At 42.7% G+C, this 72,089-nt stretch overlaps 1 protein-coding gene across 4 annotated transcripts; it reads right to left on the bottom strand.

Annotated features, from left to right (window-relative positions):
- Positions 1 to 11,571: 11,571 nt before the first annotated feature.
- LOC120831919 (uncharacterized) lies at positions 11,572 to 58,423 on the bottom strand. Of its 4 annotated transcripts, none has more exons than XM_040197826.2 (21): positions 58,230 to 58,367; positions 48,311 to 48,400; positions 36,972 to 37,149; positions 36,814 to 36,877; positions 29,882 to 30,409; positions 28,683 to 28,973; positions 26,278 to 26,358; positions 26,019 to 26,177; positions 25,811 to 25,915; positions 25,650 to 25,708; positions 24,916 to 25,063; positions 24,733 to 24,837; positions 23,964 to 24,116; positions 23,215 to 23,382; positions 22,956 to 23,129; positions 20,890 to 20,979; positions 20,281 to 20,364; positions 19,588 to 19,706; positions 18,815 to 18,923; positions 17,929 to 18,092; positions 11,572 to 13,528 (listed from the first exon to the last, which is right to left on the bottom strand). In XM_040197826.2, the coding sequence occupies exons 4-21, from the start codon at positions 36,838 to 36,840 to the stop codon at positions 13,405 to 13,407; spliced, it is 2,688 nt and encodes an 895-aa protein (XP_040053760.1). In that variant the 5' UTR covers positions 36,841 to 36,877; positions 36,972 to 37,149; positions 48,311 to 48,400; positions 58,230 to 58,367; the 3' UTR covers positions 11,572 to 13,404. The 4 variants fall into 4 exon arrangements, with proteins under 4 accessions (XP_040053760.1, XP_040053763.1, XP_040053766.1 ...); XM_040197829.2 differs by having other exon boundaries at positions 26,031 to 26,177; XM_040197832.2 differs by lacking the exon at positions 29,882 to 30,409 and having other exon boundaries at positions 26,031 to 26,177; positions 58,230 to 58,423.
- Positions 58,424 to 72,089: the final 13,666 nt, after the last annotated feature.

Genomic DNA, 72,089 nt, shown 5'->3' with positions numbered 1-72,089 from the left:
GTCCTTCGTCGTCGGATATCTGTCGGGAAATACCGCTCCATGGAACTGTTTATTTCATCCATCCAGTGCACCTGCCGTTCTGCCATCAGTGTCCGAGAACAGTGCTTCTTCATCGGATATCAGCCGGGATCTCACGCTCTCTGGAACTGTTTAATTCATCCATCCACTGCACCTGCTGTTCTGCCATCAGTGTCCGACAATAGCGCTTCATCATCGGATATCTGCCGTGAGATACCGCTCTCTGGAACTGTTTATTTCATCCATCCACTGCACCTGCTGTTCTGACATCAGCATCCGAGAATAGTGTCCCGTACTGGGACATGGTCTGGGTTCTGCCGCTCTCTGGAACTCTGTATTCATCCATGCGTTACACCTGCTGTTCTGACATCAGCATCCGAGAATAGTGTGCCGTTCTGGGACATGGTCTGGGATCTCCCGCTCTATGGAACTGTTTACTTCATCCATCCACTGCACCTGCTGTTCTGCCATCAGTGTCCGACAATAGCGCTTCATCATCGGATATCTGCCGTGAAATACCCCTCTCTGGAACTGTCACTTTCATCCATCCACCGCACCTGCTGTTCTGCCATCAGTGTCCGACAATAAAGCTTCGTCATCGGATATCTGCCGTGAGATACGGCTCTCTGGAACTGTTTATTTCATCCATCCACTGCACCTGCTGTTCTGCCATCAGTGTCCGAGAACAGTGCTTCTTCATCGGATATCAGCCGGGATCTCACGCTCTCTGGAACTGTTTAATTCATCCATCCACTGCACCTGCTGTTCTGCCATCAGTGTCCGACAATAGCGCTTCATCATCGGATATCTGCCGTGAGATACCGCTCTCTGGAACTGTTTATTTCATCCATCCACTGCACCTGCTGTTCTGACATCAGCATCCGAGAATAGTGTCCCGTACTGGGACATGGTCTGGGTTCTGCCGCTCTCTGGAACTCTGTATTCATCCATGCGTTACACCTGCTGTTCTGACATCAGCATCCGAGAATAGTGTGCCGTTCTGGGACATGGTCTGGGATCTCCCGCTCTATGGAACTGTTTACTTCATCCATCCACTGCACCTGCTGTTCTGCCATCAGTGTCCGACAATAGCGCTTCATCATCGGATATCTGCCGTGAAATACCGCTCTCTGGAACTGTCACTTTCATCCATCCACCGCACCTGCTGTTCTGCCATCAGTGTCCGACAATAAAGCTTCGTCATCGGATATCTGCCGTGAGATACGGCTCTCTGGAACTGTTTATTTCATCCATCCACTGCACCTGCTGTTCTGCCATCAGTGTCCGAGAACAGTGCTTCTTCATCGGATATCAGCCGGGATCTCACGCTCTCTGGAACTGTTTAATTCATCCATCCACCGCACCTGCTGTTCTGCCATCAGTGTCCGACAACAGCGCTTCATCATCGGATAACTGCCGTGAAATACCGCTCTCTGGATCTGCTCTGTTCTGGCAGGTAATCAGGGAGATTTTAAGTAGATAAGTGTCCGGGAATAGTGCACTGCACTCGGGCAGGTCACGCCGCGTAACCCGCCCCGTATCCCGGTTCCCGAACCCGCTTTTGCCGCCCAAAGTTGTCCGAAGATGCTTAGTCCCAGCTGGGGAACGCTCCCCACGAAGCCCGGGTCTCAGCCCTGGAGCCCTCTGTTTCCGAAAACCAGGTTTCTGAAATCTGCGACCTGGTGGCCCAGTGATGTCAGCTGGAACTTTTTTTTTCGGGGCCGTCCAAATTTCTCCAGGGGATTTTAGGGCTTTGCGCCACATATTCCGACTTTTACTTAGTTTCTGACGGAGCCAAAAAAGTCCGGGTTTTTTTGCCCTCCTTATCGTCCCGACTGGAAACTTTAACTCCGTATTTTAAGTCAGAAAATTAAAGTCCTTTTCATCCAGGAGACCGACCCTTCCTGCAAAGCGTCCCAAATGGTCCTTCGTCGTCGGATATCTGTCGGGAAATACCGCTCCATGGAACTGTTTATTTCATCCATCCAGTGCACCTGCCGTTCTGCCATCAGTGTCCGAGAACAGTGCTTCTTCATCGGATATCAGCCGGGATCTCACGCTCTCTGGAACTGTTTAATTCATCCATCCACTGCACCTGCTGTTCTGCCATCAGTGTCCGACAATAGCGCTTCATCATCGGATATCTGCCGTGAGATACCGCTCTCTGGAACTGTTTATTTCATCCATCCACTGCACCTGCTGTTCTGACATCAGCATCCGAGAATAGTGTCCCGTACTGGGACATGGTCTGGGTTCTGCCGCTCTCTGGAACTCTGTATTCATCCATGCGTTACACCTGCTGTTCTGACATCAGCATCCGAGAATAGTGTGCCGTTCTGGGACATGGTCTGGGATCTCCCGCTCTATGGAACTGTTTACTTCATCCATCCACTGCACCTGCTGTTCTGCCATCAGTGTCCGACAATAGCGCTTCATCATCGGATATCTGCCGTGAAATACCCCTCTCTGGAACTGTCACTTTCATCCATCCACCGCACCTGCTGTTCTGCCATCAGTGTCCGACAATAAAGCTTCGTCATCGGATATCTGCCGTGAGATACGGCTCTCTGGAACTGTTTATTTCATCCATCCACTGCACCTGCTGTTCTGCCATCAGTGTCCGAGAACAGTGCTTCTTCATCGGATATCAGCCGGGATCTCACGCTCTCTGGAACTGTTTAATTCATCCATCCACCGCACCTGCTGTTCTGCCATCAGTGTCCGACAACAGCGCTTCATCATCGGATAACTGCCGTGAAATACCGCTCTCTGGAACTGTTTATTTCATCCACCGCACCTGCTGTTCTGCCATCAGTGTCCGACAACAGCGCTTCATCATCGGATAACTGCCGTGAAATACCGCTCTCTGGAACTGTTTATTTCATCCACCGCACCTGCTGTTCTGCCATCAGTGTCCGACAACAGCGCTTCATCATCGGATAACTGCCGTGAAATACCGCTCTCTGGATCTGCTCTGTTCTGGCAGGTAATCAGGGAGATTTTAAGTAGATAAGTGTCCGGGAATAGTGCACTGCACTCGGGCAGGTCACGCCGCGTAACCCGCCCCGTATCCCGGTTCCCGAACCCGCTTTTGCCGCCCAAAGTTGTCCGAAGATGCTTAGTCCCAGCTGGGGAACGCTCCCCACGAAGCCCGGGTCTCAGCCCTGGAGCCCTCTGTTTCCGAAAACCAGGTTTCTGAAATCTGCGACCTGGTGGCCCAGTGATGTCAGCTGGAACTTTTTTTTTCGGGGCCGTCCAAATTTCTCCAGGGGATTTTAGGGCTTTGCGCCACATATTCCGACTTTTACTTAGTTTCTGACGGAGCCAAAAAAGTCCGGGTTTTTTTGCCCTCCTTATCGTCCCGACTGGAAACTTTAACTCCGTATTTTAAGTCAGAAAATTAAAGTCCTTTTCATCCAGGAGACCGACCCTTCCTGCAAAGCGTCCCAAATGGTCCTTCGTCGTCGGATATCTGTCGGGAAATACCGCTCCATGGAACTGTTTATTTCATCCATCCAGTGCACCTGCCGTTCTGCCATCAGTGTCCGAGAACAGTGCTTCTTCATCGGATATCAGCCGGGATCTCACGCTCTCTGGAACTGTTTAATTCATCCATCCACTGCACCTGCTGTTCTGCCATCAGTGTCCGACAATAGCGCTTCATCATCGGATATCTGCCGTGAGATACCGCTCTCTGGAACTGTTTATTTCATCCATCCACTGCACCTGCTGTTCTGACATCAGCATCCGAGAATAGTGTCCCGTACTGGGACATGGTCTGGGTTCTGCCGCTCTCTGGAACTCTGTATTCATCCATGCGTTACACCTGCTGTTCTGACATCAGCATCCGAGAATAGTGTGCCGTTCTGGGACATGGTCTGGGATCTCCCGCTCTATGGAACTGTTTACTTCATCCATCCACTGCACCTGCTGTTCTGCCATCAGTGTCCGACAATAGCGCTTCATCATCGGATATCTGCCGTGAAATACCCCTCTCTGGAACTGTCACTTTCATCCATCCACCGCACCTGCTGTTCTGCCATCAGTGTCCGACAATAAAGCTTCGTCATCGGATATCTGCCGTGAGATACGGCTCTCTGGAACTGTTTATTTCATCCATCCACTGCACCTGCTGTTCTGCCATCAGTGTCCGAGAACAGTGCTTCTTCATCGGATATCAGCCGGGATCTCACGCTCTCTGGAACTGTTTAATTCATCCATCCACCGCACCTGCTGTTCTGCCATCAGTGTCCGACAACAGCGCTTCATCATCGGATAACTGCCGTGAAATACCGCTCTCTGGAACTGTTTATTTCATCCACCGCACCTGCTGTTCTGCCATCAGTGTCCGACAACAGCGCTTCATCATCGGATAACTGCCGTGAAATACCGCTCTCTGGAACTGTTTATTTCATCCACCGCACCTGCTGTTCTGCCATCAGTGTCCGACAACAGCGCTTCATCATCGGATAACTGCCGTGAAATACCGCTCTCTGGATCTGCTCTGTTCTGGCAGGTAATCAGGGAGATTTTAAGTAGATAAGTGTCCGGGAATAGTGCACTGCACTCGGGCAGGTCACGCCGCGTAACACCCGCACCTGCAATACCGACCTCTCCCACCGGAGGGAGACAGAGGGAACCTTCCCCCCCACGACTGCTCCCCGGGAAACAGACACTATTCCTGGGGGGACTCTTTATCAGACTCCCCTGAACTAAGCCCGACTCCTGCCCGGGAAAGAGACACTATTCCTGGGGGGGCCTTCTACCAGACCCCCCCTGCCCCAACACACCATCCCCAATTTCACATAGCATATTCAGTCACAACTTGTCCGTTTCAAACACCCGCACCTGCAATACCCACCTCTCCCACCGGAGGGAGACAGAGGGAACCTTCCCCCCCCACGACTCCTGCCCGGGAAAGAGACACTATTCCTGGGGGGGCCTTCTACCAGACCCCCCTGAACTAAGCCCGACTCCTGCCCGGGAAAGAGCTGCCTTCCCTGGGCAACATACAATCAACTCCCCTTCCTCCATCACCAGGCGCTCCACCGGGCCCCGGGCCCCCACACTTAAGCACCCCCCCTCGGACTAAACCCTTTAGCCCGCCCGGCAGAACCTCCGTGCATCAGGTAATATTAAAGAACTTGTTTTATTTCCGGGAAGCCAGGCCCACCGTCCGGGCCTGCTCCCCCACACTTAAGCACCCTTCCTCGGACTAAACCCTTCAGTCCGCCCGCCAAAACCTCCGTGCATCAGGTAATATTAAAGAACTTGTATTATTTCCGGGAAGCCAGGCCCACCGTCCGGGCCTGCTCCCCCACACTTAAGCACCCTTCCTCGGACTAAACCCTTCAGTCCGCCCGCCAAAACCTCCGTGCATCAGGTAATATTAAAGAACTTGTATTATTTCCGGGAAGCCAGGCCCACCGTCCGGGCCTGCTCCCCCACACTTAAGCACCCTTCCTCGGACTAAACCCTTCAGTCCGCCCGCCAAAACCTCCGTGCATCAGGTAATATTAAAGAACTTGTATTATTTCCGGGAAGCCAGGCCCACCGTCCGGGCCTGCTCCCCCACACTTGAGCACTCCTCCTCGGACTAAACCCTTCAGTCCGCCCGGCAGAACCTCCGCGCATCAGGTAGTATAAAATAACTTGTGTAAATTTTCAAAGTGAAACTCCACGCACCAGAGGGGGGCCGGCCTCTGCCCCGGCCCGCGCCGGGTGCTCGTAGGCGGTCTGACTCCGCCGGGCCGAGCCCCCCCCTCCATCCAACACTCTGCCGTTTTTTTTGCTGCTGCTGATTTTGGGGCACCAGGTAATGGGGCCGCAGGGGAGACAAAGGGGGTCGGTGGGGCCCGCGCCCGGCTCCGACAAAAGCTTGGATCGAGGGCTGACTTTCAGTAGATCGCAGCGAGGGAGCTGCTCTGCTACTCACGACACCCTGACCCAGAATCAGGTCGTCTGCAAGTGATTTAGCACCGGATTCTCCACAAACATGCGGTGCGAGGTGGGAGAGGGGCGGCCATCGTCCGGCCGCGCCCCGGCCCCGTCTCGAGCGGCCCTGCCCACCGGCCGAAGCCGGCTACCCGTGGCCAACCGGAGGTCCGCGGCGCTATGGTATCGTCACGTCTAGGGGGGATTCTGACTTAGAGGCGTTCAGTCATAATCCCACAGATGGTAGCTTCGCACCATTGGCTCCTCAGCCAAGCACACACACCAAATGTCTGAACCTGCGGTTCCTCTCGTACTGAGCAGGATTACTATTGCAACAACACATCATCAGTAGGGTAAAACTCACCTGTCTCACATGACTAAAGGGTCCCCCCTGCGCGGGGGGAAGACTATTCGAGGAAATTACTGGGCCACTTAGCCATCCTATTGGTTTTACCGCGGACCACCGACTCCGAGAAGACCGGACCCCAGCAGACCGAGGGGCAGTTTGGTCTGCTGAATTGGTTGAATTTTTTGAGCTTGAATTATTTGCAGTTGAATATTTTAACGTTGAAAAAGATTAAGATACATAATTTCAATGCATGAATATTCAGTGCTAGAAATTCAATCACCTTTTTATTTATCATTCTGCCTTTCCCACGTTAAACTTCAATACAGACAATTATGACTCTTTTAGCATAAGACTATGTTATAAAATATTTTACCATTACAGTATGTTTTGGAAGGTGGTGTCATCCTCAATTATGCGCTGCTGTATTTCTCGTAGCCTAACGGAATTATTTGCTATCACCATGTTGACTATGTGTCTCTTGTTCTGCAGTGAACATTCTTCCTCTGCCCCCAGCATCTGTTCATCTAGCAATTCTGTAATGTAACATATAAACTATACTTGTAAACAACTTCTACAATTGCAACTTCCCCTTTTTCTTCTTAAGTAAACTTACTCGAACAAGACAAACTTAAAAGGTACACATTGCCTTTTCCTTCCTTGCAAACAAAACAAACTAAAGATAGTCTAGCAACTCTCAATCAACCTCATAGGTGGCTGAACATATCTCCTAGGTCTAGCCTGTCTTTCAGCAGCCGGCGATTTCAGCAATCTGAAAGGTGTCGCCTCAGCCGTTGACGCAGACGTCGCTGTCAGACCACTGTCCGATAGCTCAGTTTGCGTTTGAGTTCTGTCATCGTTTCATCTGCATTTGTCTCTCTGCGTATTTGTTCTGTTCTGTCAGCTGTTACCGGCAGATTCAAGACAATCATATCCACATACGCCTGGATTCCTGCAGTGTCTTCGCTGTCCGCACGCTCCCCCTTATCCACTGCTCTAGACAAGGTGTCGGCAGTGTACATGTATTTCCCTTGTGTGTATATCATGTGTATGTCATATTTTTGCAGCCTGATTAGCATGCGCTGTATCCGTACAGGACAGTCATTCAGAGGTTTGGACATGATGGACACCAGAGGTTTATGGTCCGTTTCCACTTCAAAAGCTTGACCATAGACATATTGGTGAAAACGTTCACATGCGTACATGCTCGCTAACAGCTCCTTCTTGATTTGAGCATACCTGGACTCAGCGCTTGTCAAGGCTCTGGATGCATAAGCAACGGGTAGCCACTGCTCATCGTATTCCTGCAGCAGCACCGCTCCCAAGCCGTACTGTGACGCATCTGCTGAAATCCTTGTTTTCTTCTCTGGGTCATAAAACTTTAACACGGGCTCTTGTGTCAGAGTCTCTTTCAGTTTCACAAAACATTGTTCCTGCTCATGGGACCAGATCCACTCATTCTTCTGTTCAAGAAGACTCCTGAGAGGTGCTGACTGCGCTGACAGCTGAGGGACAAATTTGGCCAGATAGGTGACCATTCCCAGAAAACGTCTGACCTCGTCTTTGTTGTTTGGTCTTTCCATGTTGTTGATTGCTGACGTTTTTCGCGGGTCGGGCTTCACCCCCTCTTCACTGACAACATCTCCCACAAAGGTAAGTGTTTTCACTCCAAACTCACATTTGTCTTTGTTAAGCTTCAGATTCACTTCCCTTGTCTTGTCTAGCACTTGTCTCAGTCTTTCGTCGTGTTCTTCTCGAGTCGACCCCCAGACTATGACGTCATCCATCATTGTCTCCACTCCTGGTATGTGCTCAAAGATCTTATGAATAGTCTTATGGTAGACTTCAGGCGCTGACAGGATACCATACGGCAGACGAAGAAACCTGTACCTGCCCTCAGGTGTGTTGAATGTGCACAGCTTCGAACTCTCCTGGTCCAGCCTCAGCTGCCAGAAACCTGATGAAGCGTCTAGTTTGCTGAACCATTTAGCTCCAGCAAACTGTGCCATGATTTCTTCTCTGGTTGGTAACTTAAAGTGCTCTCTTTTGATCGCTTTGTTTAAGTCCAAGCATGGGTCCAAGCATGGGTCCAAGCATGTTCTCAGAGCACCGGTTTTCTTTTGTACTACAACCAGCGAGCTGACCCATTCAGTTGGCTCATCTATTTTCTTGATGACCTTTAGTTTTTCCATGCGCGTTAGTTCCTCTTTCAGTTTTCCACGCAATGCAAAAGGAACTTTCCTACAAGGATGCACAACAGGAGACACACTTTTGTCTATGCATATTTTGCGTTCTCCGGGTAGACATCCAAGTCCTTCGAAGCAGTCTTTATACTCCTCCATCAGTGAGTCATGATCATTGGCAGTTTCTGATGATGTGACTACAAACACTCTTTTGACCAGGTTGAGCTTTGTACATGCCTTGAGTCCCAGGATTGGTTGTGCACTCGTATCCACAATCAGTAGCAATGTTCTTATCTGCTGGTCTCTGTATTTGAAAGTTGCGATGCATCCGCCTTTAACAGGAACCCTTTCACCAGTGTATCCTGTCACCTTTGTTTTTATTGGATGAATTTTGCTTTTCACTGCCAATGTCTTGTAATCCTCATAAGATAACAGGTTTACCTGGGCACCTGTATCTAGCTTGAATGGTATTACCGTCTTGTTCACTTCGATTGGCACAATCCATTCCTCTTTTTCATCAGTCCGAGCCTGCACCACATCCACAAGGAACTCCCCATCATCCTCTTCTTCCTCACCAACTGTGTGAACCTTCTGTTTAAAAGCGGACTTGCAACATTTTGCATAGTGATTGTTCCTTCCACAGATTTTCCATACGCAGGACATGATTTTGGCTCGTGGCTGCCTCCACATTTACCACATTTGAATTCTGCAGATTTCTCTTTCTGGTCTTTTTGTTTAGTAAATGTTTTCTTATTTCTCTGTTCTTTATGTACTGCATGCACTGTAGTTTCACCTCTCCGAAGCTCTTTTGCTTGTGCTCGAGTTGTTTCTGCTGCTCTGCACATTGCCGGTTGCCGGTTGTCCTCTGCTTCAGGCACAAGATCCTCTTCTACATGTTCATCATCTCCCGCTTCACTTCCACTGCCACTTGTAGCCATCACACGACGTAGCAAACTCTTTTAGCATGTTGACTTGTTAGCACGTTACCTCACGCGACCGGAGATTTCTTTTTTCTCTCTTTTTCCCGTCGTTCTCCCGTGGCAAATCTATCTTCATTAGCTGCTCACGGCCACTTCTGACACCATGTTGTACCTTGCTTAATCTTATAAGAAGCAGGCGAGGCGTGATATACGTTTCATGAACTTTTAATGTCAACTAGCACAGTCCGCTGTAATGCTACCCGGGGTCTGCCGCGCTCCGCACTGCGCATGTCCCTCACCACTGACTAGGGAATGCTGGGTGATGGAGTTCTTTACCTTAACAGTAACCACTAACATCTAGTAACATCACACTAACCAATTCCCATTTCGAAATGTCCTTATGATGTTTTCTACAGTGTAGTGGCTCAAGTTAGGCTGAACCCTTTGGCCAGCTTCCCTCAGGGTCATTGCATGGTTGATTACATCCACTCCCCACTATAGTAGCTCTGATGTTATCAGTACTTCCATTTCTTACTCTCTTGAGGCTGGCGCATGCTTCTGCGTCTGTGTCTGCGTCTTTACGTGCAGTTGTGTCGACGCACTCCTTTCAATTCATGGTTCAAAAAGGCTTGCACGTGTTGCAAAGCAATTCACCTCCAGAACAACAGGTGGAGTAAAGTTTTTTTGTTGAAGACGACCTAGAGAGTCACGTCTTTGTGTGTGGAAGTCGTTGGTTGCTTTATTTATTTATCAGAGACTTTATTGCCCCGTGCATCGACACTGCTGCTTTTCAGTGCGGACACATTTGTCCCGTATTTTCCTCCACAACTTTGTTCCCCTCGACCGGCAAACTGACGTTTGTGGAGATCTCCCTCCATGAATCAGAGGCCATCCACGCGTCCTTATAGTCCGCCAATGACGGGTTGTAGAAGTGGTCATATTCACGCATTTCTTCCCACAAAAGCTCTTCAATCTGATTCATTCTCTCGTAAAAAATCTTTGTTTTAATAACGGCCGTATTGTGCTATGAAATGGAAATGTGAGACTCCGTAAAGGATGTAGTTAGTCTGTGTGATTAGTCTGTGTAGCAGACTAATCACAGCCTTGCGGTCTGCAGGAGGCTTGCGTAGCTTTTGACGCTAGTCTAGAAAAATGGGTCGACGCACGCAAGGAGGTGTGAAAAGGCACGCAAGGGACACGCAAGGGGCTCTTGCGTCTGCGTGTCCTTGCGTCTCTTGGAAAATGCAGAATGCTAGTCTTTACCCTTCCTCTTCCCCCTCCTCCTACAAATATTACAAATACTACTATGACTAATGGTATTAGTACTACAGCTGGTAAAACTAATACCACTACTAACACTACTACTTCTACTTTTTCTCCTGCTATTTATACTAGTTTCAGCTTTTTTTATATCTGTTTTTGAGCAATGTTTTAAAATTCATTTCAGCTTTCCTTATTTCTGTATTTTTAACCATTTAAAAAAAATGTATTATAGATTTTTTTAAATTTTTTTAAAGCAATTTAGTGTGGAATAGTGCTTTAACTATTGATATATTAAGTGAATTATTCTATTATATATTTTATTTCTATATTTTTTTATTCTATATTATATTCTATATATTTTTTTTAAACTAGAAAAGGTTATGGAATAGCATGAAAAAGGTAAGAAAATAAAGAATCTCTCAAAAATATTAATAGTAGTTGATACTGTCAATCAGTCAATAATACTGATAGAATAGAATGTCATTTACATAGACTAGTGAGCATTGTGGTTTCAATAGAGAACTGTGGATTGTTAGAGAAGAGGTGTGTAAAACTCAGAGCTTGTTTATTCTGACATAGTTGTATTTAAAATGTTTCATAATGTATATGGTGTGACCTTATCAAAATGATTTCACACATATTTCCCATCAAAACATAATAACTTTACAAACTTTACTCTTTCATCATTCAGTTTAGTCATATGATTACGGACAACACTAAGAAATGATCCTTACTTACTCTTTACTCATGATACCAGACAATGCCCTTTACAGCAAACTAGTTCTTTCATGTGAAGCTTTTGCATCAACATTTGTAAAAAATAGTAAAAATAATGGCAAATAGTAGATCACTAGTGTTAAATGTTGATGTTTGTAAAAAACAAAACTCAAATCTTAATAATCCAGAATTCACAGTGGATAACAATTTATTTTCATCTTGTACAAAGAAACCCACCAAAACAGAGAATGTGAAAATAAATACCCCAGAATAGTTGAACAAGTAGAATATGGAGTGAACTTACAAAAATAAGTCATTATTTTAGGTAGACACCATTATTCGCTTTTTGTTACGAAAATAATAAACCCCAAAAACTGACACTGTAGCACAGATTCCAAATAGTGGAAATATGAATCTCCTGTAAGCAATTTATGTTTGAATTTCCAATAAAGCGAAGAATGCTAATAAATGTAAACATAACAGAAAATCCAGGAACACAGCTGGGTTTAATTTCCTCACAACTTAAGCAGGAAAAATGAGTTTCTTCTTTTTCAATGAACCTTTGGATCAATATTTCAGAATGAAACAAGGGAATGGTGTGGATAAAACAACCAAGCATTTACTGTTTTAACACTATTTTTATAATTGTTATTGCCACTTTGTATTAACACAAAGCTTTGATGAACTGTAATGACACATCAATCTGTCTTGAGACCTTAAACACCTTAAATGAACAGTATTTTACCATTTAATATTTTCTTGTTTGAGTTAATTTTGATTAACACCAACTGTGAAGTTAGATTATCTTCTTTGCTGAGAATTCTATTTCTTAAATATTATACCTTGGCCATGTACTGTACGTGGGTCAATACAGCAGCAAACCCCCTAAAACCAAAAATACCAAAAAAACTAAAATCTTTTATTTCATTCTTTGAAATTACTTAATTTGCCCCATAAGCAATTGCAATTGAAGAAAATCCCCAAAACACAGTTCAACATGAATAATCTCGTAATTGTTTGTGTGTGTGAATTAATACAAAAAGCAATCGCATGAAAAGATCCCTCTACATTTACAGCATGTTATCATAACAGAGTAACAAGCCAGGGTGAATGATGTTCAAATACTACATGGAAAACCCTCCTTATGAAAGAACTGTCAGCAAAGCAGTCTTTGAGTGTGCACCTTCTTAAATTTTTTTTTTAAAACTGTTGAAAATGGGCCCCATGCCGAAAACTGAATCAAACATAACCATGCCGGAGTTAAACGTCAGGACACCTTTTTATAACTGGATGATGTAGAAAGGAAACACCCAAAAAATCTACATCGGGCTATTTAAATCTCATTTTAACAGCAACTACAAGAAGATGAAGAAAATGCCAAGCTTAAAAAATAGGCATATTTTAACACATCTTTGATATTGACTATTTTAACTCATTAATTATCCTTTTAAGTTAATCTTCCATCACTAAGCTCCTGTCCATTCATTGCCTTTGGCACAAAACCAGGAAACAATTCTCTTTAATATTTTGTGTAATAAAAAAAGAAAGGGGAATGCCTCTGGCTTTGTCGGCTAGCGTAATTGCTGTACCTGTCAGTACACTTGCAAAAAATTGGCAATAACATCTTAGCTTCTTAGTGTATATAAGAAGTCAGCAAAACATGCATGCAACTACTTTTACAAGCATCTTTCAACGCAAATTAGTAACTTTTTCTTTATTTTGAAACAAGATTCCAAAGTCCTTTCCAGAACATGTTCTGGGTGATTATTGGGAAATTACAAGATCAGTACAAAAAAAATAATTAATTAACCTTTGACAATATAGTAGTGGGAAAAGGAAAATATCCTGGTAGACTTTTTAGAGGTTTTAACCTGTTTTCATATTTTTGGAAGACTGGACAACCTGCTTACCTGCTTACCTCTCCCATCTATTAACATAGCAACATGGCAGGGGCAGGTTTAGAAAAAGGTCACACCTCACTTAGCTTGTTATGTCATGATTTGTTTTGAGGGAGTGTGACAGTTTAGACTTCGGTGACACTGGCCGTCAGCGGCTGCTGCGGCAGCTGGTCGGCGTCTTCGTCGTCGACACTCAAGTCCAACCTCAGGTTATCCAGGGTCTGACGGATGTTCAGGGTCTCTTTACGCCTGATGGAGGGACGGCAACAGACAGACATGGTGATTTGTTTCGTCCCAAACTGATCAGTTTTCTTTATACCATGGCTGTAAAACGCCTTGGCTGTAATATGCTTTATAGTGAGTGATTTTAATATTCATTCGGAAAATCTTTGTACTTAATTTCTTTCATTGTTAGATTCAATTGGTTTCTGTCAGAGTGTAAATAAACAAACTCATTGTTTTAACCACACTCTCGACTTGGCTCTTGTATATGGTATTGGGATAGAACATTTAACAATCCTTCCGCAGAACCCTGTCTTGTCGGACCATTGTCTGATAACCTTTGAATTTCTACTACCAGAATCTTCTCCTCCTGCCAAGGGTTTCTACAGTCGATGCTTGTCGGATACCGCTGTAGCCTCATTTAAAGAAGCCATTCCTTCTGCTCTAAGTTCAGTGTCCTGCCTCAAGATATCACAAGACTCCTGTGAGAACCTCAGTCCGTCCCAGCCCTATCGTCTTGTCGATAGGGCTAGGCTCTTTGAGAGTAGGGCTGGACGCTATTGCTCCTCTGGAAAGAAGAATGGCAACAAGAAGGACGTTTGCTCCTTGGTATAACATGACATGACATCCATTGTAGTCTGTCCACCAGGAGAGGGATCACTAAGGTTTCTTCTCTTTTTTTCCCATGAAAGGGTTTTTCCTGGTCTGAGGAGGAAGCATGGCGCCAGTGTTTGGCTTTGCCGTTGCCCTCCTGGCACTTTCTGTTTCCCGGTATCGGATATTTATTGTAATATGCCTTTTAATGCCACTATTCTTGTCCACAAATGTATCAGCAGCGCTGGTTTACGATTGACAAATGCTGTTGCTTATTAGAGCTGAAATGACCAGTTGTATGGGAATCGGTGATCCACCTCCGCTACCACCATGTGTCCACCTGTGTTTACCGGACCACTGCCTCTCACTGCACCGTGACTGGAGAAGGGATTTTGCGCACCCGCCCAGGAAGCGTGGTAAACGGAGGAGGCGAGGGACTAGAGCGGGCCTCCAGGTTAAACATTGCCGCCTACGGAATTATTCCCATGCTGCCAACTGGACGGACTGCCTGCTCTTGGATTGTAACTTCACATCTCTCCACCAACCAGGCGTTGCCTGGTCACGGAGCCCTGCCAGATCATCCTATCTACGGACAGTGTTTCCGGATGTGCCCGGTGGATTGCTGAACAGGGATCCACCCTACACCATAGCCGGGATCGTCGTGGCCTGCCTACGCTCAGAATTATCGAGTGCTCATCCCCTTTTATCTACGAAGATTCAGTTATCGGCTCTGTGAATATGTGCTTGTAAATGCCCGCTCTGTGGCGAACAAGGCGCATGTTCTGAATGATCTGTTTGTAAGGCAAAACTTGGACTTTTTATTTCTGACAGAAACCTGGCAACATAATTCGGAGTTTATTCATTTAAATGAGCTGTGTCCTGTTGCCTGCTCGTTTATTGGATCCCCGCATTTGTCCGGGCGCGGTGGAGGACTCGCCATGGTATGGAGAAATATATACCCCTGTCAGCTGGTGAGCGTGGAAACTTTCTCCTCTTTTGAACTGCAAATCACTAGAGTTGGTCAGATAAAGCCATTCTATTGTATTCTTATTTACCGCCCCCCTGGTCCTGCTGGGCAGTTTTTATCTGAGTTCACAGACTTTATGTCATCGATTATTACATTTGAAAAGCTATCAATGATTGGGGATTTTAACCTGCACACTGACGTGACTGATAACCATGCTGCAAAAAATGGTAATACATGCTGCCAATAGTATTACTGGCTCACACAATCTAAAGCAGCATGTTCATGGGCCCACATATGCTGGTGGTCATACATTAGACCTTGTTTTTACACTAGGCCTGGAGGTTAATTCAATATGCTGTGAGGATATGTTGATCAGTGACCACAAGTGTATCTTTTTTAATCTCTCTACCACCGCTTATCCCCCCTGTCGGAAACGATTGACATGTCAGCGTATTATTACTCAAACAACTGTTGAGCAATTCATCTCCCAGTTTAGCTGTGACTTTAATACTATGGGTGATAATGATTTTGAGCTCTTAATGCAATCTTTTAAAAACCTTTGTTCCTCTGTGTTGGACAAAGTGGCTCCTTTAAAATTAAGATCTAAGCCTATCTGTAACGCCTCGCCTTGGATGACGGACGATGTGCGTTGTCTACGGAGGAGGTGCCGTAGGACTGAACGCCTGTGGAAATCCACTGGGCTTGAAGTACACCGTCTGTATCTTAAGGAGCATATGCAGGATTTTAACAATTTAGTCAGGAAATCCAGGTTAGCCTATTTTTCTAATTTAATTTCTTCTTCTAAGAGAAACCCTAAGGTTTTAATTGATACTATAAATAATATTGTTTCCCCTCCTGCCACTGTACCAATAACGTGCTCAAGATGACTGTAATAGGCTGTTGTCATTTTTTTATTGATAAGGTAGAGTATATTAGAGCAAATATTCAGCCTGGGACACACCTTCATGTGGACTGCCTTTCCTTACTTAGGCCATTGAAGTTTTCCAACCAATCAGCCTTCAGGAGTTGCTAAATATGGCTAAGAAAATAAAAATGTCCTTTTGTCCACAGGATATAATACCACCCTCATTATTTTCAAATAACTTCCTACCATTGGCCCTAGTATAGTGGCTATTGTCAACTCGTCATTGGCCACAGGCTGTGTCCCATCCTACTTTAAATATGCCACAATCCAATAATAAAGAAGCCTAATTTGGACCCAACAGTGTTAAAAAACTAAAAATCGCCCCATTTCAAAGCTGCCATTAATGTCCAAAATTCTGGAAAAAGCTGTGGCTAATCAACTGACAGCGGTTTGAGAGAATTTGGAGATATATGACAAATTTCAGTCAGGCTATAGGAAGAGAAATTCTACTGAGACCCTGGTGAGAGTCCATAATGACATTCAGATGGCCTCAGACGTAGGTCTATGCTCATTGTTAGTCATTTTAGACCTCAGTTCTGCCTTCGATACAGTCGACTACCATATCATGATTAAGCGATTACATGAATGGGTGGGTATATCAGGTGTGGCCTTGGACTGGTTTGCGTCCTATCTTTCAGATAGAACTTTTGATGTCTTTATTGGGGAATGTCATTCTGCATCATCGCCCCTGTTTTGTGGAGTTCCGCAGGGTTCAGTGTTGGGCCCAATATTATTCATATATATGTTGCCTCTAGGTGAGGTTATTTGCAATTTTAACATTTCTTACCATTTTTATGCAGATGACATACAGCTCCATTTCACTTTTAGGCAAAATAAAAACACACAAACTTACTAGGCTCCAAGATTGCATAGTTGCCATAAACAACTGGATGGCTGAAAGCTTTTTGCAGTTGAACCCAGAAGAGAGGCTTTAATCATAGCGCCAGACAGTGCTATTCCTCTGATCAAGCAGAACATTGGGCCTTTGTCATCTGCAGTCCGGCCCAGTCTAAGGAACCTTGGGGTGACATTTGCCAAATCCCTATCTTTTGAAACCCACATCAAATCAGTGACCAAATCCTGTTTTTTTCACTTACGCAATATAAGCAAATTAAGGGCTGTGGTCTCTCAGCCAGAGCTAGAGATGCTCATTCATGCCTTCATTTCCTCCCGTATTGATTATTGTAATTCACTTTTCTCCTCACTCAATAAATCTGTCCTTCACCGCCTCCAATCCATTCAAAACGTGGCTGCTAGGCTTCTTACTAGATCAAACCATATCCCTCTCCTTAGCTCTGTTCAATGGCTTCTTGTAACCTACAGGATCCAATTCAAAATTCTCACCATGACCTATAGGGCTCTACATGGTCAGGCCCCTGACTATCTTGCCAACATAATTCACTTACATACACCATCCCGGTCTCTCAGGTCTGTCAATCAAAATCTGCTATCCATGCCACGCACGCATCTGAAGACATGTGGGGATAGAGCCTTTGAAGCTATGGCACCCAGACTCTGCAATGCTCTACCAATCAGCATTAGGTTTGCGGAGAATGTGGACTGTTTTAAGGGACAAGTGAAGACTAATTTGTTCAGGCTAGCTTTTGGGTAGCCTACGTCTTTTTCTCTTTTGATAATTTGTATTTTATATTGACTGTTTCATGCACATTGTAAAGCACTTTGTGACCTTGTCTGTGAAAAGCGCTGTACAAATACATTTTACTTACTTACTTCCTTTTTCATTTTTCGTTTAATTTTCCTGTGCTGAAGTGAGGGCTTCAGGACAGAGGATGTTGCATGTGTACAGACTGTAAAGCCCTCTGCAATTTGTGATTTTGGGCTATACAAAATGAATTGAAATATACAAAAATGTACGAGGATGCACAACATGAACTGCTGACATATCTAATTGTATGAATGAGTGTGTGTTGGAGAACATACTTTGTCTGCACGTGTTGGTCGAGCAGCTGCCTCTGCAGCCGGCCGCTCGTCTCCCTCTCCTCGGCTAGCTCCCTCTGGGTGTGCCGGTACTGCACCTCCTTCCGGCTCGCCTCCTCCTCCGCCTCATTCACCTGACGCTTCAATGAGCGCATCCTCTGGGTCATCTGGGAGAAACCGATAACCGAGCCACACTTAAGGTTGGACAGACGGACAGAACTAGACAAACAGGTTCTCAGTGACGACTTAGACATGAAAACACCTCAACATTGTTAATGTGTACAATGTAGTGTAAAGACATTATGGAATAACAAAAAAATATTGTCGGCATAGTTAAGCACACCTCTATATATATATGTGTATAAACAGTGTATGAACAGTGAATACTATTTGACGCTATTTAGATTGGTGATTGAGTAGCTACAAAAGCCTAGCCAATAGATCCGACAAATTGTTATGGTTAGTCTACCATCATTTTTATCCTTTCGTTGCAATTAAATCACAAATTTATTTAGCATGTTGTGTACATACAACTGTTGCTTGCTAGATGTATTCAGTACAGCTCTGTGAAAATCCCCGAGACATGAGTCAGGCATACAGCTTTAGTTTGCCGACGTCTCTGGGACTTGCACATGCACATCTTGATAACGGCCTTGTGTCTGCCATAACTCCCTTAATCCCTCCCCCATTCTTCCACTGTCACTATCAGAAGGGTCCGTCCTCTGCTATAAGGCCCTACCCTTTCCGTAAGAACTTAATGTCGTTGTGTTTTCCTATTTGCCGTTGTGTTTTGCACTTCAGGGCCACCGTACAAACATGTTGGTACAGGAACTGACCAGACTGTTCTGCAAGACTGCATTGATGTAGGCAGAGTGCATGTGTGCATTACCAGGTCTTTCTGCTCAGTTGCTATCCTGTGTTCTTCTTCCATCTGATCGCTCAGCTCGTTTATCCTCCTCTCCAGTTTACCGATTGTGTTGGTCAGAACCGACTTGTTCCTGCACAAAACACAAACACATTTGCGCATCAGCCAGTCAGCTGCTGTGGCTACATCCTGTTTGTGTCTCAGCTGACCGCTTTGCAGTTAGCACCTCATTTGAGCAACTTTGGAAACTCGCTTGAGGAGGCAAATCCGTCACATAAATTTATAAACCCGGACCTGAATGTTGTTTGCAGCCCCCTTCTTCAGGATCAAATCAACTGAGCTGCAGGTAAAGAAGGAACCTTAAATATAGACATAAGCCAGAGGAACAGGTTTTTCAGAAAGATTATTGAGCCTAGACGTTTTATGCCTCCGTGAAGTAATGAATGTCCGTCCACAATGTCATCACGTATGATCCTATTAGACATTTGTGTGGAATTGTAATATTTGGCATATCAGTTCTTGAGTTTTCTTCAGGTCATCCAAAATTTGAGCAAACTCTCTTAAAGCAATCCTGAGATATCTCAAGAACTGACCGGACGGATGGAAGGTCACGGTGACCTTGACTTTAGATGCTCCAATGTTTGATCAGTTAATCCATTGGCCAAGAGGTTGATTGTGACGCAAAGCAATTTCCTTGAAGTCTTCCTGAGATGTCACGCTTGAAGGAATGGTATGAACACACAGACAAAAGGCCATCTGATACGCTCAATGGTCAGAAAGCAGGTCATGTGACTTACCTCTCCTCAGTCCTCAGAGTGTTCTCCAGCTCTTTAACCCTGCTCTCCGCCCTGGAAACGACATCCTCCTGAACTCTGGAGCTTTGTAGCTCCTCCACCTCCATACGTAGCTCACGCAGCTGCAGACAGAAAAATAAAGAGAGAGTAAATTATAAGTTATATGGAATTAGCTATTGGACACAGTGTTTTTTTAAATGCAAAGGCTGGCCTTTTCATTTCCTGAATAAACACAATATTTGTACAGTATGCTTGTTCGTTTTTATGTAAACCACTGTAGAACTGCTTTTGTATAGAATGGTGGTGGTGGTGGTATACTGTATATACATATACTGTATATATTTGAAACATCTAAACACCGATTTACTTTTGTTCCTGTTTTGCTTGGTTGCTTGATTATTTGCATACTTATAATTCTTAAAACCCTTTTCTTGAATCAAAGTTAATTTGCACATTAGCTTGTATATCTGGATAGATGTCGGCCAAGAAATCACCAAAGACTAAAGACATTTTTACAATAATAAGAAGGATTTCTGTATTTGAAGGAATACATTGTGCTAAAAAGAGGAAATAATGTCAGTCAATACAGTTTTTGTTTTCATTTTCTAAAAGCTCTATCAGTACCTCAGTCTATTATATCAGAGAGATGGAAAGGCGATAAAGGGTCTAACTGTGTTAAAAACACACACACTGTACCTGTCTCTCCATGGCAACTTTGTCAGCCTCCAGCTGGTCATTCAGATCCTTTTCCTGGATCACCTTCAACTGGAGTTGCTCAATCTGACAGCAGAACACACAGGTATATGTCTTAGTAACCAGCCCAACAAAGTCAGCCAGTTACGGGTGTGTACTGTTTTCTCTCTCTCTCTCTCTCTCTCTCTAGGTAGCTCTGTATCCTGCCTGGAACTACTAGCTGAAACCCCTTAGTGAGCGGAGCTAGAAGCAATCGGCTGATTGGTGCCAGGGTGGATAAAAGGCTGGGGGAAGCCAGGCCGACTGGGGGCTTGGATTTGAATGCATGTACCTTGCGGTGCGTGTGTGAGCGCGTGCACACACCAATGTGCTGGCAGGTTATCATTGTGGCATTTTTCTACTGTTGGACAGTAAGTTTTGAGTTTGTACATGATATGGACGTTTTGATGTATTGTCAAATAAATCTCTTTTGTTTAAAAATTCCTTCTCTTATAGTCTATTTTCATTTGTTACTCTCCTCTAGAAATTGCTCAAGGAACGTTACACAGCAAAAATGGGTGTCAAATCCACAAATGGTTTAGTTAGCTCACTTCCTGTTCCCAGTGTGTTTACCTGCTCAATAGCTCTCTTGTGTTTGCTGGCCCATCTCAGCTCGCTGTCATGTAGCTCCTCCAGGTCACTCTCCAGGTCAATCATCTTCTCCTGAAAGTTTCCAAAAATAATAACGCATTTTCAGGCAGCTTGTGGTCAAGTGTCGGCTGTCTTTTCAGCACCACGGTTCCATGTTGTTCAGTAACGCCACCAATTTAAGTATCTTCATTAATAGAAAAACAATGATTATTAAGGATTATGGCATTAGCACGCTGAACAACATTTGCATAATGAATGCCTTATTAACTCAAAACTCGGTTATGACGGTTGGCATAACTGATTAATCCTAGTGAACATCTCTGTTTGAATCATTGGGTCATGTATTTAAACTACAGCCAGCATAAGGAAGAAGCATTGAGGGAAAGATATATGTGCTATTTTTAAAGTATGCTTGTCAGTCTGACGTCTCGTACAAGTTGATACAAATATATTGAAAAGTCTTTGGATTTTATGTTTATTCTCATTGTCATACAATCACATCAAGAGACACAAACCAACAATGAATATGTCCACTAACACAGTGGTTCTTAACTGTTTTGGCTGCTGGACCCACCATCGGAACTTAAAGACAAGCTGTGACCACCATTTTCCTACGTTGTTCACCTCCAGAACAACAGGTGGAGTAACGTGTTTTGTTGAAGACGACCTGGAGAGTCACGTCTTTGTGTGTGGAAGTCGTTGGTTGCTTTATTTATTGATCATAGACTTTATTGCCCCGTGCATCCACACTGCTGCTTTTCATCAAGGACACATTTGCCCCGTATTTTCCTCCATGACTTTGTTCCCCTCTCGAGGGCAAACCAACGTTTGCGGCGATCTCCCTCCATGAATCCAACCCGCTTCTACAACCCGCCAATGACGGCTTGTACCAGCGCTCATATTTACGCATTTCTTCAGACAAAAGTTCTTCAATCTGATCCGTTCTCTGGTAAACATTCTTCCTTTCAATAACGGCCGTATTGTGCTGTGAAAACGGAAACGTGAGACTCCTTAAAGGACGTAGTTAGCGGACCAATCACAGCCTTGTGCGCTGCAGGAGGCTGCGTCTAGAAGCCTAGAAAAATGGCTCAACACACGCAAGCACGCAAGGAGGTGTGAAAAGACACGCAAGGGACACGCAAGGGGGTCTTGCGTCTGCGTCGCTCTGAAAACGAAGAAGCATAAACTAGGCTTGAGCTGCTGTGACCCCTCCTCCTCCCCTCCTTCCCAAAGCACGCACAGTTGACCCAATCGTTGTGCAGCAGTCCCTATCAGCTGCAGTCTGAGCAGACAAACCCCTCCGTCCAGACTGGAAATGATTAGCGCATGCCCAGAACCGTGACCCAGACCCGTGACCCACAAGTATTGGACGTGCATTTTGTCTGAAGTAAATGTATGTTCCGCAAAAGGGTCCAAAACTATTAACTCATCAATCGTGCTGTGGGACATGTTGTTTACTTACTATAAACACATGCCAGACTTTATTTTGACCCACATTCAGTGTACTGCTGCTCTAAATGCCTGCTAGAGCCCTCAATGTGTATTATTCCGGATATGAAAATAGTCTGCATCAAATGGACCATTTCAGGCCTATTTCAATCCCTTTTGCTTCAAGTGCTCATCTGTGAAATTGGCAAGACTTTGTTCTTTAGCAGGAACCAATGGGCTGGCAGCCACAAGGGGGGGAAGTCAAAAAGCAGGGACAACCCCAAGTTGCCGGTTTTGGTCTTTTCATGGAAATCAATGGTGATTGACTTTTTCTAAGCCCCCCCACCCCCCACAGAATGATTAGGCTAATGTTCCCCGATCCACTGTGGATATGTTTTATGCGTCCTGTGACTTGGGCAGACTTTGACTCTCATAAAAACCCATATGAAATAAAAATGAAAATCTAAAAAATTCCCTATTGTAAAATAGATTTTAAATGTGATTCCAATGAAAATAATTTAGACCGTTAAAAATGTAATAATAATTGAATAATTGTCTAATCAGTCATTTGTCCAATCAGTCACTGGCCTCGCCATTGAGACTGCAAAGCATATCAATACCTGAGCCAGTTTCACTTGTTTGGCCAGCTCCTCTCTGGCCTGGTTTGTATTCTGCAGCTCCATCTTGAGGTCATCAACCGTCCTCTCTGCTTGCTTACACTGAAGCTGTATCTTCTCTCTCAACTGAATCTCCTCCTCCAGCGTTTGCTCCTTATCGATCAGCTTACCAGAGACCTACCCACACACATAGAATACGTGAATTGACTTTTAAGCTGCCGGTGTGACCTGGTGACTTTTATTGGTTTAGAACGGGGCACACCTCTCCATGCAGTCTGCCGACGACCGTCTGCAGTCTCTGCAGCTCCTGATCCTTCTCCAACATGGATTCCTCCAGCTCCTCCACCCTCCGCTCACTGTCCTCACGGAGCTTCTGCTGCAGGTTCAGCTGGGCCATAGCCTGCGTGGACACCAGCAGGGCCTCACCCAGCTGGAAGCACACACAAGAACTTACAGTTAGCATGTACGTGCACACATCTCCTTCAAATATGTTTCAACTTGATCAAGGCTCATGGCCTTGATCAACCTCTTGTTTCTTTTGGGGTTCTGATTACACTATTCTATCCCGCTGCTCATGATGTCTAATAAAGTGTTATTGGTATTAGTTTTTATAAATGAATAAACATGCACACTTTCAATTTTGTTTACTAAAATAGCTTTACAGGTTCATCTTTATTTATTAACATGAATTAAACAGATGAACTCAACTGTAGGTTTGCATCCCTTTTAAAAACGGTAATGCAAAGTTATTTTTTCCTGACATGACAATTTGGGGCATTTCCATATGTAAACGGCAGCATTTAGTCTGTAATGAAAAAGAAATCTTAAGGTTGATTCTGTGTTTTTGTGCAATTCTAGGAATCACAAAGTACGTAGGAAGTTAGGTAGAGAGGAACATAATAAAAATAGGTCATTCCAGTAAATTGCGAGAGTAACCGAAGTAGTCTTTTAGTAAGAGGACTGCAAGTCTCCTCCCCACCCCCCGTCTGAATATTCACAAAGTCTCTGTACCTCTGACTCCAACCTGAGGATGGTGCAGTTGAGTTCCGAGGCCTTTTTGTCTCTGCTGTCTTTGTGGACCTCCAGCTCTTCCAGCTGTCTCTCTGCCTGCCACAACTTCTCAGACAAGGTCTGGGCGTGCTGCGTCTGCTTCTCCAGGTTCTCCTGAGCACAACACACACACACACACACACACACACACACACACACACACACACACACACACACACACACACACACACACACACACACACACACACACACACACACACACACACACACACACATTTCAGACATCTGCCTGCCAACACAATGTGTGTGTCTTAATGTGGGACAGGCAACTCTCACGTTTGTCTGCCATTGTTTTGCCAAGCTGAAGACAGAACTGTATTTCTTAAGCTGGATTGATTTGGAGATCAACACAATGGTTTGAACTTTTGGTGCGTTTTCCCTTGAATGTCCAGCAACACCAGCATGCAGTGCACCTGTGCGAGCCCCTGCAATGGCTATGGTCATAAAGGTCCTTAGTTGGGTACAGAGATTTGTGATTTGGGTTTTAATAACTACTACTGCTAAAATAACCCTGTCCACCCAGACTTTGTCCTGATGCACATTTCCTCACTCTTTACCACTCTTACACAATGTTGTGCTGGATCAGTATCAAGTGAAATCCACACAAATCAATTATGTGGGTGACAGTTTTGTTGTTGTTTGACAGTAGAGAAAGAGCAGAGCCGCGTAAGAAGTTCGTTTTTTTAAGATGTCAGAAGCTTTTGTGTACCTCAGCGTCTTTGATCTGGTTTTGGAGGGACTGTTGGAGAAAGCCAAAGGCGTACTCCTGGTTGTTAGCCTCCACCCTGATATCCCGGGCCTGCTTCACCTCAATCTGCACAGCTCAAAAAAAGAGTCAGTAACAAAAGAAACAATCGGATACCTTCAGTATAATTTGCATCCATTCTCCCACCTCCATATCCTTGTAACTCTCGACCACGGATTTGTTCTCCCTCTGCATCTCTATCATCTGCTCTCTCATCCTCTTCATCTCACTGTTCAGCTGAGCATTGACCCTCAGCAAGTCCTCATTGTTCACCAACAGGCCGCGCATCTCAAACCTGCACAGGAGGATGGTCATCAGACAGAGCTCACAGAGGGGAGGGAAGCAACGGAACCGCTTGCTGAGAATCCCTTTCACATCACAGCAAGGCAGTATAAGTGGACTGAGGTGGGGGGGGGATCAGTCCATTCTGACATCCCTTGGGGGTTTGGTTAAATGGAGCGGAAAGACCTTCAAATTCCAGCAAGTGAAAAGCCTGTTGAACAATGCAGCTTGTGTTATGCGTCCGCAGCTTCTGTATCACTGTAAAGTGAATCTAAATATATAAAGCGGTGTACGGTTACAAGAAAGTCACATCCTTTGCATTCAATTGGACTGCTAAAAAATGGGTGGGCCAAGAGAGTAGATTTTGATTGTTGGAGGAAAGATGGCTGCCTTTTGAAGAGTGACTCCAGCTTCATAGAAATTCTTCAAGCTGTAGCTCAGCTGAAAAGCATTACTTCAGCAACCAGTTCTCCAATCTATCATGCATAACGCACTCACCATTGATGTCAGTGCACTGAAAAAAAGGCAAAGAAAAGTAGGCGAAAGAGCAACAAGTAAGAAAACCGCAACCATTAGGACGAAAAAATAACATGTCTGACCTTATCTGGCTCCTCTCCTTCTCCATCTCCACACTCTCTGCCTCGAGGAACTGGTTACGCTGGAGAGATCACACACTTCAAAATAGGTTCCTAGTGGTGGTAACGAATCTCCTTAGAGAAGAAGGAAACGCGTATCCCAAAATGAATCAGGGGATGCCTACCTTCTGGCAGGCATCCATCTGTTTAGTCAACTCTTCTATGAAATTTTTTTTATTTGGCGCTCCCAGGGTGTTAGAGCGCATACTGTAGTGGGTGGTGGGTGCCACCTGTAGCAACGAAAAACAGATGTTGAAATATGGGAAAAGACATTATCTGTCGCCGGTGATAGAGAGTGTTATTTCTGCGTGTGTGTCTTTTGAGTAGATGTACAGTGTTGTTGACCTCGACCCTCCTCTTCACCAGAGTGTCGTAGGCGGAGTAACGGGGTCGGGCGGAGTTGAGGGGGGACGTTCCCACTGGACTGATGCTCCGACCGTTGAAGCTGTACATGTTCATCTCTGAGTTGGCAGGAGACAGTCTACCAGGAACCTGGAGATGGGACAGAAAGAAAAAATGTTAAAAAAATTAAAATAGAAAACATGAAAAGATTATCCTGAAAAAAAACACAACTGTTCTTTTCGCAACAAACCTTGAACTCAGACATTCGGTTCATGTGGTTGTGATCTATGGAGGACGCGTTGGCGTACGGACTGTTGAAGAACTTGGAGGGCTGTAAACAAACAAACAAGACTGTGATGTATACCAATCAACAAAGTAGAGTCAAAGCAACCGCCAAAGGGCAGACACAGGGTCAATTGAGTGCAGGCCAGTTCCAGTTATCAATCCGTTTTGATATTAGTTTATTATTAACACTAAATAACTAGAAGAAAAGACGTTGATAAAAACTGATGGGTTAGTAAGTAAGGTATTCTATATTATAATTTCCATTAAAAAAATAAAAACGTAAAATGTTCTGATCTAATACATCTGAACCTATGATGACAAGACATGTTAAGTTTAACAGCTGAGCTCTTTCACACATAGATTAGTACAAAAACAGGAAATAATGATAAATGTCCATTATTTGAAGGAGATGATATTATTAATCACAAGTAATTTTACGTGCATGACATAAATACTACTCGGTTTCATTTATTAGGGCCTGAGCCGACAGAAAGTCAGCCGAAGGCCCTAATAATTATGATTATTAGAAAGAATTCATATTTTTTCACCACTTCAATCACACTTTTGAGGCCTATTTTTGGGAGTCGCGCCTTTGGGTATGAAAAAATGTCTTTCTAGCGCCCCCTGGAAGTGCTCCCTCTGTTGAGGTTTCACCTAGTTTCAACGGTTGACTTGACAAAAAGTAAATCATGGTATGCAAATGCACCTAACTAGATTTTCTGCCATTTTCAATTTAGTGAAAAACACGTTTTTGCACACCCCTTCCAAACGCTCAGTCTGATTTTCACAAAATGTTTAGGTAATCATTATTGGGTCAATGGCTTTAAACGCTAAGTAACGTATTTTGCGATCTCATTTTGTTTAGAAGTTCTGGACCAATGAAATTTGTGAGGGGTGTGGCCTAATTAAACTTAAACTTAACTTAAGAGGTATTTGGCTTGTGCTCACCAAATCTTTAAGATGTGTTGACATTGAGTCCCTAAACATACCCTATTATTTTCAGAATATTTGAACTTTAGGGGGTGCTGTAGTCATTTGCTGAGATTTTGCTTGTTTTTTCCAATTTCAATCGGATTTGGGATTTACAAACAAACGAACAAACTCCTCCGAGAGTTTAAACACGATCAATTCCAAATTGGGCAAGTTGATCCTGACACCTGTGTGGTCAAACGCCAAAATCAAGATATATATATGGTACGGGTAGATGAAATCCAGCATTCTGATTGGTTGGGTCATGGGGTGTACTTTGTTGAGCCATAATGTACTGTACCTGTTTACATCGCGCACTGATATGGAACACAGGTCCATCAAAATAACAGTAGCTTAAATTAATAAATACAGTTAGTTTTGTAAAAATGTATTTTTTCTTGTTCATTTTGTGTGCATTTAGTGTGTTCTTGGAGACACAAAGCTTGACCAGTGTTGAATTCGTTACATTAAAATTAGGCCAAATAAAAATTAGGTAGATCATGCCTGCCACCAAGGCGGAGGATGGTGATCTTGGGCTTAAAAAGCTTGGTGACCTCTGGACTAAAGTCTCTCTGGAAATGTCTCTGATCAGCAATGTCCGTAGTCTGGTGTTTGGTTAGTGTCTGGGGGTCCTGGGTTAAAATCTGTCCGTCGGGCAGCCTCCCTGACATGCAAGGGGAGGCAAAGGCCCATTCATCGCCGCTTTCTCAACCTTGACTTTATTAGACATTAAAATGTTTTAGAAACTCCTCAATTCATAGAATCTAAAAATCTTCAGGTCCACCAAAAAATTACCTTAAATTCTATGTTTTGTCCAACAGATGGTGCTGTTCAATAACAGAAAAGGACGCATGCATTACACTAAGGTTGCATAATGGAAATTAAAGGAATCACATTTTTATATATTTCGGCCTTCACTTAAATACAGTATTTGTGAAGAATGCTCTTTTTTTGTGGAGATTCAAATAAGAGAGTTCTTTGATCTCTAATTAAACTAAAAAAGACTAAACAATAGAGAAAAATCGAGGCATTAACTAAGTTTGTCATAACCACATTAAACTTTGGCCTTTTCTTTCTCCTCCAGTGCGATCAAAGATCAACTTCTTTCTCAACTTTTCTTGCTTTTTGAAACTTACAGAACATTACGTTCGGAACTAGAATGATGGAAAGTTACACGTTTACATTTGATTGCACGTGCAGATTGTTGTTTTTAAGGAAATTAGACTTCTAACTTTCCATATTGGTAATTAAATGGAGATTATTGATTATTGCTGTGTATGAGCAATAAAGAGACTGTAAAACTGTGCTTCGTCCAGGAGATGGCGATGTCTAATAACGAATTCTGTGTTTCAGCAATCAAAGCTATGATGGACATGTCAGTCCCCAGGTCGGATCCTCTACCCTGTCAGATGTATTGTCCCAGTCCCGCGAGGCCAGGGACTCCAGGGACCCTCGGAAGTGGTTCCCTCCCAGCCGGTTGGTCTCCCATCGGGCCGGCTTGGAGCCGTTCTCCCCCAACATCCCACCGCCTCCTGGACCATCTGCATCACCGCCACTCAACCCGTTGGTCTTGTGATCATTGTTGAGAAAAAGCTGATATTTGGGGTTCTGGATGGCCGGGATGACTCGGGGTGTGGTGGGCTCCTCCTCCGATGTGCTCTCCGACTGCTTGTTTGAATCCAATTCAGACTCCTGGAGGACGGGTGACCGGAGGAAAGGGATGAAATAGATCCATTAATATATAATCTATTAAACCTTCTTTTAGCTGCTAAGCCAGTCGCTAACTTTGTCGGTCTGCTGTTGGTTTATCAATGTGTTAAGCACCAGTGAGGGGACCTTTCCTTACTATAGACCTGATTCATAGATCTACCTTAACTCGAAAATACAATTAGAAATGCATCTTGACTTTAATACAAAGTTCTCGGTACTCAATTTGGCCTTTTGACTTTGACTTTCTTTCTCCCAATGTCCAAATATTAAAATAAATGCGCAAATTAATATAGATTGTATCAATTAGACAGCAGCCAAACACGTTTGAGCAGGGGGAAATTAGTTTTACAGTACAGACGGACAGATAATACAAATATTTTAAGTTTGGGAGACAGGTCAGAACAAGCCTTTTATTCGGGAATATTTTGTAACTTTGAAACCAATTACTTTGTTCCTTCTTTGCACATACTCTAGATAATATGCCACAATAAACAAAATCAATATAATTTATCACAGTAAATGATCATGCATAAAAGTGTCCTGCTCAGTATATCCCAATTACTGCAATCATGCTGTAAAAAAATAACCGTGTAGGTTGTAGACATTATTATTCAACCAAAGACAACAAATGGCAACATGCTGATTTACAGGAAAATAATCAGAGAAGTGAGAGATGAGGAAGTGAGGCCTTTTGGTTGGTACAATTGGAGAAGGCTTTATAATCTCACCACGATTTCATGCTTTCAGGGCGTCGTGCGGATGGAACATGCCGCATTCATCATGCAAGAAGACGCATTGAAAAAACCTGCAGGGCCATGCCGTCAAGCCGCCCTCACGCGCTGAAGACGCTTAATGTTTCATGCTAGGTCATCGATCAGGACTTTGCTTACCAATCCCACGCCAGAGTCTTTCCCGGACTCTGTGGTTTGGGCTTTGCTCCTTGGTTCTGAATCAGTGTTCTCAACGCTACCGCCTACTGGACAGTCTATTCTCGCAACTATCTTACTAGTATCGGGGCTTCTCTGAGCCGACCGAGACAAGTTTAGGGTTTTGCGGAATAGGGGGGTCACGGTGATGCTCGGAAGCACACCCTGGTCTCGCCCGACGCTGTCCAGCGCGAAGTCCGAAGCACTCAACGTTGACCTCGGAGACCCTAGAGCCTCTCCGGGAGTGAACTTTGGTACTTGAGCTGTTCCAGACGAGGGGTTCTGTAGGGGACCGGAGGATGAGACATGATCTGGACCAGAGAATTTACTGATCAGGTCTTTGACACTGCTGGCTCGGTGCAAGTTGGACTTCTGGGACAGGCCTGTGGCGGGTTTCTTATGACTGGCCCTGAAGGCCTGCACGGTCTCTTCTTTGTTGGTGGTCTGGTGAGGACTAAGTGGCGAGTGTGGGGAAGAAGACCCGGGTGCATGCTGAAAGGAGTGAACACAACAACAAAGACCCCAACACCGCTGTTAGCAAGGAGTCAGACACATAACAGGTTAGTAGTGGGGGATTTAACAGGCAGTATGAGTCGAATACACAGTTATGATCTCTGTGTGCTTCAGATAATTGTGGGAAAAACTGCTGAGTGTTGATGGAGCAGCTAAACCGGTCTAAATATAAATCTCACTGACCGATCCAAACTCAGAAAACAAGCATTTTAAATGCTGTTTCATCATCTTTTTTTTCTTTTTTACAAATGAGCATTATGTAATACGGCATCCCATATGGAAAAATGTCTTGGAGTCATACTGCTGTTGTAAACATATTTCAGCGGACATTGTGTTATGAACCAAAATACAGAAATGTCTGGTTTTCCTATTAAAACCATATGTACAAAGCAGAAATAGTTATGTTGGACAAGTTCTATGAAATTAAATTAGTAAACACAAATGATACCGCTTCACATTTGGTGTTAGCGCACCATGAGATCCATAAGGTTGCTTTCAGACATCACAGTCTTAAACCTCAAAAGCTGTGAGTTCACCCAAACAACGCAATCAGAATTAAAAAGACATCATTGCATCACTTGGATTGGAGTTCTTGAAAGCAGCACGTCAACATGTTAGCCTCGTCCTGTCTTTACAATGTTTTTGAGCATGCACAATGACGTGTAGCCCAGTGTGCATGTGTGTGTGTGTCCTGCTATCCTCACAGAAATCTCTCTTGAGGAAGTGTAACATCTGCTTGTTCAGCTGAAAAATCCCCACCATCCCCCAAAAACACAGCGTCCCACTTTTCTCAAGCAAAAATGAAATGACACAGAAATATAGAAAGGCACATGTAAGTCAACTTGCACACACACGCAAACACACACAAAAGAGGGTAAAAAAACTAAAAATTCTCTTTTTTTGCCAAAAAAGCCACTTCATTAAGTCCAACTTGAATTAACATTACAACAAGAGGCCGATGCCACTTAGAGAAATTAAGTGGCGAGCATCCAGGAGTTTAACTTTCGGGGCTCAAAGAGTCCAAAGCATTGACTGGCCTTAATCCAGTGTCTCGCTTGGCCGCCTCCCCCGGGGCCGGTGAGCAGAGGCTGGGAGAGGAGCCGGGGCCTGGGAGGACTGAGGGCTGGGGTTTAGGAATTCCTGCTAATCACCACGGTATTAAAATGTTTACAGGCCACAGTGGGATTAGCTAAGAGCGGGTGACGTTTATTGTTATTATTTCTCAGTTTGAACTCTCTGAGCCTTATGGAACGAGGAGACGCTAATGAAAAGTGGTTGTGATGTATTACTGTGGCTAAAAAGAACATTAATTATTAGTTTATATTTGTGTTAATATTTTGAACTTGTTTTATTTTTCAGGCAATATTTCCCCTATTACTATATTCTTCTTTTATTTTTGATTGTACCTGTGTGCTGGATATGATGGCAAAACACATGACTCTTGCTTACGTTGAAAAAATATTACAATAGTTAATTATTAGTTAATATACTATACATTAATAATTAAATATGATGAAATATTTCACAATATCTTGTATTATGAATGCCTAAATCTAAGTGGTATTTCTGACGCTACAATGATTTATATATAAATATATATGAAATAAAGATAATAGCAGAGAGGCCTTTCAAAATAAAATATTTAGACACTTTCAGACATCTGATGGTTTCAACAATTTGTTCTGTTAAGTTGTTTTTTAAACAACTGTATTTTTTCTTTGTTTGTTCTTAACCTTTAAAACCTGCAAATAAAATTAGAATAACAGGAGAAAGGGACGTTTTTTTAAGTTAAGGAGAAACCAATTGGTAAAAAAATCTGCCAGAGAGACGTGCAGACGCCCTTCATTCAGCGAAACCAGGGTCGTATTCTACCCAAGTAATGTCAACACACACTCAAACACACATAAGTCCTCAATTCCCTGTGGTTACTATAGTACAGACATATGGCGTCGAGCTGCGGACCATCTGACCCAGATATGTGACAGCAGTGCATGCTTGGGAACGGCAGTGAATGCCTCTGATGTTATGGTGCACAAGCGCTTATCCCAGAATAAAAAGCTTGACACGATAACATTTCTCTTAATTCGGACGGGTTTCTGTTTATTTTACCTAACATGGTGATGTGTTTCTGCCATTTCTGCAGTAAGCAGATACAGAAGGCCTTCATTTTCCTTTTCAATGTTCATGTTCTGGCACACACACAATTCATTGAAAAGCAACGTAGCCTAATTTTACTAGAGTTACCTGAAGAACTAAAAATATTGTATTGAACATTTCCCATAATGTAACTCAACATTGTTTTTTAGTCAGACCATCTCTGTCTGGTGAACATCCGCTCCATTTGATGGACTGTTTGGACCAAACCTGCCATTTCACCATCTCTGCCTGTGGGATGATTATGCTTCGAGCTTCCTTTTTCCGGGTTTCTTTTGGATTTTATACTTTCTAGAAAGCTAGGAATTATTTCTTCAACAAGTTTAACCCAGTTCCAAAAAGACACAAAGGTGTTTTGTTTCTATTTCCTTGGATTGCATTCCAGCTTATTGTTGTTTCTGGTGTTGTTCTGGTGATGTCTGGCTCTTCTTTGGCTTCCTTGTGTTGTTTTCCAGCATCTAGTGTTTTTCAGAATTTGTATGTTAGGTTATTGTTTCCTTTAGTACTGTTTTGCCTTTTCTGGGTTGCTTTCTGGCTTTTGGGGTTGTTGTCTGTTCAGAGTAATTTCTTCATTTTCAAGGGCTAGGTCTGTTTCTTTTGCGCGTTTTCCAGTTTGTCTTAAAATAATTATTTTCACATTATCATTACCATTTTTACATGTGCCAGTGTGTGTGTGTGTGTGTGTATGACTCTACTCAATGTCCTCAATTCAAACTGTTATTCAAGACTCTCACATTTTTCTTCTCACTTCTTCACAATGTCCTCACACAAAAACCTCTGTCAGTCTTGTCAGGTCTGTGAGACACACAGTTGCACACAAACTCTACACATACAAAGGCAAGAGAGAGACGGAGGTACTAACAATATGATAATAACCTCTGTAGTCTTTAAGTCTTTGGAACGGCTCAACGCTAAAGACAGTGGAGATGATTGTGGATTTCAGGAAGAACAGAGTCCCACCCTCCCCCGTCACCACCGTGGATTCCTTCCGTTTCCTGGGCTCTATCATCACTTTCTGTTCGCTGGTGCACTTTATTTTATAACTTTTTAAAACTTTTTATTTTTAACTTGGATTTTTAATTTAAATCCCTCCTGCACTATGTTGTCCATTGTCTTACTGTCTGATGGTATGCACCAACCACCGAGTCAAATTCCTTGTATGTCTAACATATTTTGGGTAAATGTTCCTGATTCCTGATAAAAAATGTAATGAATTAAGCAGTTAGCGGCAGTGGTGTTGAGTTTGACAGCCGAATGTCCAGCTCCAATTGGCCCACAGCAATTTATCAATTAACACGTCGACAGCAAATGAATAACCAAATATTTGAATGATTGACTATTTGAATCACTACGGCTTGCGATGGGATTCATTTATCTATTTTTATAGTGTGTGCATGCTCAGAATACAAATGTTGAGTCACGTTGCTTAAATAACAGTGTTTTGGAACCAAGGAAATGTGTTGACGATCCAAATCAAGATCTCTTAAATCCAACCAGTATAAAAGTACAGTATAACAGACTTCAAACTAATTATTTCATAAATATCAAGCAGAAGAAATACCGAAAAACAGTGTGTTGACCTTTTCATGCACTTAAGAACATAATCGAGCATCCTGCGCTACATTTTCTTTCTCTTTTTAATCTCTATACAATAGAGCCCGACTGGAATGTTATGAAACAAAAAGCTGAGCACCACTCATCAGAGACGGATCTTAACAAAACATATTTTCATGTGCATGAAGCTGCAGAGGCGTATTTCCACCCCAAATGTCCTTATGTGAGGACTAATGGCACTTGTGTCCAACCTTTAAAGAACATGTTCCCTTTGTTGTGGGAGTTCTGGAGAGATTTATTGTCTTTCCATAATTACTAAGGGTGTTTTTCTGTGTCTAAGCTCCTCTGACACATACAGAATCGCCTGGTCTGACGCTGTAATTTCACATTCATAGTTCTTACTTCAACTCTTAATGATCTTTCGTTTTTCAAACTGAAATAAATACATGCAGCGCTCACATTACTGCACAATGGTTTAGGGTGTGTGCGGCATACTAAAGTCCACAGTCCAGGACGGAATAGTGAAACCAATTAAAAAACGCAAAGCTAGATCATTTAGATTTGATGTATAATAGATTAACAGATTAAGCTCATAATCTGATCCACAGGTTACGGAGCCTCTCTCTGACTCGTCTAGATTAACGAGCATGAGACTGAAAGTGTCAAGGGTCTGGCTGATATATTTCCATTTAAATCCAGTTTCTGAGTGACTCCATCTGTCAGAAATTATTTTTACACTACAAACTTATTTGTTTATTGAAGAAAAAAAATATATATATATATATATAATTTTTCATGAATATTGACCATTGTAATGTAAACCTTGTATACATAAATCAGAAACACTGGCTCACACCCAGCCGGTTACATAGCAGCTTGGTCAGTAGAGCTACACTTCAAGCTATGACAAGCTAGACACGTATGTGGCTCAGTTTAAAAAAAGCTAACCGAGCCTCCTCTATAGGTCCGAGATTAGATGTTTGCTGCTTCAGTGCAAATGGGTTCATTCTGGATGCAAGAGCGTTTGAGGACATTCCCCAGATGTGTTGATGGTTAACTGCGTTGAATGTGAACAAGCCAACTATAAACTAAATGTTTTCAAATTGTAGATAGGGATCGGGATGGGTCTGATTCATGTTGTATTTCTGTGCGAGAGACGTTGCAGCATGTTGGCAGTCGGCCTGTCTGCTGTTTGTGTTTAAGCTTCACAAGTTAAACTGTGGTGACACGTTGACAGGTTTCCTGTTATAATAAGATTCCAAACCAGGTTTCTTCTCTCACTATTCCCCGTCACGACTATGTCAGTCTATTATGGCTTTTTTGTGGTTGTTTTTTTTAAGGGAAATGATGCTCTGTGTGTGTGTGTGTGTGTGTGTGTGTGTGTGTGTGTGTGTGGCATTGGTCCAGCTGTTGTCAGTCTTTCTCAGACAGTCAGTTTGGAGATATAGGAAACATCTGCCTGCTCATCTGGCTCTGTCTGTCACACACACACACACACACACACACACACAGATGCAGATCTACACACACACACACACACACACAGATGCAGATCTACACACACACACACACACACACACACACACACAGGAACACACAGTGTTACTGTTCTACCTTAGGATTTTATCCTTTATGTTTTTTTTACATAGTTTTGAATGGTTATTTCATTAAATTAAACAATATGAGGAAAGACTGCCAGTATTTATTCACTTATTGTTAAATATAGCGCTGCCACAGTAGCAGACTAAGTAGTGGAGCACACAGCTGTCATCTCGGACTCACATCTCATTCACACCAAAAATACATCTAACTTCATTGTGATGAGTGTAAACGTGGACACGTTGAGATGACCCCGGTTCCCGATGACTTTAGATCTCAGTAAGGCGTCGAAAGCATTGGGGCACAACCTCCCCTCCCAGCATGGGAAACCCTCTCTTGATGAGAACAAAGAAAAGAGAAGTGCCAAAAAAAACAGTGAAACGTGTAAATAGGGCCCCAGTTACCATTCAGTCCTCCACGGACAGCAATATTGTGAATATTAGCGGACATTGTTTCCATAATTCAGAAAGTAGTCAAACAACTAAAAACCTGACACCTTATGAAGACAAACGTTAAAAGGAATCCTCATGATTGGACAGGACCAAGTCTCGGCCTCTGACATACAAATGGTCCAGATCGTGAGAAACTCCTGCTTCTGGCCTTAAGACAGATGTGGTACATATTTTACGTCACGTATACAGTCCCATATAAAGGATTTCTTTATACCATAATCGACTAAGGAGATCTGCCAAGAAAAAGGATGAGATATGGATTCAGATGCGGGTAAGAAAAGAATGGATACAATATTAATCCCTGAGATACTTTGGTGATTTAGACAAAAAGCAAATGAGAGCATTGAGTGCAGATTGGGACGCAATTGGATTGATCCTCGTACTATATGTTGATCCAAGGTGTATTCTGCTCGGCGCAGGAAGTACATCCACTGTGTTTGGAAGGTAAATGAACCCTGAACCCTGCAGAACGGTAGCCAAGCCAGGCTTAGGTGGGTAGTTAGTTGGGTTTGTTAGGCCCAGAAGTTAGGTGTTGTTTGAGCCCTTAACTGTGCCAAGAACGAGCATGCACAATGAAACCCGATTGAGTTGAGATGCCGAGTCGAAGCGTGCCACGTTGCTTACCTGCTCCATCTCGTTCTTTCCCTGCATGCTGCGGACACTCGGTCTGCTGCTGTGCGTTTCCTCTCTGAAGGAATAATATGAAAGGGCAATGTTTCAATAGTTTTCTAGTCCGAATCACCAATTGAATTTATGTTTTAACAGGTTGTGGAATTGTCTACCTGTGAGATTGTGCAAGTACTTTCTGCTTGAAACAGGTCAGGCTTTGCGTCTCTTCCTGGTGCAGGTCTTGAGTCAGCAGGTTACGTAGCGCGCTCAGTGCCTCCACCTAGAACAACAACGTCTCTGGTTGGAGCAGATGCTCGGTGACGGAGGCCTGGAGCTCCTACACAGCTGGAACTGGGGACAGGTGAGGGTCAGTTTCACATAAAACACAGCAATCTCATTGGTGCACTTTACACATAAAGAAAGCCAAGTTCAAATAATGTTATAACAATTTCAATATATGGTTGCTAATCAATGTTCTGATCCTAAAGTAAATGCTGTTGTTGAGATGATCATCTAATATGTGTGGGATGAATACATTCCACTGTTGTCTGTCTACTATGAAGTGATATGTAAAGTGTCAGGTAGCAGGAGGTGGATCTTTATGAACTGCATTCACATGCTGAATCTGTAGTCGCGCTCCGTTTGCAGTAGTGATGACTTGTCACCTTCCGGCAGGCTTCGGATGCATATAAACAGCCCGTGTGCGGCTGGCGAGTGGGGCCCGGGGTTGGTAGGAGATGTATAGAAAGAGTCACAGCAGGACTATCAGACTAGAAACTGTAATAATACAAGAAATACCATAAGTCTAGAATCAGTAGTAAAAAAGTAGTCACAGTGTGTTATTGGTAGTAATTGTAGAAGTATTATTGTTTGAAGCATTGCAATAGTATTAGTGCTTGCGTGTGTACAAGTAGTACTACTTGGTGGTGGTGATAGAGGACTGCAAGCACTAGTGTTACCATTATATCGGAGTAGTATAGTAGTACCAATAGTTGCAAATATGTTACGTAATACTTGTACGTCTGTGCAGCAGTGTAGAGTAGAAATATTACTAATTTTTAGGGGTGTAACGATTCATTCACTGAATCGATTTATATTCCTGCGATCCAACTGAATCGATCTGTGCTCCGCAAATCGTCATTCCGGACGACATATATCGATTACAATCGATTGAAATGGTACATAATCGATTGTATCGATACTTGGAAACTGCACATTGGATTTAAGCACAACAACGGCATGGATGTGTGTTTGTTTGTTTGTTAGCACTTTAGACGCGTTAAACGTTACTGGATTCAGTCTGCCTGTCTGTGACGTCATCAGTACGCAGCGGCCGCCGCGCAAAACTCAACAAAATACAGCGTGGAGGAGACGACTGCGAGCAAGACATTTACAAACCAACTTATCGATCCAGTGGAAACATTTTGGCTTCTGCAAACACGGAGGTGTTCTAAATAAGTCGCTCGCTGTTTGTAGAATATGTAGAAGCCAAATAAAAACCACGGAAACACGAAGAATCTTTCCGGCCATCTACTAAGGCGCCGTGGGATTAAACAACGGCGACAGTCAGGACCTCTAGCAGCGTCACCGCTGCAGCAGCAGCAGGTAACTCAGCTCTGCAGACACCTCAGGCCTCCAGCACCAAACTCAACATCACAGGAACAAGTTTATCTGTAGACATGCGACCCGACAATGAGGTTGAACATCCGGGGTTCTGTGAATTGATCCAAACATTGTGTAATTATTGTGTAATGTTTACATTCAAAATGGCACTTGATTCAAATAAAAGGTTAATACATTTGCCATTAATGGTTGTTTGCTTGTTTATAATATGCATAATTAATTTAAACCTGATTTCCTTAGAAGAAACAACAGGGATCTCAGAAATTTTGCCTGCACTGTCCAGTAAAGTTACTGAATCGATTTCAAGTCACTGAGTCAGAAGTCACTGACTCAAATCGGACCGTTCTAAATTAACCCAGATCGTCCATGAATCGAATCGGCAACCATGAATCGAGATTCGAATCGAATCGTTGTTAAAATGAATCGTTACACCCCTACTAATTTTAGATGGGGTAGTTGTTTTAACTATACCACTAGTTGGGGTGGGATTGGGACCACTGTTTGCATCAGAAGTTTAAATACTACAGGTAAAATGCATAACAGCATTAGCACTATAGTACTATAAATACTTGTTAGAAAGAGTAAGAGCTGTAGTAACTAGACATATGACTAGTTGTGGTATTATTAGTGTTGCAGTCTACTTTCACAAGCAGGAACTCAAAAATGTTGGTAGAACTAACCAATCAGAGGTGCAACAATATTTCCTTGTTTATATCTGAGAGCGGTGTGTACTGGGCTGAGACACCAGCGTGTAGCTGAGCGCGTGTCCACTGGGAGGCGCTAACCCTCTGTGACAGACACAGCAGCAGGCAGAGGAAGAGGAGGAGGCTCCTTTGCAGGAAAGCCTTTGATCAAATAACTGAAGAAGAGATATCAACGTGTAAAGAAAGACAAATGAGTGGAAAAACGACACAAACAACGGTAAAGCAGCCCGAAGGCCCTCTGTGAAATATATGAACACTGTTAATGAGCTTATGAGAAGGGAACAAATCTGAAGTGAAACCTTCAAGGCCAGGATGAACTCTGGTTTAGATTGACTCGGTTTGTCTGCTGAAACAAACGGTTTAAGGTAAGTGGTTGGAGACTTATGGATTGTAATGAATAAAAATTATATTCAAAACCAAATAAAGGATCCAGAAATACAATATATTTATAGCCTCATTATAATATTTGATCTATATGTGGTATTCATTTTCATTTATTCAATATAATCTTTATAAAGATCTTTATAATCTTTATTGTTGCGTCCCTTCCAGGCGTGAATGAAGCAGAAAAATGGGACGGAAGAAGAGAGTTAACTCGCGCGATTAAAGCGGGGAAAAATTCGCTTCGCTTTTGGTGTGGACGCACCATCACAGCATTACCATGGCAACCTGTTTGTAGCCTACAAGCGGCCTGTTCCTGAACTTCAGCTCAGGAAGGTTTCTGCTTTGTTTCAGTTCAGTTTTTGGCAAGAATCAAGATCTTGAGAGGAGATTTCAGAACTTTGAAACTTTGTGCAAATTAGCTATTTTGTCAACTGTCAATCAAAATTGATCTTAACCAATCAAAGTACTTCATTAAAACGCTGCGGGTGATGGGTAAGACCATCCATCGATGTGAAAAGACAGTAATTACCAATGAATATCAGTCTGTGTACGTGTGTTAACAACTTGAAAAAAATCACTCTCACAGACACACACACACACACACACACACACACTCACAGTGCCAGCTGTCAGTGTGTTCTGATTAGATGCTTATGTACAGAAACGCGTGAATAGGGCTCCATAATTGCTTGCATGTATGTGCCAAACACGATTCCCTCCATAATTGCAGGTGGAAAAATATGTGGGCGTTATTTATGTGTTCTTTTTTTTTTCAATTATATTAATGTATCTCACCACTTGCAGCCCGTCACATATATCATTTTCACCGTGATGTCTAAACTGTGTGTGTATAGCTATGGCACACAAAGAATCCATCTGAATGGATAAAATCCACTCCGTGAAGCATTTTGATTGTAGACGTTCCGCTTTAGACAAGCACGGAAATGAACAAACTTCATTGTGTTCGTGTTAACATTTTCAGATAATAGAATATATATTAGAAGGTGACATAGACATCCTGACGTCAGCTATTGGTTTGTGAATCACCGTTTTGAAGCCTAACGTTCGGCATTTTGGCTGACAGCATCTTGGATATTAGCTGCCATTGCCACGTATTTCATGCACCCAGTGTTTGGTGTGAACTAAATACTGTTTATTTGTTGGTTGTAATGTAAATTTTACAAACTTGAGGATTGGTCAATCAGCATATTGAAATGAGGAAGATCAGTCACAACCTTATGAACAAAGTTTGAGCAGAAATGTTTTGACAGGCTGAACCGGAGGGAATCATGTTTAGAGATCATAGAGAAAAAGAAAGCGAAAGAAAAGCACGGAAAAAGAGTACAAAGTGGAAAAGAAACATTAAAAACAAGTATTATCCTTGAGAGCAGGGGATGAAGATAGGAGAGAGTTGGCAGAGTGCAGCTGGGTGTTTTCCAAACTGCCAGTCTGCCTGTGAGTCTTGGCAACACGCTGAACCCTCGTTGCGTAACCAGACTACGGACAGTTTCTGAGTGTGTGAAAGTACCACTGGAAACAACAGTAAGACCTCATGTGTCCCTCAGATGAGTGCATAGGGACTTCCAAGTTACTTAATTATTGATCTATAACAATTTCTAGAAGACAAAATGGGAAATAAAACATTCATGTCGTTGCAGAGTTATACATGTGTTTTTTGCCAATAGGTTCTATCGTGTATCTTCAAGAAATGACATGCAGGTATAAGGAAGTAGCAGAATAAAAATAAAGAGACGATTCCTCACATTCTGACAGATTGATCAACAGCCAATCCTTAAGACGCCTCTGCTACATACATCCTCCATATGTGTACTGTAAAGTACTTGGACGTTTTATACATAGGTGTTTCCCAACTTCGCATGCGTGTAGGTCAAAGTGCAAAGCATTGGCTAGATCCTTCTACTCTGAAGGTTTCCACTAACTCATCACAAAGTCTATTCGTTAAACATATTCATGGGAACGTTCAAATGCTTTTTTCAAGGTTGGTGTTGCACATAATTATTGCCATTTAGTTTGATTTCTTGGAAAGCAATCACAGTAATTGATCACAACTATCAAATGAGTAGAAAATAAGAAATGTCAGCTTTCACATGTTATTGCAGTAGCTTGCTACTTTGTAGGATGGTAATGTCCTACACTTTACCTCGCTTGCTGCGAGTTTGGACCAAAGGAACATTTCGTCTGCTTTAGACCCACCGCTGAGTTGTGAGGGTTACAACTTACTTGGGATTGTGTTCTTTTCAATTCTGTGTCAGAAGACTTTAAAAAGCCACCGCTGTCAACTTTTAAAGAACTGTTCCAGAAGTTGTTGGCGTGAAAGCTGCTTGATTTGAGCGGCTTGTTGAGGTCCACTCAGGACAGAAAACCGGTGGTCGCTCCCTCCTCTTTTCCCACACAAAGCTTCTGTTTTTGGCGCTGGCATTACCACACAAGCCCCGCTCAAAGCCAAGGGAAATCTTCAGCAAAACAAAAGCAAGGTAATGTCTTCCAGTAAGCCAGGTGGATGTCATGTTAAGCAGGGCAACATGATGGAGGCATGCGGCAGAGTACATTAAGAAACCATCCATCACATTAAAAAGCCTGAGACATAGAAGATTTCCTGGACATTGATCAGAATAGTGTATTTATTTGAGTGTTTGTGTGGCTGGGTGTGTGTCTGCTGGCACACCTAGAATCCGGAGATGTGTTTTAGCTTGTCCCGTCCCACAGAACTGAGACCAGTTTCAGTGTTTCTCTGCCAGACTCCCTGTCATGGCAGGAGTACAGAGAGGAGGAGCGAACAGGGTGAGGCAGCAACCACCTACATCTATCGTAGTCAGCCCGTCACGCTGGCTGACGGTAAGCAGCGGTAAATTTCCCGAGTGGAAGTCGGGAAATTTAACACACTTTCGCTTTCTCACGTTTTATGAAACAAGTTCCAACAGGTCTGTCCAAACGTTTTAAACCCTTTTACCGTTTAACCAGCAAGCCTGATGTCCCAAGGAAAGCGCCTTTGAGGAGGCACCCGGTATCTTCCACATGAGAAGCACCAGGCTTCTAACTCAACAAACACGTCGTGCTCATGCAAACTTTTTTTTATTATCAGTAGTACTATTTGACTCTCAAACCAAAGCCTGTTTAAGTGCTTTTGTTGCACGAGTAAATCTAAAAACAAAGTACACCTGCATGAGAAGTTTATTTTGAAAAAACAACACATACAGAACTGGTGGAAACTGGACACGCTGTCCTCGACACGTCCAAAAGTGACGCTGGAGCGGAAACTAGAGCGCCATAGTTTGAAGCGTTGCGGCACTGACCAAGCGTTGAATACATGATGAGAATGACCAATATTTATTCAAAGCCAAAGAGTCCAAATTAAGTTTGAAAATGCCTAAAGGGATGCTGATGGACAGAAGTCAGGGATTACTTAACAAAGTTCAGAATGTGCAAGACATATTTTTGAGACGAGCATGATCACTGGTATCAGATCTTGGAAATAGAAGAATGAAATAAAGATTCAGTCATTCTTGACTTTTGGGGAAGAGTAAATATCCACACATAGGGTAACAAATTAATCCCAGCTCAGAGGCACACAAAGAGACACACACACACACACAGGATGTTGTGGTTCTCTGCGGCGGAGCAGAACCTGCTGCCGTTACAAGATACAGTGAAACTCCCCATGTTTCAACTCTGTGACGAACCCCACAAACCAGCGCGAAGGCTGCCTCCCACTCCTCCTTGTTCACGCTCCGCTTTATATGAAGACCAGAGTCCACTTTCAGAAAGAAGTAAGGTTTTTGAAATTTTTTGAATATTTGTTGAAGAAAAATGAAAGCCAGGGAGATTTATTTGTTATGTTTGAATTAGTTTTTATCTGTGCTGTATATTTGTCGACACTCACCAAGCAGCTGAGGGTATCGTTTCTGGCTGAAGTGTCCTTGAGCACTGAACTAGAATTGCCGCCACACGTTTGTATGCCTCTGACCAACTAGTCAAGTTGCAGTTTACATACGTGTCAGTTTAACGTGTCATCAGCTCCTCATTTCAACCTATTAGATCTTTTTGTTAAATTGTTGAGCTTTGTTCCCCACATTTAAACCAATTCATACTTCAGTTCGAGCATCATTTGAAAGTAATCCTCAGAATTGATCGGACATGACATAAGAGTGACCTTTGACTTCCTAATTCAAATGTCAATGTCAATGTCAGTTTTATTTATATAGCACTTTTAAAGGCCAATGGCCAGCCAAAGCGCTTTACAGGATAAAAACATCAGCAGCAATAAACAATACAAGCAAACGTAAAAACAAACAAACAAAAAACAGTTAAAGCCAAACAAAATAAAAGATCCAATGCAGGTGACTTAACTCGGCCAAAAGCCAAGGTAAACAAGTGAGTCTTAAGGCGTGTTTTAAAAGTAAAAAGTCTCGTCGCAGGCCGCACCGAAGACGGAAAAGCATTCCACAGTCTGGGAGCCGCTACTGCGAAGGTTCCATCTCCTTCCGTTTTAAGGAACGACCGAGGAACGTTCAGAACCAGCTGGTCAGCTGACCTCAGGGCGCTGGAGGGTTGATGCACATTAATAAGGCTGGATAAATATTCTGGGACCAGTCCATGCAGACTTAAAAACAAATAAAAGATCAGTACAGATTGCTGACACACCTTCTCGCAGCCATATTGGAGGCGATGCAGAATAGGAAAGCAAACATTTCATTCTATTAGTCTAGAGAGACGGTGTGAAAGTAATGCTCTTCTATACCTACCAAGGTGCAGAGAAATCAATGCACCACTGCCAGTGCAATGCATCTTATACTAAGCTTAAACCTTAAAATAAATTCATTGAGAGGCTGTAACTTATTTAAAGCTCTGCTGCTAGACTCCTAACATGAGCAAAAGAAGAGGGTCCACATGCCCCCGTTGTTAGCTACGCTGCACAGGCCGCCTTCAGCTTCCAGTCGATTTTAAAGTCTAAGTCCACACAGCCTGAAGCGGCTTAGGAGCGGCCGACATCAGACTCCCTACTCCCTCTGTGTTCCTCCACCAACTTATAGATCCTCCACCGCTGGGTTTCTGGTTCCTCAAAACTGCTTGAAAAAGCAAATTGGAGCGAGGCATCTGTTGATATTTTCAAGGACCACTTAAAAACATCTTCTTGTCAAGCCATTACTTTATGTATGCTATAAGAGCCTCATGTGTTTCTCATAAATGCCCTTTTTTACACTTTAACACCGTTTTTGGAGTAATTTAAAACATAATTGCTTTATCGGCTCTCATTCTTTCATTGAAATTAGTCTTAAAATGTATATTTGATGTTTTTTTCCTACCACTACCTATTCATGTTATCTGTAAAAGGAAGGTTTTCTGTTTTTAGTTATTTCAGCACTTAATATATACTTCCTACGGACTTCACGCAGGTATCATGATCATTATTGTTAGCACTGATCAATGATTTTGTGTTTAGATGTTGGTACGTTAACAAGCTGTCTATGGAGACTTTATTTTATGCTAATGTGATTACCAGATAAGTTAAGGCACATATAACACATTAGCACGTCCTTTAGAGCAGTGGTTCTTAACCTGGGTTAAGAACCACTGCTCTAACCACTGCTCACCGAACCCCTGGGGTTCGATCGAGCTGATGGCCAAGCCAATGATGGCTTGGCCATCATTGGCTGCAGGTGATCACGCAACATGGCTTGGCCTATCTGTGCTGCAGGGAATTTGCCGCGCTCAGTAGTCAAATTGTGACTGTCGTGATGGTACGTCGTGTGATTTCTTTCTTAATATTTTAATCCCTTCATACTATGTCGAGCAAAAAAAGGATATGGTCGGACGAATATGTACAATATGGATTCACATGTATAACGGAACGTGATGGGAGTCAGCGTCCTAACTGCATGATTTGCAATGCCAAGTTGAGCAATTCTAGTCTAGCACCGGCAAAACTAAGAGAACACTTCCTTAAGCTGCATAACGCTCGCTGAATTCAAGGTGAAGAGAGCCAGATTCGATGAGAAGGCTACTCTGCCTGTTCTCGGCTTTGTACCCATCAACAAACCGATCCTCACAGCATCGTACGAAGTTGCTTACCTTATCGCAAAGCAGGGCAAACCACACACCATTGGTGAAACACTCATAAAACCAGCTGTGTTGAAGATGGCGAATATCATGCTGGGAAAAGCGGCTGAAGTTCAGTTATCCCAAATTCCTCTTTCAAATGACACCATTAGCGACAGAATAGAGGACATGAGCAAAGACATCTTGGCTCAAGTAGTTGCAGATCTGATTTCAAGCCCGGCAAAATTCAGCCTTCAACTGGACGAGACCACAGACGTTTCCAATCTAAGCCAGCTTGCTGTATTTGTGCGCTATGTGAAAGACGACGTGATAAAGGAAGATTTTTTCTTTTGTAAGCCTCTTACGACAACAACTAAGGCAGCCGATGTGAAGAAACTTGTGGATGACTTCTTCAAAGACAACAATCTTTCGTGGGATATGGTTTCTGCAGTTTGTTCGGACGGAGCTCCAGTCATGCTGGGAAGAAAGTCTGGTTTTGGTGCGCTAGTGAAAGCCGATGCACCACACATCATTGTTACTCATTGTATTCTGCACAGGCATGCGTTAGCAACAAAAATCCTGCCTCCAAAACTGGCAGAAGTATTAAAAATTGTTTTAATGGTTTTGTTCTTTGAACACTGATGTTGATGCACGGTTCATTTTGTGCACCAGTAAAATATATACCTATGTTTTGAATTGTATTTTTCCAATTGAGAAGGGTTCGCTGAATGCGCATATGAAACTGGTGGGGGTCAGTACCTCCACCAAGGTTAAGAACCACTACTTTAGAGAGAGAGAACAAAAGAAAGGGATTGTTCTGATGATAAACACATGATTGGTTTTTTTCCGGCTCCAGTCTGAATAATACTTCAATAATACTCACAGAGCATCTCTCTGTCGCGTTTTCATTATGAGCAAGTGCTCGTAGGACGCCTCAGCGTTCAGTAGTCTGCCGCCTCCGTTTGTCGGACATGGCAACACATTGAGTAAAGCAGAAGAGAGCGATGAATCACCAGCGGGGGGGTGGAGAGAGCGAGGGGCGACGGACACACTCAGATAGACAGACAAGAAGAGGTGAAAAGGAGACGAGGCAGACAGGAGGAAAAAGCAAGAGAGACGCCAGAGGACATGGCGAGTGAGGACAGAGCTGGAGGAGGAGACGTGTTATTGGGTTGCAAGTGTGAACTCGTTGAGTTTGTCAGTGAGCGTCTGTGGGCAGAAAGACAACAGGCCGACCGAGTCATTGTGGCAGAACGCGATGGTCACCCTTCTCCTCCCCGTGGTCGGTCTGTCTGTGCCCATGTGACTCAGTCTGAGGGACAAGCTGACGCCATGTTCACACAGCAGCCAAATCGCATTAGGTCCTCACTGTCCACTTTGCAGCTTACGAGTGGAATATATATTAATAACTCATTTAGATTCCTTTTTTGTTTTCAGATAAAGAAAAAGATTACCTTTGAGAATCACAGTGGAGGAACTGGACTAAAAACAAAGGGTTCCAGTAGAACATTGTATACATCAGATTTTCAGATTTTTTTTTCAGAAATCGGCACACTCCGCTTCAATGTCGGAGTTTCTAGTGATGCTTAATGCAGCGGTATAGTATTTATGACCACTTAGTTGCAGGAGGACGTACTAGGCAGGATATGGAGCAAGTTGATATTGATGTACTTTGGGGCAATCTCACAAAAGCGTGAGCTGAGCACAGACTTTCATAAAATTGTGACAATTTGTGACAATTGACACACAGATTGGCTAGCTAGTGTCCCTGTGTTGGGCTCACAGGGAACCTAAATTCAAAGATTTAGCCTTGGAGGGCTCTCTTTCAAACCATGTGTTCAAAACACTTTTAATCGGAAGATGATGGTAATTCCGCAAAACACACAAAGAATGCAGATAAATAAAATCCCTTTGAAATATCCTAGGGAGGAAAGCAGTTATGGCAGTGTTGAGCAATTAGCCTATGTGCCCTCTAGCCAAGACATGTGCTTTAAAAACATACAGTTAGAAAAAAAAAAGAAGCAATTCCGACATCAGCAAAGGCAGAATAACACTTGATGGCTGTTCGACACTGCTGATAATCATCAAGTGTTTTTGTGTGTCGGACTGAAGCCTATTGTGTCCACCCGCAGTGACATTAGTCAGGATTTAACCCTTTAAAGGACAAAGCGTTTCAATAAAATGTGTCCATCAGGAACATTCAGCAGTCATCATCCACTTGCATATTATTTTATTATATCGGCTCCCTGCAGTGGGAGGAGCCACTGAACAATCTCATTTATAATATTTGAAGACACACACAAGCTTTAGTTTAAAATTACTTTAAAACCGCACAACACAACCATTGGAATGCCTCTTGTGTCACTTTCAGTTTGTTGGGCTCCATAAGATAATCTAAAATAAACTCAGGGGCTCCCACAAGACACAGATCCTCCATCTATTCACACTATACTGCTGACTATAGGCCCAGGAGGAGTCAGGTCGGATCCAAAAGGTTTCCAAAGACTGCTTGATCAAGGCAGTGACCAATCATTGACACATCTTTTTGTTTTTTTGGTTGGGTCCATGGTCTGGACCACACATTTAAATTACATTATCATCAATGAGCTAGACAGACTAGACAAACATACTGGACCAGGACGGCACACTCAATTGTGTATTAGCATAGAGTAACATCACTCAAATCATTACAAACTGAAGAGTATATGGTTTTATATTATATGTAATGATTTGTCCTCATTTACCTGAGGATTGTAGGACGTGGACGTTGTCAGCTGCCGTAGTTTGTCTAGAGAAGCAGGATAGTCCTCTTGGTTGCTTTGGAATGCGGAGGCCTTCAAAAGAAAAAGAGAAGAATGAGTATTTCATCAACCTCATCACAGTAACCCTCATAAAGTAAATCCGATTCATATTTTACAACCAGCTGCTCTGGGAGTCTGATCCTATTGGCTGCAGAGGTCGTGGAAACGTCTGTAAGCAACATGCACTCCATCTATATTCCAAACGTGCACTTTGGAATATAGTTGTGGAATGTGTTTCCGTGAATTCAACTTCCGCGTTCCGCTGGACGAGGAGGACAAGCAATTTGATTGGACACTGTTTGTTACATTGGTTTCCCTGTCCCTGTCCCTGTCCCAGAAGGTTACATTTAACTAGTAAGACATTTGTCTACTTTAAGTCTAAACATCAATATGCATTAAATGACATTTTACTTTTGGTTTTCATATATATATATATATATATATATATATATATATATATATATATTGTAATTCATGGTTTTTATATTTGATGATCATTGGTACAGCTGGATGTCATTTTCAAAAGGTTGTAAACCGTGTGTTTTACTATAAATAAAGATTTACAAACATAAATACATACACATAAAAAAAAACAGCAGAGGCTGCGATATTTGGACTTTTACCCAAAAATGTAACAAACAAACAAAAGAAACCAGATCCCCCTACTGGTTTAGACTATGGTTCACAAGCCTTGAATTAAGCAGTTTGGCCATTGCCACCTTGTTCTCTTGCATCCAGAAGTGACACAACAGGGTAGAGTTACTGTACGTTCAAACAAACCACACTCTCTCTAATGCTCAATTTGATTTTAAATGAGCCATCATTTCCCAAAGGAACATCATGCTGTATTGAACAAGACTTGAAACTACAGATTGAGACCATAAACTTATGTTTACAATGTTTATCGAGGGAATAAAATCAAGAGAGAAGTAGTGTAATTTTCCAATAGCCTTGTATATAATCTGACCTCTATGCAATCAGAGGACTGGCCACCATCAGAGAGAATGGAGGCTCAAAGCACTTCTGCATAGGCTCCACTTTTCAGTGTGGGAGGTTTCCGTTCGGCCTCTACTAGCCCAGAGTCGAAGCCACTAACCCAGGTGGCTCCTGTGTAGGGTTTTATCATAAAAGGAGGAAATCAATCTTCATACATATTTATAAGAACTACAGATGGACAGCAGGCAATTAATTCCCTCACTCGTCGTATGAGTGGATCTACTCACAACATGAGTGGGCTGGGTTTTCATGACACTGTGAGCCTGTGTTGTCTGATTAAATGCAATCAAAACAAGTCCATTGTGTTTTAATCCCTCTGAGAAACAGTACATGCACTGACAGGAGTTTGGGCAAGTGGAAATTCTAGCTGTTATAAAGATGATGCAAATCTCAACTATATCCATTCTTTAAAAATAAATCTCATTATGAGGGGGAAAAGGGCCTGATGAATGTCTCTTTTACAATATGTTTCTCTGCTGCTCATTTGTTTCCCAGCTAAACGTAAGACGACAGAGAGAACTGAGTAACAACCTGATGTCGCATTTGTGTATTCATAGGATGAAGTGATATTTATGGCAGCATTCTAACAAAAACAATGGTTTAAAAAAGCTTCTGAGGGGTAAAATGCTTGTAAAATACTCACTGCCGAGCCCGGCGAGATAGAGGGGTTCATGATGACTAATTCCCTGACTGAGCTCAGAACACAGGGGGGGTTCTGTGTGTTAGTGGGGGGGCTTCACTACTGTGTACATGGAGATGACCCTGACTACAACCTGCCCACTCACCAGAATGGACGAGAGAGAGAGGCTGTATGAGTTAATGTCTGGCCAAAGCTCGTCAGTGTGTCTGTGCCTGGTTGATCAGTTTACTCAACCTCTTGTTTGTGTGTGTTAGACAGGGGGGGACAAACTAAGAATGAGGCGATCAGTCCTAGACCTTTATAACAAGAAAAAGGTTGAAAAAAGCTCCACTAAAATGGATCAAACTCATCAAGTTATCACCAAAATAAAGAAAATAAGATTAACCAAATATGTGGAAAAATATGTGGATAATTACAGCCGACATGCCTTTAAGAGGCTTAAAACACCTCTTTGGCCATTTAAAGTGCAAATATGGGAAACAGAACTCAATATAAACAAACAAACAGTTTGAATAAACCTGACCTTGTGCTGCTGCATCACAAAGTTCAAGTCCTCAACCCCCCCGCCCAAGTCACAGAATCCCTAATTCCCACCTAAGGGAGTGTCTGGGTGGGGCCAGCTGACTGTGGCAGGTCGCCAAGTCACACACCTCTTAAGTAGGCAGGTATGAGGGGGGCGGAGCCTCCCTGCATGTCTGCAGCTTTTTCTCCCCATTTGTTGACTTTGATCTTTTCAGGCCTTGCTTCGACCGTTTCTTTATCTGACAAACACACACTCAGTCAGTATGAAACCCTGCCAAAAGTGAAAGTTGACAACAAGCTGATTATCACAAGTTTGTAGGCTGTAGATGTGGCAAAAACCACAATAATAGACCTAAAATAGGCTAAACATGCTCTGTAAAGCTGCAGATTTAGAATTATTTATGTGTTTGTTATTAGGAATAAACATCCTTACATTGGTAATAAAAATATGTTTATTTCTAATGTGTTTTAAGAAGGTCCTGAAAATACTTAATACGTAAAAAAACGAAAACAATAAAAGCCAAATCCGACTCATCCTTTCACAAAGAAGATCAACCAAATCTAGATAGAGACCGTAATGGTTTGCGATAATTACAGTGGGATGTTGTTACACTTTCTAATGGAGTTTAGGGGGTGACAAAGTACAAAGAGTCTAATACAAGTACAGCTCGTACGGTACAGTTTTAACAGTAAGTAAGAGTAAGAGTTAAAAGTAAGAGTTACTTTGCCTTTCAAAGGAGCGTTCCATTCTTTTCAGATAAGCCAATGCAGACTCTTCCCATTTGAACAAATAACTTGCAGTCAGATTGCTTCAGTAAATGGGAAGTTATGAATCACTGTATCACCTAATGTCATTTACCTGCCTGTCTTCACACTGTTTATTTGTCATTTATATCATTGCTTTTTATGGGGGGTCTTCTTATGTCACGGTCCACATTTATTTATATTTGTTAATTCATAGTATTTAGAAATAGCTTTTTCTTTATATGATAGTAAATTCCCAGGGAGAAAATGAGAAATAAATATGTGTAAATAATATTACATACCATACCATTATACTGGGGCGGGACGGAGCCCTGGAAGTTTTACAATTGTCTACCCCTCGCTGCGCACGGCAGTTCCGCCCCAAACACGTGCGCACACACGGATAAACACGCTCCCACCAGGGGATAGAGAGCCCCCATCTGCCTTTCTTATCATCAACCATCTCATTATCTGTCCATCTTGTCACCAGTCCACGTTATCATTGTCCACCTTGCCATCTGTCCAATGTATTATCCGTCCATCTTGTCTGTTCACCTTATTATCTGTCCAATTTATCAAGTGCCCACCATATCATCTGTCCAATTTTTTATCTGTCTACTTTATCATCAATTATCTGTCGGACTAATCATTGTCCATCTTGTCGTCTGTCTATCGTATGTGGACCTTGACCGTCATGATAACCAAACAAGTGATTACTCAACAAACAGGTGTGTGTGTGTGTGTGTAAGTACATCAGGGAACTCCCTCCCCCAGCATGCCGTGGTCATGACTCACAGCTGTGGTATGTCACCTTGTGTGCTGGTGCACTTCGATCCAGCAGCAGCAGCTTTAGCTGGGGAGACGCCCTGCAGGCTCATTAACTGACCAGAAATGTTTCAACCGGTCAGCCCTGTCTTCACTAAACACTGGAAAAAAGAATGTGGATTTACAGATGTCACATTACGTGCATCAGCCAGTCCTCTTACATAGCGTTTATCCTTTGAGGACCGGACGTCGGTACACCCTGGAATGTGTTTAATTTTTTCTCTACCACCAATCACCACACTAATAACAATGTTGTCTTCACTGTGGAAACCCTTGAGATGGGCTTTCATGGACACTACCGGTTTATCCAGAGTAAATTTTGCATTGTGGCACTCTCTCTCTCTCTGTATAAAACAGAGGAACCGGTTTGTCGGTGTGCAGTGATGCGGTGAATAAGCAGCATAGCACTTCTCCTGTATTTGCTCCCCTTCTTCGCTCCTCCTCTGTGTGAAACAGAGCCAAACCAGTTCCTAAGTACTTAGCACGCACACTACTGCTATCACACGTCTGTCTCCAAACGTAACATAGCAACCAGTTTCTACTGCCTCGGTGCTTCTTGAAAAGCACACAAAAATAAAATGTGTAGAATAATAAGTTGTGTTCCGTCTACTGAGCTTCCACACCTCACACATTGGGCGCATATCTCACACAGCCAATAAAGGTCTAAGATAAAATTAAGATGTTTTACGGTAACATTACAACATTAATCTTTCATACGCTGTGAACATCGGTAGAATGATGTACATACATGACACATTTTAAACTCTTTCACGTTCTCAACTCTTCACTTTTGTAAAACTAGGGCATCCAAAACAACAACATCCACTCTCCAACCACCGCAGTTTCCACCCAGCACCCACCCAGCCTGCACCCACTCGGCCCTCCAACGAGGCTTAATGAGTAATAAGCACTGGGTGACCACAGTCTTGGAGTCAAGCCAACTTTCCCAGATGCCAAATTGAAGCCTGGAGGTACTGAATAATGCAAAACAACACTCATTAAAACTTGGTGGGGAAAAAAACAAGTAGCTATAAAATGCAAAAATGCACAAAGACGCATTTCAGGAGATACTTGGTGGCAGTTCTGAAATGACGGGGATGAATAATTTGGACTCTCGGGCGTCCATTAGCAGGAGAAATTACAAGATGCATAAAATGGGCTCCAAAACACACTGATGACCCTAAAATCTAAACCGTTTGGCCCGAACATTATATTACGGTGGGGAACCTTGGAAAGGCTGATGAAATGGGATGAAAGGCTTTCTGTGCAAAAACATAATGAGAAGCATTCAGTTTAGTGAGTTGATACGCCAGTTTGCAGGAATAACTAAGTTGTTTGTAAAAGAGAATTACAGAACTGTGCATAGACCGTGTGTTGCTTCTTTGGTATTCAGACAGATTTCTATCATTACATATCAAAACCATAATATTCCCCCCGCGTCAGAATCTCTTGTTGAAGTCAGTGGATAACAAAAACACCTCCCTTCCCTGTCAGACAAACCCAACATATTCCAACGTATGAACATCTGTCAAATCCGAGTACAGATCTAACGACTAATGAAGCCTTGAAATACCCAATGCGAAGCGCTAGACAATACTGTGGGCAAGCAGACGATGAAGTGTCCTCGAAGCAGTCCATCTAAATCCCATAATCTACCATGTGTTCCTGCAGAAAGAGATGCCCCCCATCTAAATCTGTTAAAAGTTTTTACTGTAAAAAGGCAAAGAAACGGTTGCAACAATGTGAATGAAGCACGAGGTGAGTGAAGAATTAATGGCACTAAATTATATTCCCTCATTTACTATTCACATTTACTTTGAAAGGAGGGTCCGGCCGATAGTCGAACCAAGGATTGAAGAGGAACAATGCGGTTTTCATCCTGGTCGTGGAACGACAGACCAGCTCTTTACTCTTTCAACGATCATGGAGGGGGCTTGGGTGTATGCTAATCCGGTCTACATGTGTTTTGTGGACCTGGAGAAGGCGTATGACCGGGTCCCCCGAGAGATAATGTGGAAGGTGCTGCGGGAGTACAGGGTGAGAGGGTCCAGCTACAGGAGCTGTACTTTACAGGGTGAGTTGATTAGGTCACCACACACACACAAACGATAGGAAGTACGTAATGTTACCATTGCAGACAATTTTGAGTGACTGTGAACGCTCAAGGATCACACCCTCATTCCTGACATGCCTAACCCTGTTCCCATTCACACCTTTACCATGAGTCATCGTTAAGTAGCACTCTGTGACAACATGACGCACAGTCAAAATCCTATAAGTTTCTCCTAATGAGCCAGTACTAAAATCTAACTAAATTTAAAGTATAGCACCAATAGTTACACTTTATCTCTACTGGGATGTCTTACACATATCACCATTTAGGATGTTGAGAGTTCACCCAACAGTAATAATTACTACAGCAACACCCCGCCACTGTACTGCTAACAATTTAGCATGGTCAGGATTAAATAACAAAACTTTATTAATCACCAGTGGGAAAACTTGGCACCAAAAACAGCCCGCACATACTAGATGTAGTTTCCAGAGTGGAAAAAAAAAACCTAGAAAACATGAACACATCGAATAAATAACAAAAAAAATGCCATAAGAGATATGAAAAACCTCAGAAAGATGTTAAATCAAAAAGTCAAATCCAACAGGTGTTCATTCGAATATCGAACTGCTGCTGGATCAAAGGAGCTTCTGGGGGTTGAGTAGAACACAGAGGCATCCTGAGCCAATAACTGAAAGAGTCGATCAACAACACAGCATACGGGACGGCCTTCAAAATAATCGTCTCAACTCTTTACCCTTTACCTTTGACCTAAAGTGGGTCTGGGTAAGGCCATTTACTCAGCCAGCCCTTCTGATGATTTTTTTAATCCGTGTGCTGATTTATAGCGAGGTCCACTCCAATTCTTTAGCATTCACTGTGTTGCTTTAGATTTACTGTACAATTAATCTCGGAACCCCATGGCTATGGTTCTGACAATAATGAAGCCTCTGGGGACGGCAGTATTTCTAAGGCTCTGGTGTAGCCAGCGGATATCAGGCTGTCCTTCTTTTGTGCAATGTTACAATTATCAACTTGAGAGAGATGACATCTACGACAAAATTGCATATCCTCAATAATCGTTCAGTAAATATAACTCGGGCTAAACTGAAACTTAAACGCTTTCCATTTGAAATTCTCGAGCTATTACAGATATTTGCATTTGTATGCGAATATCTTTTTATAGAGATTATTTCAATAATGACTTAGCATGTCTTTATAAAACTATGGATAATTCCTCAAAATAAGCTTTTATTAAATGTATTTGATTATATTACTGCGTAGATTGTTTCCAACTTTTTGGACTGTAGAGAATGAAGGCCAACTTCTTGTAAACCGGGTTGACAGCTGACAACACCCTGAACGAAAAGTCATCACGCAGCAATGGAAGAACACAGCAACATTGTCCATGCTGGTCCTACTGTCACTGAGAAGGTTTAGTTGACAGCGCACAACTCTGACATCTTGCACACATAGCGATTACCTCACACAGACAAACCCATCTGAAAAATGTTCATGGTAAACAGACACGTTTTTAGAAAGCTCCTTCCTAATATTCTCTTTCTACTTTACATGACAATATTTTCAGTATCCACACCAACACATTCACACACTGGGTGACTGATTGGAGGACGACGTGTCCCCACTCACCCACAGAGGGTTGTCGGTTCGATCCCAGGCTCTGCTAACCCGCATGTCCATGTGTCCTTGAGCAAGACACTTAACCCAACATTGCTCCTGTAGCTGCGACTACAGTGTGTGGATGTTAGTTACTGATGGCAGGTGTCACTGTGTGTGATTCTCCTGTCATCAGTGTGTGAATGGGTGAATGATGTCATGTAGTGTTAAAGCGCTTTGAGTGGTCAGAAGACTAGAAAAGCGCTATACAAGTACAGTCCATTTACCATTTACCATTTATACTGATGGCACAGGCTTCGGCAGCAATTTGGGTTTCAGTATTGTGCCAAAGGACTTTGACAATGGAGGAAGCAAGGAAGAAAACGACAATCTTCGGACAAGCTGACAGTTGCAGTTTTCCTTGCATATATTCGTAATGTAGGAAAGTCTTAAATAACAGGTATTGTATCAGTATCAGTGCATTTAAGAATCAGCATGAGAGGAAAATACCCAACTGTCACAACATCATCCCTTGGTTTTATATTTATGTAATGATGTTGAGGGGAAAAACCCAACAGTGGTTCCCCTACCATTATATTGGCGCACCCCCAACAAAGTCTTGGGGTTTTTATTTTTTAAATAGCACCAGATCCTAACAGAAGTAATTTAAGGTTACCTTTGCTATAGAACCGGTCTATACCCTGTTACTTTATTAAAGAAACTAAATATCTCATGTTATTTATATTATTTACATGATGGCATGTCATTTCTGTTTCTACATGGTCACATGTTTACAAATCCTCCTCAGAGTTCCGCCCAAATGCACGCACGCAAACACACACAAGCGCGCACACAGGTGAGCACACTCCCGTCAGCAGACAGAGAGCACAGTTCTCGTTGGTCTGGTTGGTTAACTGTCTGGACCGGGGTCAAGGGAAAGGAGTCCCATTAATAAATAGAGAGAGTAGAGTGAGAGAGAAAGCAACAAGATACGCAGAGTGAGGAGCTGTGATCTTCTGAACCACACATATCAGACACCGATATCTTTACAATGCCTTTTCTCACATTCCAACCTATTCTGAACAGATAAATAGTCCACGTATTTAGAAAAAAAACAATTATTTAAGGTCAAAGAGCGGAGGTCAAGAGAGGATTCAATTACTACGTGTCAAGAAAAAGGTAAACAATTACCAAACAATAAAATGAGAAGAAATTAGTGAAAAGTGGAAATGTGGGGAAAACGGTCAAAACTAAAACAGACTAGTGAACATACACATGACATTTCACAAGGGGGGAACGTGAGAAAGAAAGAAGGGATGAAGACAGAGCCAAAGGGAGAGAGTGAAAGATGCTTTGACCGTTGGATGCAATCTCTATTTACCGATTCTATGAATCTGTAGACAATGGGACAAGATTTTGGTAACAGAAGCGGTAGGGTTTCTGTAGTCTGAGTGGTATTGACCCATCACCTTCAAGTGGGCTTCAGTGGCACCCGGATAAACTGTCCATGTGGTGGGCTAAAGAGCCAGCGCTCTTTGTAAATGTCACCCCACAAACAAACGTCTTTCATCTGACAAGACTGACAAACATTTTATTCATTACTAAGCAATGCAGTTGGAGAAGTACTATTGTACTACAACTGTAACCTTAAAGGGGCCAACAGAAAAATCATGGAGCAATAACTGGATTGTTTTTTATTTAACCCTATCAAACCGTGGCCCAGAACGCCAACAACTTGCTGTTTCGTCAAAACACGTTCTGGTGTTGTTCTTCTTATTATCATTCATCCTCATTGTCATCCTCATCATTCAACAACATACATTACCCCCCGCCTTGCTGAAATAAAGATAAAGACTGCATTCAGTAGCGCTTTTATCAGAGCACAGTAAGACTCGCCCTTTGATTGAGAGCCGAGTGGCAGAGGAAGACAAAAACATAGATTTCATCACTGGGAATAATGGAAGGGTTTTATCATCAACGTTGGATGGCCGATCCCAGCTGTCAAACTGAGAATTGTGGGGAACATTTCAGAAAATCTCTCTTTTAAACTCAAAACACAATTACATTTTTTTATATTAAAACAAACAAACCTGACTTCAAAGCCAGAATGTGATCTGCAACTTTCTAACACACAAACATGTGTAATGTGCAGAGAAACATAGATATCAGCATGTGTTCCGAATCCTCTTCCATACGCAACTCTTCTATCCAGACATGCTTCTTTTAACTTTGTGGCCAATTTTAAACTTGTTTTTATCTTCAGAAAGATATTGTTCAATGTCCTATAGCACACCTTTTGTGACCCGATAGATTTACATTTACTTAAGTCGCTTATGAGTAAGTCCTTTCTGTCCCCATGCAGGTTTCCCCTCTTCCACCACACTCAGTTTAACTCCCGCACCAGGAAAGGAAGGGACCCGAACCCGCAGCGCGTCCGAGCTCCGGCTCATTCATCCGCTTCTTACCGTGTCGCGTGATCCGTCCCCGCTGCTCTGTGGTCGACTGACAGTCTGAGGTGTGAGGTGTTTTGCCCCGACAAGGAGTTTCTCTTGTGGGTTGTGTCTACAGGGCTACACCTGGGCGTGGAGGGAACGCGCGTGACGCCGCAGACGCGCGCGCGCAGAGCGGTCACGTAACCTGGCGCGCCTGTTCACAGGTGGCGAACAGGGAGGGAAACGTCATTTCTGCCACAAGTAGAGGGAAGTTTATGAGCAATGTCAATCTGTCTCTCTCCCTCCCAACATTTTTGCAGATGGTGTACCAGTCACCAAAATGCAGCTATTGTAACTGATTTAGGAATAATTTCCCTTCAAGAATATGACTCATATTTCATGTTTCTGTATTAAATACCTTGACTAATAACTGGAGCTGAAAAATACCAATCCTTTCTATTTATTTATCTATTTGATAAATAATCAAAAAATGCATTGGTGTTAGAAACCAGACAACGAGAACGTCAAAGGAGCAAAGCAATGTACATCTGTGGACTGAGTAGTTTGTGTTGGCAAACTGGAGGCGTGCTGACCACCACCTACACACACTGTATCATACCACCCCACTCTGAAACATCCAAACTGAAAACACAAAACAAATTCATTTTTAAGTATTTGGGATATATTTTGAACCCACTACCAACTCTGTTTTTCTATCCATGACAGGCTACCTGTGATACCCCTCCCACACACAGGCCGGCCTGACAGCCTGTGTGTGGGAGGTCGGGAGTCTCCAGTCAGCGAACTGTTGCCATAGGTGTCAAGCTGAACGCAGAGCTGCTTTGTGTTGGGCAACGCTGACAACCACGCCTGACATTCCTCTGTGCTGGAGTCCACAACACACCCATTCAGCTGGTTACACCGAGGACACGCACAATCACACAAATTAACACATGCACTTAAATGAAACTACAATCTCATTCAAATATTTTGTTAAGGACAATCCAATTTGTTTGTCTTTGTGAAAAGAGTCACGGACACATTCATGTATGTATAAGTGCTTCTGTCTGTCGGGGGTCTCCGTAACAGGTTGCATTCGGTCAGACTTCCGGAAACTGTCATTTGAGCTGATAAAAGTACAGAATGTAGCTTTTTGTGATGTAAAAACCCATACACACACCTGCTCGGCCACTCGCTAGCTTTAGGTTGAGACCGTGTTCCATGGTTCTAGGGGCGTTGTACTATATATATAGTCTCTCTCTCTCTGCATCTATATGATATATAGATGCAGAGAGCTGCTCACTTTGTCTGTTGGATGTGGTTTGTATCTCCCAAATGCAGAAGAGCATGAGAAATTACAGTACATTTGTGATGGAATGCTGACCTTGTTTTCCTCCCGCTGTCATATCTCCCCATATAAGTAGTTTCTAATGAATGTTTCCTTTTTCAAGATTTTTTTGATTATGGTTTGTATTAATAATCTGAATATGCAAAGTCTGTGTCGAGTAAATAGTATGATGCACATAGTGGACTCTCACTGGAGCGGTTCGCAGCCGAGTGTGAAGCGGTTGGAATGAGGATCAGCTCCTAAATCTGACTAGGACTCGGTGGAGAGATTCTATCTCTGGTCTGGGAAGGCCTTGGGATCCAGTCACAGCTGGTAGATGTGGCCCAATACAGGGAAGTTTGGGATCCCCTGCTGGAGCTGTTGCCTCCGCGACGCGACCCCGGTTGAGCGGTTGAAGATGAATGAATGAATGAACATAGTGGAAGAATACCCTTAAAGTTCAACAGCACCACTAAAAATAACGCAATAAAACGCTGCTGTTTATTTTAACACGTCATCCCCAAGGAATATGAGGTTCGTTCAAAATGCCCTGGAGCAAAACTGTTTGTGTGACAAAGTAAAGCGAAGCATTCCCAGTCACTGGATATCTGTCACCAAAGATAATTAAGATCAACATTTGCAAAAATTCTGAATGACTAAAACCACTACTCATTGCTGTGAGTCGTATCACAAGGGATTTTTTTTTTTCTCTGATCCGTAGAAATCCCTTTTGCAATACCTGTGCAGTTTGTAATGAAATTGGCCTTGTGGTTGATAAAAACTAACGCTTGTCATCTCTTTTTATTTCACTGAAATTTGTTTAACATTTTATGGTGATAATTGAGTCAGCCTGCATTTCAAAATGTCCATGAAAAACATGGGGGTCAAAGGTAACTTAAAATTCAATGACGCTGGGCAAAATAAAAAAATTGAGTTGAAAAGTTCTTTCGATCCTGGGACGAGGCAGAGGAGAGGAACATGTCGTGTTGTGTCATCCCGCCGCTCAAAGGGAACATGCTGCAGCATGGGGGCGTCGCTCTGACACAACCTTTACTCATACATTGAGATCTCTGCTGCTGCAGTAAACTTATGCAACAAATCTATATTATTATCTAAGTTATACTTCTCTGTACTATACGTATCAAGCAATCAAGCTTCATTTCAGGCTCGGGGTGCAGATGACAAGACAATTCGCTTTAATAAAAAATATAAATCTCTTGATTTACCTTTTTTTAGACCTGCTTTTGAACAATTTATAGTTTTTTCCCATTCTGGGAGATCAGTTTAATACCTCGGTTTAAAAGCCTCTCGTTTACATTTCTTTTAACAAGTGACGATGGTTTATTCCTTTCTTGACGTAGAAGATGGTGCCTGAAGATTATAGATTTCTGCAGAATGTTAAGGGTGCCAACATGCACTGCTGCAGGGAGTATTCAGACCCTTTGATCAAGTAAAACTAGTAATAGCAGTTTAAAAGTACATATTCTAAGTGAAAGCCCTCCATTGAAAATGGTAATGAAAATCAAAGTCAAATGATGTGGTAGGCTAGTCCGGTCTCGGACATGGCAATACTGGTGTTCTACAGCAGAAGCCAATGGAGCTCCACGGTGCTGATCAGTTAGCACAGGGCACACTACAGGCCGCCCTCATAAAGTCTATTTCTGATTGTTTGAGCGGAGACATTCACACCAGTGGCCTGTTGGAGGTCATTCTGTGGGACTCTGCTCAACCTGTTCCTCAGTGCACAAAGCAGCACATATTGGTCCTCTTGATGGGTTGAGGACCTTCTATGGCCCCGTCCAGCTCTCCTAGAGTAACTGCCTATCTACTGGAATCTCCTCCATTTTCTGGAGATCGTGAGACACAACAGATCTCCTTCCAACGGCACGCGTGGATGTGCCATCCTGGAGGAGTTGGACGTCACATCTTACCTGACCAGATTGTTATCAGAGAATTACAATTGAATTCATGCCATGATACCATGATAAAATATGGTTTCTTTAATACCTAAGAGCAGTGTATCATTAACATATGATAACGTGTGCATTCATGTATAGGCAGGATTGGTTTTTTGCATAGCAGAGCCAGTGCATGTGAAGCGAGAGAGAGCAGTGGCTCATTTTGAATGGGAGAACGAGTTGGCGGCGTGGCAGAGGAGAGTTTAGTTTAGCAGTGATGTATTTAATTAAATGTACAACAGAAGTTTGCAAAACAAGTTTGCTGCCACTATCCAAGTCCGTAGTTTTTGATTTCTGAATTTGGAGACCAACTGACTCACCCAACCTGTGAAATTTAACCTGAAGCAACACAGGGATGAACTACGGATTTCAGTTTTAACCAAATTGTGACACAATAAGCACTTGCCAAACTAAACAAAAACAGCAGTACTTTCCAGTAGTATATTTTTTGAATTTGCATCACAACACATGTAAACATAAGCCAGAAAAACAAGTCTCTGGGCGGATAGTATTAAAGTCTTTTCTTTGACTGAGTCTGCTGCACTGAATCCAAATGGCAGCTGTCTCAGCATGTACATGTCCATAAAAGGTAATGGAACCAGTCAATTCTTAATTTTTGGTTCATTATACATATTAACATGTTATACTATATATTTGTATAATGAAAACAATATTTACTATCATATCATTTCTTTGTGAGCAAAATGTCACTCACCGTTTTCATAAACTATTTATTTTTAGTGGCCTCTGGCATGCCTAAAAAATATATAACTGGGCTATTTGTAAAAAAAATAATAGGGAAATGGCAACAGGTGAGCATGAGGTCAGGACTGCAGGGAACTGTGACGCTAACTAGGGGTGTGAAGACAATTAAAAGTAGCAAGAAAAAACCTGATAGGTAATGTTTATAGACAAAGCCTAAAGGTGGGTGGGTCACTGAGTTGTTCTAATTCATTCATATGAAGGGAGAGTCGTGAGTCAGACAATCTTCTACTAAATCACATCACACATTGCCACACCTCACGCACTCTTTTTGGTTTCCTCTTCTGAGTTTATCATGCTAAATGGACTAATCGTGGTGCTCAATGAAAAATCAAGTCATTCCCCCGGGAAAAATGTGCATGCGGGCCGGTCTCGTCCAACATGTGTTGCTATATCTACAAAAAAGTATATTGTGTAATTTGTGTAGATATCCCATGAAATTATTCAGTATAATAAAACATACATATTCCCCATGTAATCATGGACGAGGATGTATGAAGAGGAGTTGTCTAAGTATTTGACAAGAAAAAGCATAGGAAGCTAATAAATACATATCTTCTGGCAGAGCACTAATGTAAAGGGAGAAAACCCCTGCTCTGAGTACTGTCAGCATCGTCTGCCATATAAGTGTGATAGGACATCCGCTGTCAGGAATTTGAGGGGAAGCTTTAGCAATAACTCTGATAAGTACATTACATTACATTACATGTCATTTAGCTGACGCTTTTGTCCAAAGCAACTTACAATAAGTGCATTCAACCATAGGATACAAATTGAGAAGAACAAGAAACAAGAAAGTGCATTTTCCTCAAATAAGCCAATTTACAATTTGCTAAGTGCTACAATTTGTTAGTCTTTTAGTCGAGGTAGAGTCTGAAGAGGTGTGTCTTTAGTTTACGGTGGAAGATGTGAAGGCTCTCTGCGGTCCTGATGTCTTCAGAGAGCTCGTTCCACCATTTCGGCGCAAGGACAGCAAAGAGTGGAGACCTAGTCGAGTGTTTTGCTCTCAGTGAGGGAGGGACGAGTAGTTTTACAGATGCAGAGCGGAGAGTGCGGGTCGGGATGTCGGGTTGGACCAGGTCCTGGATGTAAGCTGGACCCGATCCAGTATTGATGCCAGTATTAGAGAACACACTAGGTGACTCAAGATTGTAACATCTAATAATAATGTAGCACCTCATACCACTATAGAGGTTCTAAGCTGCAATGATGGGGTGTTTAGGTTTGTTAGGATCCTGTTTGTGGACTTCAGCTCTGCCTTCAACACCATCATCCCGTCTCTGCTGCAGGACAAACTCTCTCAGCTGCATGTGCCCAAAGAACAGAGCCCCACCCTCCCCCATCACCCTGTGTGACTCCCCCGTCACTATTGTGGACTCCTTCCGTTTCCTGGGCTCCATCATCACCCAAGACCTCAAGTGGGAGCTGAACATCAGCTCCATCACCAAGAAGCTCAGCAGAGGTTGTTCTTCCTGAGGCAGCTGAAGAAACTCAACCTGCCAAAGACGACGATGGTCCACTTCTACACGGCCATCATGGAGTCCATCCTCTGCTCCTCCATCACCGTCTGGTACGCTGCAGCCACAGCCAAGGACAAGGGCAGGCTGCAGCGTGTCCTCCGCTCTGCAGAGAGGCTGATCGGCTGCAACCTGCCGTCCCTCCAGGACTTGTTCGCTTCCAGGTCTCTGAAGCAGCTAAAAAGATGGTAGCCGACCCCTCCCACCCCGGACAAAACCTGTTTGTGCCCCTTCCATCTGGCAGGAGGCTGAGGTCCATCAGGACTAAGACCTCGCGCCACACAAACAATTTCTTCCCGTCGGCAGTCGGGCTCATCAACAGAGCCGGTCCCCCACTGACTGACTATAACATTCCACCGGTCACTCCCTTCACACTCACATGCACATATACGTGTCACTTTAACTTGTCACTTTTTGTTTGCTGGTGCACTTTATTTTTAATTTTTAATTTCTAAATATTTCTAACTTTAACTTTTATTATTATTATTTATTTTTAAACTAACCTATAACCTTATACTACTAACCCATAGGATTATATTTTTATTTTATTCCTCATGCACTGTTATCTTGTCATCCATTCCTTGTATGTCTGACACATTCTGGCAATACATTTTTCCTGATTCCTGATTTAATTCTCATCCCATAAGTCGTTGAAATAAGACAACACTTTTACTTTAACTGAGAAGTAAGAGTTTACTGGCTGCTCTCTCCAAATACAATTTCAATCAGGAGAGACTTCTGAACTTTCAACAATCAAATCATCATTAAAACCGGTATTGTCAAGTATTGAAAGTGCAAAGTTTGTTGGGGTTTGGACTCCATCCAGTCGTAGGATCGAACAGGGGCCGGGATGCTGAGATGAGATGGGGCATATCCCCCCCTTTGGGAGTCCAGACACTAGTGGTGGTGGGAGAAAATAAGTTGCTCCAATCTTCTGATAAGCCAGATTTTCCTGCTGATTGGTGTTACGACCCCGCCCTTCATCTGCTCGCCTGCTGGTGGCGGTGTCTTCCAGGGGGAGCGTGGGAGATGGCACACCCCTGTTCCCTGATTGCCTCTTAATTGTGGAGAGGATAAAACCCTGGATTTCCCCTCTCCCCGGCCCTTCCTCCAGGGGGGCGACTGCCTCTGGAGAAGTCACTTTGGCCTACCTTTGTTTAGTTACCCAACGCATACCAATCTTTTCTCTCCCCATTTGGATTTTCCGCTTTGTTTTGAACCTAGACTTTGTTTTGTTAAGTTACTGTTATTCTGAACGAGTAATTAAACTCGTTTTGCAAGTAATTTCATTGTACTTGTTTTCTTTATGTACGGTCGAAACGAGCTGGCCGTAACATAAATTGGGGGCTCGTCCGCGATCCTATGGGGGTAGGAAACGTTGGTGAGTATTGGTTGTATGTGTGTGTATTTTTGTGAATGGTTACCTTTATAATTGAGAACTCTGGTTAGTTAGTGTTTCCAGCTGGATTGTGAAAACAGTCCTTCCAACGGAGCACTGTTTGTTATTTTGCCTTTCTTGTTTTTGGAGGTTATCCTGGGTGGAGATTCGCTCTCTGTAGGGGGTACGCTTCCGGACTTTCAGTTTGACTGATTGTCGCGGAGCTCAGCGTTTAATGTCGGCTCGAGCCCAGTACATCTCTGAAGACCAGGTAGGATTAGTTAGTGTTTTCTGAGTTAGGGGCTGGAGTTTTCTCGTATTATAAACGGTAAAACCATTCTACAAAAATAAATAAAGGTAAAGCATTGGGTTCGTGTGTATAGTGCGGTTTATTTTCGTACTTACACTAAGTTTTGCCTTGTGGGAAGTCTTCGGAAGTTTTTTGTGAATGAACATAGGTTGCGGAATACGGTGACGTAGTTCCTCTTTTGAAGCAGTGGCTTATGGGAGTTGTATTTTGGGTAAACAGCGTCTCACGTGTGTTAGAGAGTAGTTTCGTTTGTGTTACTGTGCGTATACAAATACGAACAAAATGTCTTCGGTGCTCGAAGATTTCTTTGCGTGTCCATCAGAAGCTTTGCTTGAGAGTTGTACAAAGGAGCAGTTGGTACAAATTGCCGAACGCTTCAGTGTCGATCTTACTTCTCAAGAAAAGATGCTGAAGGAAACTATGACTACAGCGATCACTTGTGGATAGAGGAGTTATAGAGATAATTAGTGAATCGGTTGTGCCTACTCCTGCTGAGGTTTATAGTGCAAGTGAGACCAAATTTCCTGAATTGTCTTTGCAAGAGAAGCAATCGTGTTTAGATGCCGCGAAAATTCGTGCTGAACGTGACGATCGCGCTACGAAAGAGCGAGCGGTAGAAAGAGATTTTGAAGGGAGAAAATTAGAGCACCAGTTAGCCAAGCGAAGAATGGAGTTTGAGTTGGAGAGGGAACGTGACGAGAGAGCGTTTCAGATAAAGAAGTTGGAGTTAGAGTTGGTAGTAAAGACCGCTGAAGTTTCACAGGCGAAATTGCCTCCTGTTTTACCACAGCGGGCAAATACAGGTGAACCTGTGTTTGACGTTCACAGAAATATGAGATTAGTTCCGCCATTTTCTGAGAAGGAAGTGGATAAATATTTCTATCACTTTGAACGTGTTGCTTTATCCATGAAATGGCCGAAAAGCTTTTGGACTTTATTGTTAGTGTGTGTTCACAGGTAAAGCACAGGAAGTTTATTCTGCACTCTCACTGGAACAGAGTGGTGAGTATGAGGTGGTGAAATCTGCTGTGCTACATGCATATCAACTCGTGCCTCGGGGTCGTCGTGGCGCAGGGGTTAGAGAAGGTGTGCTGGGAAGCACAAGGTTGGTGGTTCAACTCCAGGCTGCCCCGTGTTCCATGTCGAAGTGTCCCTGAGCAAGACACCTAACCCCTAATTGCTCCCCGGGCAAAAATGTGAAAAAAGCCATGGGGTTAGAAGATAAAAGCGTCTGCTAAATGACATGTAATGTAATGTGATGTGCCTGAGGCATATAGTCAAAAATTTAGAAATTTGAAAAACTGATGAATGTACTCATTGTTGAATTTGCAAGAGAAAAAGAGAACTTTGATCGTTGGTGTACTTCAAGGAAAGTTACAACTAAAGAACAGTTAAGAGAATTAGTGCTCTTAGAAGAGTTTAAACATTGTGTTCCTCATGTCGTAGCCAGGTATCTCACTGAACACAAGGTTAATACACTTTCTGAAGCTGAAGTTCAGTCTGTCTTAAAACCAGCGACATGAGCAAGTCTAAGTTTTGCTTTCAACCTAAGACGAAGTCTCCTGTGATGAGTAGGAATATTAAGGCGACAGTCGCTGAGCATTGTAGTAAAACTGCACTCTCACGAGCCATGGTTTGCTTTTATTGTAAAAAGCCTGGTCATAAAATATCGGACTGTCTTGTTCTTAAAAAGAAAGAGGTTTTCAAAACCTGTTGCTTTGGTTTCTACTTTGCCATTCAGTGTTGACACAGTGTTGAGGAGAAGGATTGTCATTTATCCAATTCCAAGGATAAACCTGTTGATCAGAGTGTAAGTTCGTCCGTTGATTATACACCTTTTATAACTGAAGGGAATGTGTCATCGCTTGGTTCAAAGGAAACTGTGCCGGTGCGTCTTCTTCACGGGAGCCGCGCAGTCGTTTCTTTTAGAGGGAATTTTGCCTTTAACGTCTGAAACCGCTACTGGATCTCAGGTACTAGTGCGAGGTTTTGAGATTGCGTTTGTTGATGTGCCTTTACAACGAATCCATCTGTCCTCAGCCATCGTATCTGGTGATGTAGTAGTTGGTGTTCGTTCTGCACTTCTAGTCCCTGGGATTACATTTATTCTGGGAAATGATTTAGCAGGTGGAAATGTTTGGGGACGGAGTGGTGTTGCAGCTCCGCCCATAATCTTATCTATACCCAGGAAATCTGATGTGAACAACTGTAGAGAATTTCCTGATTTATTTCCAGCCTGTGCAGTTACTCGATCCATGGCCAAACCATTATCTGAAAATCAAGTTGAAGTTCCATTTCATGACACTTTCTTTTATACTTTTAACACAGGATACTTTTAACACTGCTCTTCGTTGCAGACAGATTCTGCAGTGCAAAGTGAATCTGCTGCTACACCTGCGGTTGTGTCCACTCCTGAGAAAACCCATGCTGATCGCTCTGATGTTGATGACTGTTCTCTATCTTCTTTGTTCCAGATCTCGAGAGGATTTAATTAGAGCTCAACAGAGCGATGACACTCTTAAGCCTTTATATTCGGCAGCGGGGTCTAAGTGTTCTGATCATCAATCCTCTTCGTACTTTCTTGATGATGGTCTGCTTTGTCGGACAGTGGTCCTGCATAAAGCTGTTTCGCTGGAACCTAAAACACAGATTGTGGTTCCTTTTTCAGTGAGAGACTCTGTGTTGCATTTGGCTCATCAAGGTCTTGCTGGTCATACCGGCGTCCGTAAAACGTATGATCGGGTTTTGCGACAGTTTTATTGGCCAAAAGTAAAACGCGATGTAGCAAAACACATTCGATCCTGTCATACATGCCAGATTACCGGTAAACCAAATCAAAAAGTGCCTGTTGCTCCGTTACAGCCTATTTCTGTCTGAAGTTTTCTTTCTGGAGGAAAAGTTGACGGACGACTTAAAATCTATGAGATCCTTCTTAATCTGTCCTCTCAGCTTTCTTATCTCTCAGAGAATGAGAGGAGTGATGTCACTGAGTTGGTGATGTCATTTCCCTCTTTTCCTTGACGTTCCTGGTCGTACTTCGGTCATAGAACATGATATCGACTTAGGAACCTCATGTCCAGTTAAACAGAACGCCTATCGAGACAATCCTTTTAAAAGAGATCTGCTGAAACAAGAGGTGAACTATTTGCTTGCTCACAATCTGGCTGAATCTAGTTTCAGTTCATGGAGTTCTCCTTGTGTTTTAGTAAATAAACTTGATAGCTCACATCGATTCTGCACAGATAATCGAAAACTTAATACTGTGACAAAGCCGGACTGTTTCGCTTTACCTAGAGTTGATGACTGCGTCGATCATGTTGGCTCGGCCCGTTACGTCAGTAAATTCGACCTCTTAAAGGGATATTGGCAGGTGCCTTTGACTTGTCGCGCGAAGGAATTATCCGCCTTCGTTACACCCGATGCTTTCCTGCAGTATACAGTAATGCCTTTCGGAGTTCGAAACGCACCCGCGACTTTCCAGCGACTCGTAAACCGTATACTGTATGGAATGTCCGGATGTGAGGCATATCTTGATGACGTCGTTCTGTATAGTTCCTCTTGGTCTGAGCATCTCACTCAGATTAAAGAATTGTTCTCTCGCTTAGAAAAGGCGAATCTTACCATTAATCTCGCTAAATCGGAATTCGCGAAGGCAACCGTTACCTATTTGGGCAAGGTAGTGGGAAATGGTTGCGTAAAACCCATTGAGACTAAGGTAGAAGCCATTTGTACCTTTCCAGTTCCCACCACTCGTCGTGAATTGCGACGATTTCTCGGCTTGGTGGGATATTATCTGAGTTTTTGTGAAAATTTCGCCAGTGTAGTCTAACCTCTGACAGATTTGTTGAGTCCGAAGTTACATTTTAAGTGGTCCGAGACATGTCAGCAGGCTTTCGAAAATTGTAAGGCTTTGTTGGCATGTGCTCCTGTTTGGACGGCTCCAAATTTTGAAAAGTCGTTTAGTCTTGGCATTGATGCAAGTGCCTGCGGTGCGGGCGCTGTTCTCTTACAGGAGGATTCAAACCAGGTTCAACATCCTGAAAGTTACTTTTCTAAGAAATTTAATCGACATCAACAGGTAAATTCTACCATCGAGAAAGAAGCTCTTGCCCTAGTGTTGGCCGTACAACATTTCGAGGTATATCTAGGGTCAGTTGCTGCTCCTATTATCATCTATACGGACCATAATCCTTTGGTTTTCTTAAATCGAATGAGGAATCAAAACCAGCGACTGATGCGATGGAGTCTTATTTTACAACCTTTCCATCTTGAGATTAAACCCATCAGAGGAAAAGATAACGTGATTGCTGATGCCCTTTCTAGAGCGTAACATTTCTGCGTTGCCTGTTCTTCTGCTTGCTGAAATGAAATTTGTTCTCATCTCTGTTGCTGTCAGTTTTCAACGTTACACAGCACTGACAGCTGTGATTTATTAAGATATTGGTTCTCAAAGAACTTAACAAAATGCCAGAACGGCCATGAACTGAACCCCACTGAATCATGACAAGATGTGAACCGACAAGCAACAAACAGCTGACTGAGAAAAGAAGAAAACCCTTAGAACAGAAATGTTGTTCCGCCAACACCTCCGCTGATTTGCAATAAAAACTAAATGTAATAACGTCAACAATAACAGCCACCATAAGGATAGTAATAATTAAAAGTAAGACGTAAAGGAACAGTTACTAGAAATAAATAAGAAAAAATCAAGTCAAGGAAAATACAGTGCAATACAGATTTCAGGTCCTCTGCCAAAAACAGGTGGAGTGGGACTGCTGTGTTTTAAATCTTGTTTTCTATTTTTTACGATAAGTTGTATTATCATCTGATTGCCTGCAGGAAGGGGAAGTCGCCAAATATGGCCTCTCATCATGACCCACATTGGACATCACACAGCGAACCTCACAGGGGTTTTATTTGAACACGCCTTTCATATAAAACATCTAAAATAAAGTACTGTAGTTCTCATACATTCTCATTTTTTTTTGGGGAGTTTTTCCTGTGCCGATGGTGGGTTTCGGGGCAGAGGATGTCGTATGTGTACAGACTGTAAAGCCCTCTGAGGCAAATTTGTAATTTGCGATTCTGGGCTATACAAAATAAAATGACATGACTTGACTTGACTCATACTGTAATGCATTTTTTTTCTTCTTTTTTTCTTTAATTCTTTTCAATATCCATGGGGAAAGGTATGGTGGACCTAAAACATTTCAATAAATCATAGCACAGCGGCAAATAGGAAAATAAAAAGGGCAATTAGGAAAACACAACAGCAAACAGGAAAACACTTCCTACAAATCCTACACAAATCCTAAAACACAACAACTTTAACTTCTTACGGAAAGGGCTTATCTAGCAGAGGACGGACACTTCTGATTGGACAGATGAACTGACAGTGTTTTGCCATAATTGTGTTAAGTTGTTGGCGAACCAGCCGAGTCTTTGCAGTGGTTGTGGCCAGAGACTTGGAGAAAGTCTGGAACCAGAGTCTTTGGCTTACCCCACCGATGGACCAACTTCAGGTAAGTTAACTTAACCTTATTTGAAGCTAATGGCGGGTTTCCCATGGCTGTTGTGAATGTCATGCCTGATTATGCGAGCTATAAACTGAAAATTAGATTCAATTAGATAACGAGAAACATTAGTTCCAAAAAGACATATCTTTGCTGTTCCACCAATATATAGTTATGTGTATATTTGCATATTATGAATCCATATGAAGGCATGGTGTGCTTCCCTGTAGTATCACAGAATCCTCCATCCAACCCAACCCCAAGATTAAAAACCTTTCTGGAAAACCAGAAGAAAAAGCAGAAGAAAGGCAAAAGTTTTATTTTGGTAAAATGCGGGAACAGAACAATGAAAAAAGGAAATTGCAGGTAAGCAAATGCGTTTTGATATAGCCCAGAGTGAGAGTGAATAATAATTTAGACTCTGGTTTTGACTTGCTGTCAACATCCCATCATTCATTTGATCCTATACCTAAGCCCCCTGGTTGTGTCAATTTAATGGCAAACAATATAGTTTTCCTTCAAGTCATGTTGGGAGATTAAATATGTAAATGTTTCAAATTGGTTTCTGTATTGTAGTTAATTCACTCAGGAAACAAAATAGAAGTCCCTTCTTATTTCTTACTTTTCAACCGGTTTCTGATCATGAACATTGTTGGAAAAACTGCAATATTGTTCTACCTTAGTAGGACAGAGAGTCTTAGCTCTTCCACATGGAGGCACATGGTGTTCTGGGTCATCTGATAATCAAGATGTTTGTGCGTCGATGTTTATAATCTTGTGGTGCCAAAGATGATTGTCTACATCCGAGGTCGGCTACCAGCACTTGGGTTTTTGCCCCCCCCCCCGTTTTACCATGTTTATTTTTCAACTATATCTTCCTGCTCCGAAGATGAACACCTTTGAGTAGGCTTATGTGTCAACTCTGTCTCCTGTTTGCAAACTTAATGTCCTGTTTTGATGATTTTATACTGTTTTTTTTTTAGCAAATAGGTGTTCTGTGGAAATTAAATAGAAAGGAATACCTGTTATTTGAAGTTTTATTTTATTACAAAAGTGCCTTCCAAAACTGCTGTTCAGTAGGAATTAAAGGAAGGATTAGGGTTGCTCTGCTTTGAGTCACATTTTGAA

Source organism: Gasterosteus aculeatus, chromosome 14 (genome assembly GCF_964276395.1).
Source record: "Gasterosteus aculeatus chromosome 14, fGasAcu3.hap1.1, whole genome shotgun sequence".
Taxonomy (NCBI): Eukaryota; Metazoa; Chordata; class Actinopteri; order Perciformes; family Gasterosteidae; genus Gasterosteus; species Gasterosteus aculeatus.
This window is presented reverse-complemented; position numbering and strand designations above follow the sequence as displayed.

What these genes read in the sequence shown, in the direction of transcription:
- LOC120831919 (XM_040197826.2), bottom strand. Translation starts at nt 36,840, where the DNA reads ATGCAGGGAAAGAACGAGATGGAGCAG. An exon ending in AAGACTCTGGCGTGGGATTG is followed by an intron (nt 28,974 to 29,881) that starts GTAAGCAAAGTC and finishes CCCGTCCTCCAG; the next exon opens with GAGTCTGAATTGGATTCAAA. An exon ending in AAGTTGCCATGGAGAGACAG is followed by an intron (nt 19,707 to 20,280) that starts GTACAGTGTGTG and finishes TTCTGTCTGCAG; the next exon opens with CTGCGTGAGCTACGTATGGA.